Source organism: Amphibalanus amphitrite, unplaced genomic scaffold, assembly GCF_019059575.1.
Source record: "Amphibalanus amphitrite isolate SeventyFive unplaced genomic scaffold, NRLGWU_Aamphi_draft 000359F_arrow, whole genome shotgun sequence".
NCBI classification, from domain to species: domain Eukaryota; kingdom Metazoa; phylum Arthropoda; class Thecostraca; order Balanomorpha; family Balanidae; genus Amphibalanus; species Amphibalanus amphitrite.
Window position 1 is genome coordinate 419,875 of NW_024881853.1, and position 71,081 is coordinate 490,955.

Consider the following 71,081-nt stretch of genomic DNA (forward strand, 5'->3'; position numbering starts at 1 on the left):
TTTTTAAGAATACTGTTGCTTATAATGTAAAAATGAAGATTGAGCCTTGGACAGAATTGAATGCTCTATCCAATGGTACCATATTCAATTGCCAAAGGTATCACCCCGTGTGATTAACCCGCGCACCGACGGGGGGGGGGCGGATATCCGCCCCCCCCTGAGGTTTTTCGCAAATAGCGGGAAAACCGCGGCGCGTAGCGCCGCGAAATTTAGTATGACTATTCCCTCATCAATTTTACACATGGTGTGCAAGTTTGAACCTCCTACCTTTCAAGGTCAGGTCACCAGGTCACTTTGAATGACCCAACCTCAAGTCACTTTTTTGCAACTTTGTCACCGTGCCAGAGCTACAGTAGATGTCGGAGGCCTTTGAAAGTCACAGGATGTTATTAGGTCATTAGTAGCTACAATTTGTATATCTCGGAATTTTGATATCGGTGACCTAAGGTCAGGTCAATTTCGCGACCTCCCCATTATAAGTCAATGGGGGAAAAATCAACTCCCTGTTTTTACCACTAAAACGGGTCGGAATGGCCCCATATACCATACATGACTTCATATACGATCAACCTTCACTACCTTGTGGTCTGTTTTGCTGTTGGGCAGCTGTGAGGTCATGTGACGTCATCAAAGGTCACCAAAGGTTTTTGGCCAATAACCCCGTACAGGAACAAGATACAGACGCGTGGATGGTCTCATTGTGTTCAGCTCGTCAAGACGCATCGAATGATATACATGATGACCTCGAGGTCACGTGACCTGAGGTCAACCTTTGACCTTGACCTTTCGAGGTCACCATATATATCATACGATGCGGATTGACGAGAGGATCACGATGATGCCCTTAGTTTGTTCCTATCTTCACTAATTCGAAAGTTATTCGAGAAAAACTCTCTCCATATTCAGCGCCGCCATTTTGACTTTTTCGACCCCTGTGACGTCATCTTTGACCTGACCTGAAAATGACCTTAGTAAAAATTGTAGATCTTGACCGTGCGTATCCGATGCCGTTTACCGCTTGTCGCTATCTTGCTTCGTTCTCGAGATCTTAGGGGGGGGCGGTCATCCGCCCCCCCCCCGTCGGTACTAAGTTGGCGCAGACCCCCGTCGGTGCGCGGGTTAATAAAGAGGCACAAAATTGACAAACACCATTTTCTCCTGTGATTTGCACCACCTTGATTTGAATCAATCAGCTTTTCACAATTTTTATATGAGAGGCGGTACCTTTCTCTTGCAAATAGGCGTTGATTCAACTCGCTCCATTTAACGGTCACCTAAAAATAAAATTAATTCCAAAATCCCTCAAAAACCGCAATTTTTCAAACAAAAGTGCCCTCTCCGGTGCACGTGGCGCGTGCTATCCTCTGCATTGCACACCATTCAATAGCCCGTTCAATTCTGTACACGATGCTGTTTTCCCCGTGCCGGTCGGACCCCTGGTCACCAAGATATGGGGAATATTTGTTTCTGATCCCTAAAAAGCTGTTTCTGGCACCTAATTGCTGATCAGCCCCAAAATGCTTATTCGACCCTAATATCTGAATCTGGCACCTAATTGCTTCCACACAGCCTAAAGTTGCCAGATCGTCTAGTTGAACTCCGTATTTGCTGTTTGCTGATTCAGCACCAAAACCAAAACATCCAGCACCTATTTTATTCCACGTTTGCCTACCTAATTCGCGTAATCTTCCTGATTTTATGCATCCTAACAACATGAACGTTGCATTCGGTGATGTCAAGTGCCATTTTCGCCAGTGGAGATAATGATTAATGCCATTTCTAGCCAAAAGAGAATCACTAGCCAGCTATGGTGCAGCATAGCAAGACGCTCCTATACCAGCCCGCTATGTAGAGACTAGAGATTATTGCACCCTCAGCCATTTTAACGTGAAAAGTTTGGATCCGTCACTTCCAGCCAGGCTCTCAGGTCATAAACTGGAGTAAAGCAAAATGTCAACTCTGAACAGACATGCCACGCAACCGGCCCTCTTTTCAATATTATTAGCTTTCTGCAATCATCGTCTGACTCCATCTCGATCAAACGCAGCATCCGGTTTCTACAGGGGCGTTTGACTGACCGGCCACACAATAACCAAAAACAAAATCAAAGCTTCATGCACACATATGACATAAGCAGAAACGGATGAAAAAGGCACAACCACGGCACAGCTCTGCGCGGCAAACAACGGACAATGTCCCACGCAAGATCCCGCGTTTCTTCAGCGGCCTTGAACGGAATGAAAACATTACATTTTTTTGGAGCTATTTGATGACGTCAAAAAATACAATACCCGTTTTAATGGTCAAAATCGAGACAATTACTCACAAAAATGTTTCCCTTTAAGCATTACAAATAAGTACTTTTAAATATTTAAATGACATTGTTTTTTTCAAACAAATCAATATTATTTGCTTACTTAAACGTCATATACAATGCTGAGATCACTACGGGGCTGTCTTAGAGTGTAGCTGCACTGGCAACCATTAGGCTAGACTCCAGGGGTCATTATACCAGAACAACATGATTCTACCAGCCAGTAGTTCATTTCTCTACTAGATTGGTGCTACGCTCAGCATTTAGGTGCCAGATTAAGAAAAAAGAGTAAGGCATACCGATGAATAGGTGCCAGAAACAGCTAATTAAGGTCATTTTCCATGATTGGTGCTGGTATCCACCAAATAGGTGCTGAGGACCAATTTTGGGGCGAGTCAGCTTTTAGGTGCCAGAAATAGCTTTTCTGGGACGCAATTAAATGGCGTCCTTTAAATATTTAAAAGTACTTATTTGTAATGCTTAAAGGGAAACATTTTTGTGAGTAATTGTCTCGATTTTGACCATTAAAACGGGTATTGTATTTTTTGACGTCATCAAATAGCTCCAAAAAATGTAATGTTTTCATTCCGTTCAAGGCCGCTGAAGAAACGCGGGATCTTGCGTGGGACATTGTCCGTTGTTTGCCGCGCAGAGCTGTGCCGTGGTTGTGCCTTTTTCATCCGTTTCTGCTTATGTCATATGTGTGCATGAAGCTTTGATTTTGTTTTTGGTTATTGTGTGGCCGGTCAGTCAAACGCCCCTGTAGAAACCGGATGCTGCGTTTGATCGAGATGGAGTCAGACGATGATTGCAGAAAGCTAATAATATTGAAAAGAGGGCCGGTTGCGTGGCATGTCTGTTCAGAGTTGACATTTTGCTTTACTCCAGTTTATGACCTGAGAGCCTGGCTGGAAGTGACGGATCCAAACTTTTCACGTTAAAATGGCTGAGGGTGCAATAATCTCTAGTCTCTACATAGCGGGCTGGTATAGGAGCGTCTTGCTATGCTGCACCATAGCTGGCTAGTGATTCTCTTTTGGCTAGAAATGGCATTAATCATTATCTCCACTGGCGAAAATGGCACTTGACATCACCGAATACAACGTTCATGTTGTTAGGATGCATAAAATCAGGAAGATTACGCGAATTAGGTAGGCAAACGTGGAATAAAATAGGTGCTGGATGTTTTGGTTTTGGTGCTGAATCAGCAAACAGCAAATACGGAGTTCAACTAGACGATCTGGCAACTTTAGGCTGTGTGGAAGCAATTAGGTGCCAGATTCAGATATTAGGGTCGAATAAGCATTTTGGGGCTGATCAGCAATTAGGTGCCAGAAACAGCTTTTTAGGGATCAGAAACAAATATTCCCCATATTTAAATGACATTGTTTTTTTTCAAACAAATCAATATTATTTGCTTACTTAAACGTCATATACAATGCTGAGATCACTACGGGGCTGTCTTAGAGTGTAGCTGCACTGGCAACCATTAGGCTAGACTCCAGGGGTCATTATACCAGAACAACATGATTCTACCAGCCAGTAGTTCATTTTTCTACTAGATTGGTGCTACGCTCAGCATTTAGGTGCCAGATTAAGAAAAAAGAGTAAGGCATACCGATGAATAGGTGCCAGAAACAGCTAATTTAAGGTCATTTTCCATGATTGGTGCTGGTATCCACCAAATAGGTGCTGAGGACCAATTTTGGGGCGAGTCAGCTTTTAGGTGCCAGAAATAGCTTTTCTGGGACGCAATTAGATGGCGTCCCCAAGATATTGCACGGGAACTGGACCCGTGTCGGCCAAAATTAGCCGTTTTCGCCCGATTTCGCACGCCGATTTATACATGTAAAGTCTATGACGCGAATTTGCACTTTTTGGGCACGCGCCACGCGCTCGCTAACGACTCGATCGAGCTGAGACCCCTCAAAGGCACGTCGCGCATCCTTGATCTATAAGTTGTGCAAATTTCACCGCGCTAGGTGCAACGGTCTGGCCTGTAGTCCACGCAAAGCACGACCAAGTCGGGACCTCGGTAACGGACAGACGCACCCTCCTCAAATAGTAATATAGACAAGCGGCTGCGCCACTTGCTTTGCTGCGTGGTAGAAAAAATTGCGGCACCAGCCAATTTGCTTTCGAATGGTGTTTGATTCATGTCAATGTGTCGCCTAGAAGCAGAGATATGGACGGAAATGTAAAGAGAAAATTTTGAAAAAAGAACTGCTCTGTGGCCATTCTTATAAAGAAAAGAACGGAGGGACGCTCCGTCATTTCTGAGATTAGACGGAATTTGGTTATCATAAAAGGACGAAGACGAAAGACGGAACCCGTTAAAAGAACGAAGCCAGATTGACGCTACCCCCACCCAAAAGGACGCGTTTCCGTATCATAAAGAGACAAAGACGCCTCTGGTGACTAAGACTTTGCGTTGTTCGTGAAAAATAACGCATCAGAAATAGCGCTGCTCTTTAGCAGCGCTTTTTTACGGCATTGATACGATATTTAGCTAGTTGCGAGAGCAACTTGTGCGAAATGTGTTTCAGGCTGCGTGCTAATCGATATGTGAACTGTATGACATTGGTCGGGAGTTATTTCACACGAAAATTAGTCAATTTCACATGCAGACCAAGTACCTATAGACCGCCACCTTATCGTTCTGCAGCTATCGTTGTTTATCGGGCATACACATTAACAGGCAGGATTGGACACCTTGAGATGCAATATCCAGTAAGTGGTAGGTGTTTACTGTTTGCAACTGCCTCCCAGTAGCTCCACCCTCACCTGGCCTGTGTCCTGTGTCCTCTGGCGCCTCAACTGGTATCACGGTTGGAGGTCTGAGTCACGTGGCACTACAACTTCTCGTTAGCACTTAAAGTTCTTGTTTGCACGCAAAGAAATTCGTATACACTCCACCACGCTCAAGCGCTCTCGCTGGACTGTCCTCGCTGTCCCCACACAGAGAAGATCCACAGGCCATTTCTTCCCCCGCTCCCCCTCCCCCCTCTTTAGCGTCAGTTCGTCAAAACAACACCTGCGCCCCCCGTCTCTCTCTCTCTCTCTCTCTCTACCTACTCCTTCCCTCTCTCCCTCCCTTTCATCCCGAGCCGCCGCGCGCGTTCGCCGCGCGCCGCGTCGTCCCCTTGAGCGAAAGATGCCTTATCAGTATCCCCTCCTCTTTTATCTCTACCGCTTGTCCCGAGCCGCCACGCTAACTCAGGGTGTCTGCGTTGTTCCCTTACCGCTTATTAGACATCCTATCACTGAGTAAGACATAGGCATTACCACATTTATACGCAAAAACAATCTTTGGTGGGTTTCAGCCTAGCAGGAAAGACTACAACATATTACATACTTCGCCTATCTATATTATCCTTGATCGTAGCCAAGGCCTCTGGCCAAGGCTATGTATCGTAGCAGACAACAGTCCCCGGTCCCATAAAAATTCAAATGTGATCCCAAATAATTGCAGGTTCTCATTTTATTATACCCATATAGCGATCACACAGTATTTTCTTAGTCTTATTGCATTCTTTGTGACGAAATTTATAAGAAAATATTGCAGGAAATAATTCCTGTTTCATTTACTAAAGCTCTTGATCATTTAGACGAAAAACGCATCCTAGCAAAACAACGAAGGGGGAGGGGTAGAGGGACGGAACCTTTATGATAACCAAAAAGGACGGAATCGTTTAATTCATTGAGTTCTTTTTTTCCTTCCGTCCCTCCGTCCTTTTTCTTTATAAGAATGGCCTCTGAGCGCTTTGTTTGATGAAATTTGGGTGATACGGGGTCGAGACGGGTGAACGGGGTCAGCCTCGGTCACTTTGGGTCAGGCCAGGTCACATAGGTCACCTCCCGTCCGAAAGGATCAGCCCGGGCCACACTTCTACTTTTGCCTCCACTACTAGCCCTACCCCTACCACTACCGCTACCCCTACCAATACCCCTACCACTACCCCTACCCCTACCACTACCACTACCCCTACCCCTACCACTACCACTACATCTACCCCTACCCCTACCACTACTACTACCCATACTCCTACCCCTACCACTACCCCTACCACTACCCATAGTACTACCCCTACCACTACTACTACCCCTACCACAACCCCTACCCTTACTACTACTCCTACTACTACCCCTACCCCTACCCTACCCCTACCACTGCCCCTACCACTACCCCTACCCCTAACCCTACCCCTACCCCTACCAACACCGCCGGGTCATGTCAGGTCACAGAATAATTTGATCTAATCATTACTAAAATATCAGACTTAAAGTGTTCCCAGCCCTGCCCCTATTCGTGCCATTCCATTACGCTTAATCGTATTTGTCGGAAATGGCGCTTTGTGGCATATGTGGCGCATTGCGATAAACGCGGCGCATTTTCACCCGGCGATTGAGTATGCATCTTTGCACCAAACTGCACCCATATCGGACCATATTTGACAAAACTGTGCGATATGCGGCAAAAATGACGCCCTGTGACCAATGTGGCGCATTGCGGCAAACGCGGTGCATTTGTAAACTCGTATCGCAAACTGTTCCTGTTGAACGAAAGGTCTACACATATTTTCGCCACCATTTATTAAAATTAATAACTTGCCTATCCGCCAATGCGAGGCACCCGCCGCCGATCGGCATGCATTGAGTCCACAAAGTTTGTCGACCCCGGCTCTCAATGAAGATCTACGAACCGATCAAAATTTCATTGGCGTTCTTCCGGCGCCCGCCACGTGCCAACCATGTACCCCAGCGAGTTGGAACCTAGAAAAGGCGTTGACCCGCTCTGTCACCTATAAGGTGTGCAAATTTCAACCCGCTACGTCGTACCGTCTGCCCTGAAGCCGTAACAAATTGAACCCACTACACGATGTGCGGACACACAAACAAACAGACAAACAGACACACGGATTCTGTTGGAATAGTAAGTTAGACAAGCGGCTCCGCCACTTGCTTTGCTGCGTGGTAGGAAAAAATTGCGGCACCAGCCAATTTGCTTTCGAATGGTGTTCGATTCAAATCGATGTGTCGTCTAGAAGCATAGATGTGGACGGAAATGTGAAGAGAATTAAAAAAGAACTGTTCTGGGGGCTTTGTTGGATAAAATTTGGCTGATACGGGGTCAAGGCGGGTCAAAGGGATCAGTTCCGGTCACTTTGGGCCAGGCCAGGTCACATATGTAGGTCACCTCTCGTTCGATGGGATCAGCCCGGGCCACTGTTCTACTTTTACCTCCACCACTATTTACCCCTACCACTACCCTACCCCTACCACTACCCCTACCACTACCCTTACCACTACCCCTACCACTACCCCTACCACTACCACTACAGCTACCCCTACCCCTACCACTACTACTACCCATACTCCTACCCCTACCACTACTCCTACTACTACCCATACCACTACCACTACACCTACCCCTACCACTACTCCTACCCCTACCCCTACTCCTACCACTACCACTGCCCCTACCCCTACCGCTACCACCACCACTACATCTATCCCTACCCCTACCACTACTACTACCCATACTCCTACCCCTACCACTACCCCTACCACTACCACTACCCCTACCACTACCCCTACTACTAACTCTACCCCTACTGGCTACTACTACCCCTACCATTACTACTACACCTACCCCTACCACTACCACTACCCCTACCCCTACCTCCTACCACTACCACTACCCCTACCACTACCCCTACCACTACCACTACCCCTACCACTACCACTACCCCTACCACTACCACTACCTACCACTGGGTCATGTCAGGTCGTATAATAATTGGATTCAATGAGTATTAAAAAAACAGACTTTAAAAGTGCTTTTAGCACTGCTCCTATTCGTGCCATTCCATTACCCTTAATCTTATTTGTCGGAAATGGCGCTTACGCGCTTTGTGACAAATGTGGCGCATTGCAGCAAACGTGGCGCATTTTCACCCGGTGATTGAGCATGCATCTTTGCACCTAATTGCGCCCATATCGGACCATATTTAACAAAACTGTTCGATTTGCGGCAAAAATGACGCCCTGAGATAATTGTGGCGCATTGCGGCAAATGCGGTGAATTTGTAAAATCGTATCACAAACTGTTCCCATCGAACGAAAATCAACACATTCTCTCGCCACTTTTTATTCAAATTAAAAACTTGCCCATCCGCCAATGCGAGGCACCCGCCACCGATCGGCATGCATTTAGTGCACAAAGTTTGTCGACCCCGGCTCTCAATGAAGATCTACGAACCGATCAAAATTTCATTGGCGTTCTTCCAGCGCGCGCCACGCGCGAACCGTGCACCCCAGCGAGTCGAAACCTAGAAAAGGCGCTGACCCGCTCTGTCACCTAGAAGGTGTGCAAATTTCAACCTCCTACGATATACCGTCTGCCCTGTAGGCGAGGTTAATTGAACCCACTACACGATGTGCGGACACACAGACTCACAGACTCACAGACAGACGGATTCTGTTTGAATAGTAAGTTAGATATGTATGTACTTACATACGTTCTATAGTGCCTAGCCTAAACCAGCAGGGGCGTAGCCAGGATTTCCTCAAGGGGGAGGGGGCCAAACTTACAGGGGCCCATGGTAACATGTGAAACTTGTAAAACTCTTTAAATCTAAAAAGTCATCGGATTTCATCCACTATATTTCTTAGAGGGGGCCCAAATAAATAGCAAAAAAGTTTATTAACCCTCGCCGGCACAGGCCATTTTGAGTCCTTCGACGGCACAAGGGGGGGGGGGGGTTGGTATGACCCCCTCGCGTTTGGCCCCTGATGGAGCTACACTGAAAACCAAAACGATTCTCTATTCCCTTTGATCATGGTGTGTCATGCTCCTATAACTCTGCCGTTTTCCTGGCGGAATGCCCTTAAGATACTCAAATGATTCCTCAAATGATTCCTTTTAAGCATATCAGGGGTTTTGGTCTAAAACAACACCCTGATCATTTTCTTCGAACATACCCAAACTATACCCTCATTCTTTAAATTCCTCCCTTGAATTCTTCTAATATACCCTAGTGTACAGTCTCTGCCGCTACTGTCAGATACCGTACCTGTGCCGCTCGGCGCCTCCGGCGGTGACCGGTCGGCGGGCCGGGACTGGCCGGCCGGGCGGGCGAGGAGGACGGGCAGTCGCTCCCTGGACGTGTTGCTGACCACTAACCCGCGCCCCGCTGGGCTATTCAGCCATACGCGCCCTGCTGGGGATAGAACCTTAACCCTCGTTTTGGATGTGTTACGATATGTAAAGGGAAATCGGACGAGGGAGCTGAGAGTAATGAGACAGTTTCTGAGCAAGTTCTACGACGAATATACCTAGGGCATTATTATTTTCCCTTCTGGGTTTATGTGGGGTCTAATGCAAGAATACATTGAGATCAGTGATGGAAATCCCAGAATAATACGGGAGTGTTACGTGGTATAATGCGAGTATAGTTTGCAAAATATTCCCCTTATACGCTTAGAAGGAATACTAGAGGTTTCGATGTAAGGGTATTTTGGTAGGTTAAAAGGAGTGTACTTGGGTATCGCAGGGAATAGAACAGGAATCATATTCCTTTCCTCTTCGGTACTTACTAGGGTATATTAGAAGAATTCAAGGGAGCTATTTAAAGAACAAGGGTATAGTTTGGGTATATTCGAAGAAATGATCAGGGTGTTGTTTTAGACCAAAACCCCTAATATGCTCAAAAGGAATCAAAAAGGTTCTCAGTGTAGGGTATATTAGAAGAATTTCAGAGTGATATTCAAAGAAAGTGTATTTGGGGTATATTCGGAGAAATGATCAGGGTGTTGTTTTAGACCAATTCCCCGAATATGCTTAAAAGGAATCAAAACAGCTCTCAGTGTAGAGCTTCGCGGAAAAAAAACGAGCGTGTTGCCCGTCACGAGAGGAAGCCAATGATACCCAATTTTAAGATACTAGGTCATCGGTTGACCTTCCAGGTCAGGTCAATGACCCAAAAATCGGGAATATCGGGACCTGTTAGAAAGTCGTGAAGCGTGGCTTCTAAGGGGTTTTCGGGGGTGCTGATCACGAATATCGTGTTAGTTTTGATTACAGATGATGTCGTTAAGCGTTTAGACCAGGTCGGGTCAGGTCAGGTCAGGTCAGGTCAGGTCAACCGGTAGGGGTCGTAACGGGTATTCGTAGTACCTGTCATCCGCCTCTGACAGCTTCGTAACGACCCTCGGTCCCGGCAACTCCGGGGAGCTGCAGTACCTACCCGGCGGCCACCTCGTCAACTCGCAGGTCCTGTGGGCTTCCGTGATGCTTGTGCTTCACCGAAGCACGGGTAGAGCAGAATGATGTGGGGTGATGTGTACGCCTCTTCATTGTAGGTACAATTCGTATACAGCGCCCGGTCCCGCCGAAACTCGGTAATCGACCGTGCACGGTCGATTACATATGACATATTCTTATGATGACATATTCTTAACTGGCGGATCCAGGAAGCGGTTTTTGACACTGCGGGGGGCATACCCTAAAAAGGTTTCTCTAAATTAAGAAAACGTCGGATTTCGATTCCTTGCGCACTGCTGTGCAGTTTGATCAATAAACTTTTCCTCAGAAAAGTTGTGAAGTTTTCGTTTTATCCTCGAAAACCGACCTCGGACGCTGCCCCGGATGTGAGCCTGTGGGGGGATATTTGCCTCAACTGCCTTCCCCTGGGTCCACCAGCGGGTTTCCCCATCCTGAGCTTAACTAAAAACGTCTTGAAATCCCACCAGAGAGCCGATGGTAAGGTCAATTCAAATCCGATAACTCATCTCTGTCTGTCCGCCTAAATATACTACACACCTTACGGCACCCGGCCCTGTCGGAGCTCTGAGCTGACCGTGACATTGTCGGTTTTCCCCCATCCCAAGCACGATTAGAAACGTTCTCCCTCCCCACCCGATCGCTCATGATGTAATTTCAAGTTCAATACCTCATCTCTGTCTGCCCGCCCATTCATTGCACACCGTACGGCGCCCGGCCGACCCCGCCAGAAGGATCCTAGCGCGCTGAGTGGTTGCCTCCAGCCGCGTCATTGCGAGGCCCCGCGAGGCCCAAAACTGAATACATTTACGTGAATAGCCGTGTCACCCCCCTGGAGGCAGTATTGGTATAAATTGCATAGCAATTACAGGATCAGTAACGTTTCCACCCACACCACACCGCACACCCACATTGCACAGCACTAGTGCACACGCCACACATAGATAAATATGTAGTGCACCACCGTAGTTGACACATTACCGATAACGGCACCGGCGATATGCTTGGCGTCCACTTTGTATTGTGTAATTCTGTGTCCGTCATTGATTGATACGGCGGCCGACGTTCTCGTATCCTCACATCGCTCCATACGTGCAGTGGACATGTTCATTGTCCAGTGAACACGACCTTCCCTGACTGATAGACGGCAAAGTCAGTCGGTCATTGACTTTGGCCAATGACCATTGCCTCAGTGTCATAAGCTCCTTTTAATGGCAGAAAGCGATTGGCTGACGCTTCGTATGGTTCCCCATTGTGGATGTGTTTTGTCGATTTAGCGCTTAGTTTTAATAATTATATTTAATAAGTAGGTGCCATTTATACATTTATTGTACGAAAGTAGGTTGGAAGTCGAAAAATGAACGGAGGGCGAGGTGATAAAATATACGTGTATGAGACTAACGGATCAATATTGTATAGGTACCTCATTCAGTTGCCAATTCGCTATAATAGGACAAAGTAATGGCTTGGAACATTAGCCGTTTACACGACGGTCTATCTGGCGAATGCGCCTAATGTGATCAAATTTGCACCAAATTGCTTAACCCTCGCCGGCCGGGGGGGGGGTGGGTGCCACCCCCCATAGGGTTCTTCGCGATAGCTCCAAACACGCTGGTGATAGAGAACTGAAACTTGGCACACCTGACCTTTGATTCAAACAGGATCTTTTGCCACCAACTGCATTTTCGGGTCAGGTCAGGTCACTGACCTATGACGTCATAAATGAACCTCTGCACTGTCTTCAGATATCGCAACTTCGCAACGCCCTCACTGCCAGAGGAGCTTTCACAGGGAAATGAAACTTGCAGGATCTAGTATCCATTACGAGTCTCACAACTTGTATATCTCGGATTTTTCTTAAAGGTCATATGAGGTCAGGTCATTTTCGTGGCCTCACCATTATAAGTCAAGGGGGAAAAATGAAAACTGTTATTCTGGCGCCGGGAACGATCTCCATTCTCCAACTATCTCAAACACACAGAATCGTGATTTGATGCACTCCTTGCAAGGTGAGATGCGTCACTTTTGCAATGTTGACCTTGCGTGACGTCATTTATGACGTCATCAAGTTCATATTACATAGTTTTTCGTCAATAACTCCCGATCAAATTGAGCTAGCGAGTCGGGAAAGCCACCAATGGACTCAGCAAGACCTGCCCAATCGAATGATATGCGACATGGCCTCTTTCAACCAACTTCGTGACCTTGGGACGCTGACCTGACCGTGACCTGAGGTCAACACCCTAAGTTGACCTGACCCAAACGAAAAGTATATCATTCGACGCGCCTGAGCGAGGCGAACACGATGCTGCCAAAATCGCGGCTCTGCGGCCGTTTTTTTGCGAAGTTATTCACAAAAAAAAAACTGAGCCGTACCTTGGGGCACTTGACCTGACCTCAGAGGTCACCGGTTGACCTAGGACCTTAACCCTCGCCCGCAAATGGGGGGGGGGGGTGGTTGCCACCCCCCAGGTAGTCTTTCTGCTCTGAACTCAACATTTTTAGAGCTAGAAGGCTGATTTTTCGTATAGCTCTCCTTTATCCTTTCTTGATGTCCACTGAAAATTTCAAGTTTCTGTGGTTTTTGGTTTCGGAGATATGACCTTGTTTTTCAGGTCATGTCATGACCCAAATGGCCAATTCTCAACATCTTGCGTTGGCTATGGGTCTTGTGAGCTTTTGACACCTTGATTTAGGCCTTTTTTACCAGTCTTACCTCCCACCTATCATGGAACATGTTGTTCGACGATGTACAGATGTCAAGGTCAAGGTCAAGGTCAACCTAGGTCATCTAAGATAATTGCGTTTTAGGCAAGCGAAATTTACTTTTTGAGAAATTTTTTGACTGCATTTTTGGTAAAAGCTTCTCAGATCATGATTTCATGTAATATGGACACATAAACAATCGGTGCACACATCAGTATACACACAGACACACACAGACATACAAACACATATAATTGACCTTGACCTAACTTGACCTGAAATGACCTCAGCAGCAAAAACCTGGTCGGGTAGTGTGACAAAGAGGTTCTAGCTGGCTTGGCACCCGAAAACGGCATCGTCATCGGTACATGATAAGCAGCGCACTTGATATCCAACGGTGACCCAAAACAGCAATAATTTTTAGTTTGACCTGACCTGGAAGGTCAATGACTGACCTGAGAAGGTAAAACTGGGTATCATTGGATTCGTCTCTTCCCAAAGAATCTTTTTGGTCTTTACCGCTAAGCTCTATCTCCAACAGGAACGAAATGGCGCGGGGGGTGGCAACCCCCCCCCCAAGTGCGTTCTAGGATGGGAAAATGGCATGTGCGGGCGAGGGTTAAAATCGGGTACCAATCTCTGCGTCTCGTAACGGTGCACACTCTCTTTTTTCCGCGACGCGCTAGCTCCACTAGGGGCGAAACGGCGAGGGGAGGGGGTCGTACCCGCCCCCCTCGGCCGGCGCGTATGCAGAAAACCAATAGGTCTGGCGAGGGTTAAGAAAGAAAGAATGCCTCAGTGTTCTGAATCTAGGGCTAACGGAGTTTTTGTTAGCTTCACAACACCAAAAATGCCTTTACAAATATGGGTCATTTGCTTCTACTGAATAGTAGCTACTTGTCGTGGCCACTCTGTCTTACTTTTGTATCGATAAACTGTGCTGGTCGTGCACGTGCTGAGCCATTTTTCTATTCACTGAAAACAAGTTGAAAGAACGTTATGCAAAAGCATCTTAACCCGCGCACCGACGGGGGTCTGCGCCAACTTCGCACCGACGCGACGGGGGGGGGGGGGGGGGCGGATGACCGCCCCCCCCCCTGAGATCTCGAGAACGAAGCAAGATAGCGACAAGCGGTAAACGGCATCGGATACGCACGGTCAAGATCTACAATTTTTACTAAGGTCATTTTCAGGTCAGGTCAAAGATGACGTCACAGGGGTCGAAAAAGTCAAAATGGCGGCGCTGGATATGGAGAGCGTTTTTCTCGAATAACTTTCGAATTAGTCAAGATAGGAACAAACTAAGGGCAGCATCGTGATCCTCTCGTCAATCCGCATCGAATGATATATATGTTGACCTCGAAAGGTCAAGGTCAAAGGTTGACCTCAGGTCACGTGACCTCGAGGTCATCATGTATATCATTCGATGCGTCTTGACGAGCTGAACACAATGAGACCATCCACGCGTCTGTATCTTGTTCCTGTACGGAGTTATTGGCCAAAAACCTTTGGTGACCTTTGATGACGTCAAATGACCTCACAGCTGCCCAACAGCAAAACAGACGTGAAGGTAGTGAAGGTTGATCGTATATGAAGTCATGTATGCTATATGGGGCCATTCCGACCCGTTTTAGTGGTAAAAACAGGGAGTTGATTTTCCCCCATTGACTTATAATGGGGAGGTCGCGAAATTGACCTGACCTTAGGTCACCGATATCAAAATTCCGAGATATACAACTTGTAGCTACTAATGACCTAATAACATCCTGCGACTTTCAAAGGCCTCCGACATCTACTGTAGCTCTGGCACGGTGACAAAGTTGCAAAAAAGTGACTTGAGGTTGGGTCATTCAAAGTGACCTAGTGACCTGACCTTGAAAGGTAGGAGGTTCAAACTTGCACACCATGTGTAAAATTGATGAGGGAATAGTCGTACCAAATTTCGCGGCGCTACGCGCCGCGGTTTTCCCGCTATTCGCGAAAAACCTCAGGGGGGCGGATATCCGCCCCCCCCCGTCGGTGCGCGGTTAAAATATTCCACACTTAGGTTTTTTGGGTATTAGGGTAAACTGGCTTAGAGGCGAAGCAGAACGTCTGGTTCATGAAGAACACACACAGTGTTTCACATAGACCGAAGACACGTGCTGCTTCTTCGCGTGCAATCTTAGTGGCCCCAGGGGGGCTTCAACTCGACCAACACCGGTTCTTCTTCGTTCTCCCTAGTCACGTGATATTACGTCACACCAAGCGCGCGAAAGATAAACCCTTTGAAGGTTTTGCACGAACTAGCATCGGGTTTAAGAAGAAGGGGTTGTGGTTTAATCAGTGTAATGGCTTTCATCAAGACCACGCCCGCGGTACCACGTTCTAGCGTCCACCGGAAGCGATCGTCATTTTTCGATCGCGTTGGATCACGCTTTGTGCAGTGACGAGCGGCTGGTGCAAGATTGGGTGAATGGCAAGTAATCAAATATTGAAGAACTGAAATAAGGTTAATTTTTTGCTTGTCAAGTGTTGTGTATTATTTATATTACTTGTGATTGACCATAATAAGCAATATCACAACGCTCTTCAAATGCATGGATGAATGCATTGGATGAAGACAATTCATATGCAAGACCAATCAATGCAGTAAGTATTTATATGCTGTATAAATGCCCCATAGCTTAAATTATGCATGTGGTATTTAGACAAATCTTCCAAATGAAGATAAACCAGGAATAGAATCAGCTTGCCATTTTGGGGTCAATTGATTTAGGTATAAATTTGGCTGATTTTAATAAACATATGTTCGCGCTGATTAGTGCAATATTTTATCTATACTGCACTTTATATGTCAAGTGCATTATTTTATTTTTGGAGTAGGCTCATGGTGTCTGAAGTCAATCTAAGTTTCTTACTCCCTGCCTGTTGAATAACGCATCCGCCCGACTCTTCATTCTAGGGGACGAGGCCATCTCCGCTCTGATTGAGGCTCTGGAGTCTGAGGAGAGCGTCCTGGCGCGCGCAGCGCGGAGACGTCGACATCGTCGAAAACGCTGGCTTGAGGCTGGTGGTGGAAGGAGAAACTGTATGTGATTTGGGAGAATGCGATGTCGCCACCCGGCTGCTGACATGGGCGATAGCGCAAACATACAGTGTTTGTGAAAACATCCACTTGCTAAAGCTAAAAATGTGTTCATATTTGGCTCCTGGAGTTCTTTGGCTTGGATGTGTAAGGCAAGTGACGCGGCCGAATGGAAAGCGTTCCTGCAGGCTGATTGCGGGCTGATCGCAGACTGAATGCGGGCTGGTTGCGGGCTGATCGCATGGGCTGGTTGCGGGCTGGTTGTTCCTGACTGGAGACTTGCAGGCTGATTGCTCAGAGTAAAGAGGAAGGTAATACATTTTAAGGTGTATCAAGCACTGTGTTTGCGCAGCAGATGTGACGGCGCAGGTCGATAGCCATGCATGGGAGGTTCAATAGACGAATGAACGGGGATTTTGCGGTATTGCAATAGAACTGAAAGGGTTCTACAACCGATATTCAGAACACAGGGTGGTTTCCCTATAAACCTCAGGGACTTCTTCACAGACCCTTTGGGGTTCTTATCTAGGTGCTAAGAACGCTCTTATTATAAACCCTAAACCTCATAAGAGTCTTTGGAAGAATCGTGTGGATTCTTTTGATGAGAATGCAAAGCCGTCTACGTGAAGAACCATGGAGGTTCTGAAAAACGGTGGCATAACATTTTACCCCACAGGGGTCTAAATACCCCTGTACGTTCTTAACGTTCTTCCAAAGTGTTTTCAGTGTTCGGTACTATATATGTAGATCAGCCGTCTGCCAGCGGGCATTATAGTCATTAATCAATATAGCACTTCCGTGTAAGTAATTAGTCCGTTTCCTCAGCGGGAGCGACACCATTTGCAGTTCGGTGTTTGCTGTTTTGCGCGGAGTAAATGTATGTCGATCAGTAATTACGACCTCCATTTACTACCGTCAGCTCCAGTTACTTATTGGGTTATTGTTACAATGTAACGGTATTGACGTTGTGGTCTCTGTATCAGTACTTCTATTGAAAGGCCTCCCTGGTCGGCATCAGGGTCATCGTGTTTTTCGCTCTTTTTTATTTGTGGTTAAAAGCAGAACTACCTACTGCTTTAGAATTCGAGTTGGAGTCAGAGTCGACACTTCTTGGATCATACAGAAAGCGAATAAGCGAATGTTATTAGCCGTTTTCACGATGGTTATCTGGTACTCATTTGATGCACATCTGGTGCATATTTGGTCAAATTAGGTTCACAGTTGTTTTTAGCATATTTCCAGCTAAGCCGGCAATCGTTGATTATTTGAATACTTATCAAATTATCACACGTTAATTTTCAATAAAACATTAGAATAAAGTAATACAATGAAAATATCTATTGAAAATTATACAAACTGCAATACGACCGTAATCACAAATAATAGGCCTACCAAGCTGCCAAGCCGCACATATTTCATTCAATTCAGGCGCAGTACAGTAGAGACATCTGGAAACTAACGTGAACATGGAAAGTGTTAATGAAAATTAGCGTTTATTACTTGACAAATAATTCAAATGAATTACAGTTGCTTCTAAGCTAAAAACCTACTGAAAATAACTATAAACCTAATTTGACCAAATATGCGTCCAATGTGCAGCAAATGCGTACCAGATAGCCGTCTTGAAAACGGCTATTGTATATAATTGTATGTGTTATTGATGCTTTGATTTACATAGGTCGTGATCTTTGTTTGTCGGAAAGTTTGCCATGTTTCAGAGTCAGTGCGGCAAGCTCGGAGCTGCAGCTAGTCGTGGGTGGATCAGACGAGCTTAGCCTTGCGATTCCCAATCTTCTGTACACGCTTCCTTACACAACATCATCGCGGACTGACAGACGTGAGTTGCTTTGATAGCGCTTCAAAAGAAATGGCCATGATCGATGCCGGAGTGGAAAGCTATTTTTCAAAGCCGGAGTTCTCTGAGCTACTGAAAAACTGTCGACTCCGTTAGCCGAATTCCTTCGAGAAAGACATTTTAGGTGGCTAGACCGAAGTGGATGACGCCGAAGAAGCGATAAGACGGTCCCAATAAGTATAAACCCACGCCGAACGCTTTTGACCGTCCCCGTGTTGATAGCAACAGTGTTTCCGTGTGGGGCCAAACCGACACGGTCTGTCGCGCCCGACCCGAGCGTTTCGCCGTGCGAGGAACGTGCCGTGAAAAACGCCTACAACATCTGAATAGCCACCAGTATCAACAGAGCCAACTACATCTCTGAATGGTCGTCACTCGTTAGTAATAACACAGGCGACTTAATGTCTGTAGAACCAACAGAACGGCCCTGCGCGGCCCGCTACAAACTCCACCGGCGTGTCGCGGCCGTTTGCTATGCGGCGCTCGCTGTTTGCTGTTGGCAGCGCAGTGTTTGATGGCGACATTGGCGCACCGGTGTAACGGACGTCAAATTAGTGTGGCGCACGTTTACTTGCGTCCTTTCCAATGGCACTGGATCGACTAATGATGCCATCATTTCTCGCTCAGCTGCCGTTTCGAGGGAGGATTATTTGGTTACCATGATCATGCCAAATGGGATTTCGTGCAGGCGAATGCTGGTAATTATTTTCCTTGCACGGTTAGTTACAAACCTACATGTCTTCAATTGTAATATCCGATCGACGTCTCTTATATTGCCTATATTTTAATACAGAAACGACGTTTACCGCTCTAGCCTTGCGGTTCGTATCGGCTGCAATATTCTGAAACACAAAGCGCTGTCTGCTCCGTGTAGTATAACGTGTCCTAGGCACAAGACATATATTTAGTTGAGGCATGGCGTCAACCGAATATTGAAAGCCGCAAGACATGTGCGAAGTAACGTTTGTGTTGAACACTAGCCCTCGCCCGTAAACGGCGATCTGCCACCTTCGCCCATGCAGGGGGGGGGGGGGGGGGTTGGTGCGACCCCTCCTTGGCGTTTGAAAACGGAGCGTCGTAGAGCTTAGCGGAAAGGACCAACGGATTGCTCTCGCCGAGATCTCGCGATTGGTGGTATATTTTTTGGTCCTAGGTCAACATTTGACCTACTTTTGACCGGTCAAAGTTCAAATTTTCGGAAAAATAGACCTTTTCAACTTTCCGCGGCTATTGCGGCAAAACGGTGGGAGATATCGACTTGAAACCTTCACTATCGTGTTCCTTGATCAATTCTCTATCGTTTGGTATGTATTTCGTTTCCCTAGCTCTAAAAATGGCGCGTTGGGAGCGCCGGAAGTCGGCAAGGTCACAGTCGGCGGCAGAAATTCGAAAAATCAAAATTTAGATTTTTGAAATCTGTTTGTATTTTTGGATTTGGGAGGTCCATTTGCTCCCTATAGAAGCTAATATTGCTGCATATTCCCATTGAGGTGACAAGAATTAGCAAAATAGTGGTTCGGGCGCTTTTCAAAAATAGTACCGGACGCTGTTCCTCTTGTGACGTCATAGCTCCGTGACCTGACCTGACCCGGTCAAGTTTCTTATACCATATGATAGCCAATACTTGCCCCAATATGCATGGGAAGTTTCATCACGATCCATCAACCGATGTCCGTACCACCGGCAGGAAAGCTCGGGCGTTGGCACTCAGTTTGTGAAAATCCGGCCGGAGGCTGTTCCCTTTGTGACGTCATAACTCCGTGACCTGACATGACCCGGTCAATTTTTTATCAAAAGATGCGCAAGGTTTGCCCCATAAGGTACCCAAAATTTGGCGGCGCTGCGCGCCGCCGTTTTTGCACTATTTCCGAAAAGCCTCAGGGGGGGGGGGGGGGTTGCACCAACCCCCCCCCCTACATGGGCGAGGGCTAGTTTACAATAATCTGAGCTTGAGAATAAGACACAGTTGTCATCAACTTACGAGTTATTTTCGTTTCACCAAAATTATCCGTACTGCCCAATACGAGGCATTAGATTGCCTTATAATTGGATCGGATAAAGTCCTGGTCAGAGTTATTCTATTTGAGTTGCAGGCGTCTCCATCATTCGATGGCTGGTGTGTAGCTTGTTTGCAGACTTGTTCTCCGGGGCTGTGAAAACAACCCGCACGGCTCGCTTCTCCGCTGCAAGGGGAAGAATCTGAATTACAAACATGCAAATGTTGAACAAAAGTAAAAGTGACATGGTAAATGACACATGTGAAATATTTGTTTGTTTGATTTGTTGGGCTAGACCCTTTCGGTCTAATAAGATCATTGCAGAGCCTCAAGGATGATGGGAATTAGGGAGAGACATTGGTCTGGGCGGGCATCCTGGTGAGTCGCCGGGGCTGAGCCCATCACGAGGACAATGAGCATCCGGCGCAGGGTGTTGGGTGAAATCTTACCGGGCACCACCTGGCTGCTAGAGTGGCCGTCGAGGGGGTAGTAGCCGCACATGAAGCGGGCCGTGTCCCACGCCAGGAAAACCAGCAGCTCCGCCAACTCTACCAGCAGGATGAGAGCGATACCGAGGTAGAGGGAGAGAGCGCCGCCCAGGCTGCTGATGAACGTCGAGTACTGCAACATGGGGCCATTCATATAGGATTAAAGTGCAAATGGGCGCCCTGCCAGCACACAAGTGTCCAGTTTGTCGCCTACTCGAATACAAGTACAGCGGGGTCATGTTTCACGGCACGCAGATTCCCGACACTACCCGGTATCGGCGACAAGCTTCCATAGAAACAGCAGCGATCCCGACACTTAAGCAGTGTGTTGGCGGCGTGCTCTCAGTGTACTTACTTACATTGTACGTACGTTCTTACATTGGTCTTTATACTTTGGTACTTACCGTGTACGTGGCGCTCTCCGTGATTGAGGCGATGTTGAGGTCACGGAAGTAGACGTTCAGCTTGACGAACTCGCTGCCCCAGGCCTCGGCGATCTCTGCGGTGGTGAAGTTCGTGTGCTGCAGAAAGTCGAGCTTCTCGAGGAGGGTGCCCAGGTATTCACCCTGAGGCCACGAGGCCACCGAAGGCTGCGGCTCGTACACTGTTTCACTGAAAACGAACAGACGGGAAACGGTTTACCCGGCAATGGCAGAACATATTTGCTAAATGCCTTAGTTCGTGTGTAAGGCAATCGGCGTCAACAACAAATAAGAAATGAAGTACTTACTGCCAATGTCCCTCGATGTGCTTCCTTGCACGATGTTCAAGTTATTTTATCAATGTCATTTTCGTATTGAACAGCTGATCATTGAATGAACGGGGTCTGACTCACTAGCAGGGGCGGGGTCTGACTCACTAGCAGGGGCTGGAGCAGGTGCAGTACTCCGATCTGGACAGGGCCAGCGCCTCAGTCACGTTTGTCGAGCATCCAGAGTCCACCGCTGCAAACAACACGAAACAATACAAATAAACATAAGGCTACTAACCTGTTGCCTGCATAGGACGTCCTCCTGGAAGCATAATTACAGTTTTTCCTAAAATCTGTTTATTCGTAACATTGAGGGTAATCTGGAATTAGAAACGATTGAGTACCTATAGCATGCTAAAGAAAAAGAAACGAATTATACTTTTCAGATACCACTAGCAATTACTTATAACGAGCTGCTGAAATCGACGGCACAGGTATAGTACAGAAAATCGCTCATTTTGCTCACGCATAAGCAAAATTATGGATATTGTCATGTGCTGCCGAGAAAAATAGTTAGGACGTTCCGGCTTCTGCCCTAAAGTTGCTACAAATGCGATAGTCACACACCCGGCCGTGCCATTATCAACAATGCAACAACCAGATTTAGTCACCCGGCGCGCGCCGCTGGGGACGCCGCCGTCTCACTCACTGCCGAAGGAGAGGTCGCAGGCGGGTCCCACGTCCTGCAGCTCACCGTCCACAGTGAACTCCAGCGGGTACAGCGGGTCGTGGCAGCCGCAGTTCTTCACCAGGTGGTGCTGCAGGCACATCCTGTTACACTCCTGCAAATACATGGAATAGATAAAATGCGGCTGGATAGCAATATCTCGGTGCAGACGTTGAAGTGATGTATGAATGATGAAGAAGTTGAAGAATATATGATAAAGATGATGAAGAAGACGAAGATGGCACACAAAGCCCTTAGATGGATGAAGAACTTCATCCATCCAAGAGCTTTGTGTGCCCGGGCATAATTAATCTAAAATCAGAGTATGTAGAAACAACGTTCAAGTGACATTTCAAAGAGACAAAGCAACGCTCAGAACTAATTGACTGGTGGAGGAGGCGCAGCCCTGAGCGCTCTTTGTCTCCGAGCGAGAAGGAGAAGTCAAGATTCCTACAAGACCGACTAGTTAGACGCCTGACGTGGTGGTACAAATTCACCGAGCGCGGGCCCTCAGACTGATATGCACGTGTCATGTCACATAGGTGTGTATGTGTAACTGTAAGTACAACTGATGCAGGGTATATTGAATTAGGTGTGTTCTGAGACCACTCACCGCGAGAATAGCGCGCCCAGCTGAGACCAGATGTGCGCTGTGCAGTGTTCAGTGTGCACTAGCACTGTGCAGTGTTCAGTGTGCACTGTGCAGTGTTCAGTGTCCAGTGCACTGTGCAGTGTCAGTGGTGCGTGTGTCAGGCGTCTCACCGCGAGCGTGTAGCGCGCCTGGCTAGGGCCGACGGCTCCGGTGGTCGGATCGACTCCGTACGGCTCCAGACCGGAATCAGCCCACGTCGAGATACAGTGAGACGTGTACGGATACGGCATACGGACGATACGGGTCTGTCGGACATCGGTATGGTCAACGTACAGTTGGCACACTCGAGTCTCAACACGTACAATTGTCATTTGGAACGACGAGATTATAAGGGCTTTTACTGTTTTGACCGTGCTTTTATTTGCTTTGCTTCTCAAGTAACCATTCGAATGTGAATACTTTTCTGCTTGCAACGCCATTCGTTCTAATGAAATACTTTACCCCTGTATTTGTTTTCCCATTGAAAACAAGAAGATATTCAAGGATAATTTGTGTGCGTCTTCTAAACTAAAATGGATGGGATCTTCTCTTTTGCTATTATATTACAAAATGATGTTGATGGGGTTGATCTCACCTCAGTGATGGATATTGATGTGAGACTGGTCGGTGTGGTACCGGTCGGGGGTGAGATTCGCTCACCTCAATGATAGAGATGGAAGTGAGGCTGGTCGGGCTGACCTCCATGCCGGTCTCGGCCATCAGCGGCGTCACGTCGCTGGGGTGGATGGCCACGCGCGCACCTCGCGTCTGTGACACCGTCGACGGCATGTAGTTGTTGGTGTCGACGAACAGCACCAGACTGAGACCTGCGGAGAGAGAGGGAGAGAGAGAGAGAGAGAGAGAGAGAGAGAGAGAGAGAGAGAGAGAGAGAGAGAGAGAGAGAGAGAGAGAGAGAGAGAGAGAGAGAGAGAGAGAGAGAGAGAGAGAGAGAGAGAGAGAGAGAGAGAGAGAGAGAAGGGAGAGTCGATCAGCGATGCCAGAACCGAGAAAAGTCGAGCAAAAGCCTCTGTCCTCTCGCATTATAATACTTATCTCCGTAGAGTTCAGGTTGCCAAAAAGTATTTCAAGCATACAATTATGTAGATCCAAACCTCTCTATGTTTTGCTGTCATCACATCATAATTCCTTTTCAAGGTTACCTGTTGCAAAATGATTGGTGTTTTAAATCATAATTGCCACAAATGTATAGGTTTTGTAAACGTTAAAATGCATTAATTTACAATAATGTTGTGGTTTTCTCAATTCCGTCAATACAATGCGGCAATTCCAACAGGGCGGCTGCCCCATGATCTGAGTCGCTCTCACCGGTGTTGGGTCCTACCATGCTGGCGACCCGCTGACCGGCCTCGCGGTCCGCCGCAGAGCTGATGTTGGAGTTGAAGGTGAAGCAGTTGCCGTACTCGGGCGTCGAGAGCACGCCGAAAAACCTGCAAGGTGCCGCCATTGAGATCTTATGCGTGGTGGCTAAAGCGAGCTGATCGCTGAATACCACAACTTTTTAATCGCTGAGAAGTTGGTACCTTGCATTGGATGCGTCGATCGGCTACCAAGTTTTCCGTATGACTGAATTTACACTTAGCTTGGAATTCAAACTAACATTGTTTAGCGCATTTTGATGCAGTATATTTCCTTGGTCGTAGCTGATAACGCGTATATCTCTAGGTTCTAGTCTAGCGCCGTTCTGAGTTCTTACTCTGAGTTCAGACAGTTCCGTCCGTTGAAGGTGCAGCTCTTGATGAGCGAATTGAGACTCTGCCCCATCTCCAGCCTCGTCCCCAGCGAAACATTCATGAAACTGCGATAAAATCCTCTTCTTTTGTCATAGTCGGCGTCGACCCCCATCCTGAAAAGTAGGAATTATAGGGTTCATCTCCTCAAAATATCACGTAGAAATAAATAAAAAGTTATTACTCTTATGCTAATTGTGTGGCGGCCTTCCCAATGTTCAATAACATATTGCTGAAAAAATGATATTGAATTGGCTTCTCGTTTATCTCACAGATAACGTTGCTTATATTAGTCACCTACATATGTGACCCCAACCCCATTTGTGCATTTCAAATATGTGCATGTAGTTGGAAACTGGAAATTAGCTGCAATAATGATTGGCTGACCTGTCATTACTTTAAATGATTAACTTTTCATTTAGCTAACTGCCTGCTTACTCTGGTTGTTCATATTCCGAAGCATCGACCTCTCTCTTCCTTCGATTACTTGCCGTTCTCCCCTAGAAAGAAGGAAAATCGCTGAGCCCATGTCCCATCAATGCTGAACACGCATGGTTGAAAGGCAGGGATGCGGAGCCGGAGCCGGAGTCGGAGCCGGAGCCGCCGGAGCCGGCATATTTTGCCCGGAGCCGGAGCCGGAGCCGGAGCCGTGAAACAATATAGCCCGTAGCCGGAGCCGGAGCCGGAGCCGCCAAAAAAGGGTGCGACTCCGGCTCCTTTTTATTTTTTGAAGAGGAAAAAAAATAATTGACCTAGTTCGGTTTGACAGTACAAGGCAGTAAAACATATGGTACTTACGTCATGGGCCATCAAGTGAATGAAAAAATCCGAATATCCCCAGTATTCCACAATACGCAAACAACTTCCTGTGTGCTCTTCCCCCCCCCCCCCCACGTCTACTGCATCCCCAGAACATGAGGACCAGTCATCAGGTGACGGCCATTGTTTTCAAACCAGTACGCAGTGGACTGCGACTCCCAGCAACGTCTCATCCCACACACCCCCCACCCCTCACCCCCCAATGCAGCCGAGACGGGTGTCAGCTTACGATGGTTCACTGAACTCCGATTCGCGGCGACTGCGTTTCCAATGCCATCGCTTCCTAGCCCTTTGTTCTGCCAGTTCTCTCCGAGGTGCGTTTGCGCGGGGACGCGGTGAGCCGGTCATGGCAGAGTAACGCGTATAACCAATCCAATTTTTCTTCCACCCGTATTTAATTGATTGCGTAGGGGATCTACTGAGTCTGAGCTTGAGCCGCCGGAGCCGGAGCCGCCGGAGCCGGACCATTTTACTCGGAGCCGGAGCCGGAGCCGGAGCCGCCATAACATTTCACCTGGAGCCGGAGCCGGAGCCGGAGCCGATTTTTTTCTCCGGAGCCGGAGCCGGAGCCGGAGCCGTCTGAAATTTCCACGGCTCCGCATCCCTGTTGAAAGGTTTGCTCATTCTTTTCGGTTGTAACTCTTCAACGACTTGTTAGACAGTCGAAAGTTCGAACAAACCAATGAAGAATGAAAATTCTAAAATAAAAGTAAAACCTATACATAAGCTCTGTTTCTTCATATTCTACTCAATGCCGTATAAATAAGTTATTAAAGCGCTCCCGTTACCTGTGCTACTAGTTGATTCCACCACCGTCTTTCCATGCTCCTCTTCTGGCGTAGTTTGCTGCTTTCCTCGGATCCCTGAGCGCTACCGTTACCGATTTCCATCGCCGCCAGAGGCTCGGACGACGCGGCACTGTCCCCAGGGGTCTCGCTTCCGCAGCCCAGCTCAGCGAGATGTGCACTGATGTTGACAGAATTCTGCTCACCAAACTCTTCCAGCTCACTGCATATTCCGCTCGATAACTGGAAACAGCTCGTATTCTGCAGCAGGCTGGGAAGCGTGCCCAACTCGAAGAACATCAGCTTCATAGGCATGCACAGGCCCGGAATGAGTGAGAGGCACGCCGATCTCTGGACGAGATCCAGGATCAGGGAGTCGTCGGGCTCTGCGAACAGCTGCTGCATCAGGTCGGTGCACATGACGCTGTTCTGGTTGCAGACGGTGACGGCCGGAAAGGTGACGGCGCTGTCGTAGGCGATCGAGTAGGAGGTGGACACCGGGTAGGTCAGGAAGTCACTGACCAGCAGGCTGACATCGTTCAGCGACACGACCAGGCCGGTCAGCCAGAGGGAGCACCAGACCAGCCGGCGCAGTGGGTGGCGCGCGCGGCTGGCGTTGTTCACGCCGGCCAGGTTTGTATCGGAGGCGAACTGGGCCGCGGCGCGGCGCCATACCTCGCAGAGGGACGGACGCTCCTCTGGCGTCAGCACCGCGGCCGTCATCGCCGCTGGTCCGAGCGGCGCCGAGCGTCAGTGCCGAGTGGCGCCGGCGGCGGCGGCGGAGCGGTCACCGCCGCCGCCGCCGCCAGCGCGCGCCGATCCATAGCTCTGCGGCGGCGGCGCTCGCCACCGACCGGCCCCGGGACGGGCTGTGCGGGGCTCCATCGGCCCACTGCTCAGAAACAGACGGGTTCAGTGTTCACGAGCAAGACACATCATCGGCCGAATTTAAATGATTTTGTTTTTTATAACATATACAGCGGACAGCTCATGAGCGTTCATAAAATGTTCGTGGGTACGGTCAAGAGGGGGATGGGATGAGACACACCTAGCCACTTCGTTCCTATCTGAGTTCGAGGATCGCGGGGAAAAAACAAACTTTTGCGCCGTTATCATCATTTTTTAGGACGAGGCCCTGTCCGTGTAACGAGACATTTTCAGACGAGAAGATGTGATAGGATTTAGGGGGAGTCATTAGTCTGCTCGAGCAGGCGCTGGAGCACCGCCGGGGCTAAGCCCATCACGTGGACAAGCCAACCAGCCCCACAAACGGTCACCCCAACGCACGATGGGCCTGTTCCCGGGAACCAACTCATGTCGGATGAAGATGACCGTCCAGCCCGGATCAGGGAATTTTCTAGATCTAGATCTTTAACGATCTAGGGACGAACTCTAATCTCCTGAGGATGCAAAATGCCGAAGCGGTATGCGTGCACCGGTAGGAGAAACAGTAATTTGTACCTGACTTTGAGGTTTGAGGCCAACGGGTGATCTAAGAGGTCATGTGTCTATAAGTGCCCTAGGGTAGGCGTTTGTTTTGAGGCAAATAACGTCGCCAAAAATGGTCGCAGAGCTGCTCAATGCATTATACATGTCGAGGGAGCCTCAGAGTGAAAACTGTTGGCATAGATAACATGAACTACCTGTTCAGTGTTTATGTTATATATGCTATTAACAATGCGAAAACCTTCCTCCGGTGCCAAGCACCGATGCGCCCTGTCGAAGTCAGTAGTTCCTTTCTGCTGCGCCAGGTGGCAGGCCGGTCGGTGGCGCTAGTGTCGCGGCAGCTCAGGCGGCAGCTGAGCTCCGGCCTCCGCTGAGCTGTGACCGCGCTGCTCCGGTGGGCGTGAGCGACCAGCTGCAATGAGGTCATGGAGTGCACACACTTTGAAGCCTGAATACCTAAATAACGCCAAGGGAGCAAGGCTCCCGACATAATAATGCCGGACATCCATCAAAACTGGTTTTTCAATTACAGACAGGCCTACCTAATTAGGACACCCTTACCAAACCAAATATTAGCCAAATCATTTGAAAAAATACTAAAAAAGCTAACTTCGAAAGTCAAAACGTTTCAACAACTCAGGGCATTTCATACCAGAACCCTCGCCCGTATTGGTGTTTTGCCAGCCGCGAATGTACAAACCTATAGCGGAGAGGGGCTCCGTTGGACCCCTTGCCGTTCAACCCCTGATAAAGCTAGAGCGTCGCGGAAAAGCGAGCGTAGGTACTTCCCGTGATGAGAGGATGCCGATGATACCCAATTTTATAGTTCTAGCTCATTTGTTGACCTTCCAGTTCAGGTCAATGACCCAAAAGTCGGGGAAATCGGGACCTGCTAGAACTTCTTAACCCTAGAACGCCTAGGGGGGGGGGGGTTGTATCACCCCCCCCTGAGGTTTTTTCGAAGTGCACGCTAAACGGCTTGTCGTAGCGGGCTGAAATTTTCAATACCCTCTGGGGCAACCTTTGCGCATCTTTTGCCGAAAAAAAAATTGATCGGGTCATGTCAGGTCACGGAGTTATGACGTCATAAGAGGTACAGCCTCCGACCGACAGTTACCAAACGTGTGCGCCGAATCCCTAGGTTTTCTGCCGGTGATACCCACATTGTTTGATGGATCATAATGAAACTTCCCATGCATGTTGGGGCAAGCATTGGCTATCGTGTGGTGCAAGAAAATTGACCGGGTCAGGTCAGGTCACGGAGCTATGACGTCACAAGAGGAACAGCGTCCGGTACTATTTTTGAAAAGCGCCCGAACCACTATTTTGCTAATTCTTGTCACCTCAATGGGAATATGCAGCAATATTAGCTTCTATAGGGAGCAAATGGACCTCCCAAATCCAAAAATAAAATCAGATTTCAAAAATTTAAATTTTGATTTTTCGAATTTCTGCGGTGCCGCCGACTGTGACCTTGCCGACTTCCGGCGCTCCCAACGCGCCATTTTTAGAGCTAGGGAAACGAAATACATACCAAACGATAGAAAATTGATCAAGGAACACGATAGTGAAGGTTTCAAGTCGATATCTCCCACTGTTTTGCCGCAATCGCCGCGGAAAGTTGAAAAAGTTTGATTTTTTCGGAAAATTTGACATTTGACCGGTCATAAGTAGGTCAAATGTTGACCGAGGACCAAAAAATATACCACCAATCGCGAGATCTCGTTGAGAGCAATCCGTTGGTTTTTTCCGCTAAGCTCTACGACCTTCCGTTTCGAAACGCCAGGGGGGGGGTCGTAACAACCCCCCCCCCCTGGTCGTTCGTGTTATGAGAAATGGCCTGGTCGTGCGAGGGTTAAGGTGAGGGTAGGGCTGCGGAGTCGATGGATTTTAGGGTGACTCCGACTCCGACTCCGACTCCGGCTTCAAAAATCGACTCTGACTCCGACTCCAACTCCGACTCCGACTCCGGACGGTTCTATTGAAATCCATATAATGATATTGAAGTTCATAACGGAGATGTTTTTATTTTTTAATATCTTGCCTGAAACCATCGCTTGTGCGTTCCAAGGCTATGCGTTGCAATTATGCCTTAAAGATGCATGCAGAATTAAGAAGCAGGCTCTGGGGACTTCACCGTCTTCTGCATCTTTCGCTGAAAACGTTTGTCCAAAACGGCAAAATGGCCTTTTTCGACAAAATCTAATTTCGATCGCAGTATCGTCAATCAAACAGGTGCTCAACGTCAAATCAAATTGACGTTGAGCCATGCAGCGTTAACTCCGACTCCGGAGTCGGAGTCGGTAAGATTTTTGCGACTCCGACTCCGACTCCGACTCCGGGCAGAACTGTCGACTCCGACCGACTCCAACTCCGACTCCGACTCCGACTCCGCAGCCCTGGGTGAGGGTGTGACGGGGTTTTCGGGGTGCTGATCACGACTTTCATGTAGTTTTGATCACAGATGATATATTCATGCATTTAGGCCAGGTCGGGTCAGGTTAGGTCAGGTCAGCAAGTAGGCGGCCTACCGGGTATATTCATAGTACAGTCGTGTACAGGTTGATGGTCCGCTACTCTTTATCCACCGGGTTCCTATGGCTCAGCATTGGCAGCAGCCGCCTGGTACCGGTAGGCTGTGCCGCATGACCCGAGAGTGAAGCGGCACAGTCTACCCACGCCGTTTGACATCGGCTCGGGTCGCCGGGTGGAGCGCTTTGTAGACCAGCTTGAGCTGTCGCGTCAGACCAGCGCGGGGGGAGGGCTCGTCTCGGTGGTTGGCGTGGGCTGGCGAGTGGTGTGGGGCGTGCTGGTGGACCATGGGGGCTGGGCGGGTTTGTGTGGTCACTTGCTGCATTGCACATTTTGCGTCGCTTAACAATTGCATTCCTGTTTTTGCTAAGCACGATGCACGGAAGACCCAGCGAATATAATTTACTTTACTTATGCATTGTGCAAAACGTGATTTGGCACGGTATCGAGGCAACCATAGGTCTTGTGCCACATGTATGCATGATATTTAGGCAATACGCTTATGAAAATGGTAGATTGATCCTATTCCTGGATGCCAATTCGTATGCTTAATGTCGACATGTATTAAATGAACGAATGAATGAATCAATCAATCAATCGACAATCGACATGTAGGCATGAAACTGTATAAATGGCTCTCAACCACTAAAATCAAACCAGATCCTAACTCGGAAAAGTAGCCGGAGCCCCGATGAGGCTCGAACCGGGACTCCACGTTGAAAGTTTTGCCAATGATCCATCATCATTCCGCCAAGCTAGAGCGACCGGCACCCGAAACCACAAAAAACATTCATTGACTTTGCTGCCGACCTCCCGGCCCCGCCGCCCGCCCGGCCAGACTTTGCCCCGGCCGTGGCCACCATCCGGTGTAGCTCAGCGTAGGGGTGCTATGTAGACTGTCAAACTGACCGGTAGTGAGAGGCCCGGTTCGAGACGCTTCGCGTGCTGGATGTTTATTTCTGTGTGGGAGGCTTTGCGCTTAGTCCACTTTTCAGAAAGATTATTTAGTGACAGGTCTGTTTTCTTTCTTTGCTGCAATTCATCAGGAGACCGTATGGACCCTTACCTGTCCTTCCGCACCCCACTTGGGAGATGGGTGTTTGAACCCCCTGGGTTTTGTGAATATCTCTAAAGCGAATTTTTGGAGGGTGGATTACGATCGGTTCTGTGCGACAAGTGACCACACACACCCAGCCCCAGGTCCGCTCACTCCCTCCCCACATCACCCCCGCCTCACACCACACTCCAGCCCGCCTCATCCACCGAGCCGAGCCAAATCGACAGGCCTGACCCTTACCCCCCCCCCCCCTCCCCCCAGCCGGTGTAACGCAGCGTCCGGTCAGATCGCTCTACCAGGCGACCCGACCCGGTGTCATACCGTGTGGTTAGGCTGTGCCGCTTCACTCTCGGGTCATGCGGCACAGCCTACCGGTACCAGGCGGCTGCTGCCAATGCTGAGCCATAGGAACCCGGTGGATAAAGAGTAGGGGACCATCAACCTGTACACGACTGTACCTAGGTGTCAACCACCACTGACAGCTTTGTAACATGCTACGAAGGCACCAAAACGACTTCGTAAATGTTCAAATGAGTGGTTGCTAAGTTCGAATTCAGCTAAAAAAAAAAACTAGCCGAGAAGCATGCAAAACTGGACAAAGTGAGCCGAGGTCATCAAAGGTCAATGACCGGACCTAACCTTCCGGTGACCTTGGCATACACCCTAATGCATGGATGCAATATCAAATCACATGTTTGAACGCTTGAAACCACGAAAAGACTGCAAACGCGCGGCTAATGCGAGCCGACATACGCCGAATCCCGATTCCGGCCAAGCATAGTCTCGAATAGTGGGTCACATGTCAAAGGTCATTTGAGGCAGGATCATGCCATTTTCACGGTAGGTGTAAAATTGATCAACGCGAAGGTACCTATTGAGAGTATCGTTACGATCGGCCGCTTTTCACGCGAGCTATTTGCGAAAAACCTCAGGGGGATGCATCCCCCCCCCTGTGCCGGCAAGGGTTAACCTGTGCCGCCGACTATAATTATCGAAGGGCCAGTACCGAAAAAATAAAAACCGCAACAACGTTTTTTGTCCTCGAATTATCTACCGTTAATTAAATTACGAGCTGTATCGGGACGAAAGTAGGATGCACTATCACACGGGCGAAGTTTCTTGTATTGCGACATTACATATTATGAAGGCACAGGGTTTGCTATTTATTCGCTTACTACATACTACACATATACTCGGTTCATTATTATTATCAGTGGCGCAGCCAGGATTTCATTTCGGGGGGGGTCATCGCCTCCAAAGCGGGCCCCCTAGTGTGCGGGCCCCCCACCCATTTTTTCAGAATCTCTCCATATTTTATACACGTTCGCTGGGCGGGCCCCCTTTATCTGCACGATAACCCTGAGCGAGTTTGAATCGGAAAGTTTTGATAGAACAATAGCTCGGTAATCACCCGGTGTGTCATCAATGGGCTAATTTTCACGCAAATTGACCACGACAGAAATATATGTAGGTAGGTACTGTTACTATGAAGTATGAATTCGTATCTTTCGAGGACGAAATGTACGCCTTCCGCAATATGCATAGCATAAATGCAAACGGAGCTGTTGCCTGCTTCTGTCGGACAAGATAGGATATATGTACTTTGTAGTCCCATGTGCCTGTCCTAAAGTCATCTATTGGCTGCTGTAGTACCTAGATTGTGCCATTATTCTTCTTCATCACGTGAATTTGCTCACAAGAAATTTAAACGCGCTCATATGGGACATTTATTGCCTTTGGCTGGGTTTGTTGTGTTGTGGTAATGTGGTGATGTAGATTCTGTCTGTTACCGAGGTCCCGGCATGGTGTTACTCCATGGTGCTACTTAGCGCGGGGTGCAGGCCTGCAGACCGTTGCACCTAGCGCGCTGAAATTTGCGCAACTTATAGAACAAGGATGGACAGCGTGCCTTTTAGGGGTCTCCGTCGTCGGGTATCGTCCCGACCTCAGGAGTCGGGACGATAGTGAGCACATGGCGCGTGCCCAAGAAGTGCAAATTCGCGTCATATGCTTTACATGTATGAGTCGGATTGCAAAATCGGGCGAAAATGGCTAAATTTGCCCGACACGGGTCCGGTCCCCGTGCAATATCTCGGTAACCGTGGACCCGTTCGGCACGGAGAACACAGTATCGTGTAGTGAATCGAACGGGCTATCGAATGGTGTGCGGTGCAGGGGTTGGCACGCGCCACGTGCACCTGTGAGGCACTTTTGCTTAAAAATTGACGTTTCAGACGGATTTTGGACCTTATACCATTTTCGGGTGACTGCCAGACGGGGCGAAATCAAATAACACCTACATAGGCAAGAGAAATGTACCGCCTCTCATGAAAAATGTGAAAAGCTGTGGAACAAAGGCTGGAGAACATATTATTTGTCCATGATGTGCCACTTGCTTAATTACATGGGTTTTGCTGCATAACCTGATACGGTTGACAATTGAAAATGGCATCGCTGGAAAGAGCATTAAATTTTGTCCAAGATCCAATCATCGCTTTTGCAAGACGAGCAACAGCATTCTTAAAAAGACATATGTTTCAAACCTCTACATGGCAATTCATCGCTGGCTTTCATTTTTCAATAACCTACGTCAACCTATGTTAACCCTCGCATGTGTAGGGGGGGGGGGGGGTCGGATGGACCCCCCCCATGGTTTTTCGCGAATAACTCGCGTAAAAAGCGGCCGATCGCGACGACACTTTCAGTACCCTCGAATTGATCAATTTTACACCTACCCTGAAAATTTCATGACCCTGACCCAAATGACCTTTGACCTGTGACCTCTTTTCCGAGACCATGTTTGGCCGGAATCGCGATTTCGCGTATGTCGACTCGCACTAGCCGCGTGTTTGCAAGCTTTTCGTGGTTTCAAACGTTCAAACATGTGATTTGATGTTACTCCCGTGTGTGTCAAGGTCACCTGAAGGTCAGGTCAGGTCATTGACCTTTGGTGACCTCGGGTGACCTCGGGTCACTTTTTCGAGTTTTACATGTTTCTAGGCTAGTTTTTGGAGCTGAATTCGAATTTAGCAACCATTTGAACATTTACGAAGTAGTTTTGGTGACTTCGTAACATGTTACGTAGCTGTCAGAGGCGGTTGACACGTACTACGAATACCCGTCACGACGCCTACTGGTTGACCTGACCTGACCTGACCCGACCTGGTCTAAATGCTTCAAGACATCATCTGTGATCAAAACTAACACGATATTCGTGATCAGCACCCCGAAAAACCCCTTAGCAGCCACACTTTACGACTTTCTAACAGGTCCCGATTTTCCCGACTTTGGGTCATTGACCTGACCTGGAAGGTCAACCAATGACCTAGGACCTTAAAATTGGGTATCATCGGCTTCCTCTCGTCACGGGCAACACGCTCGTTTTTTCCGCGAAGCTCTAGCTCGATCAGGGGCCAAACGGCAAGGGGGGGGGGTCCAACCGACCCCCCCCCTACACATTAGAAGCTGGCAAACGCCGCACACATGCGAGGGTTAAAAAGTACACTTGACATGTTCTATAGTAGAACGCACGCTTATCTGACACGGGCACCTCGATGCGATGGATATTTTTCCTAAACCAAAATGGTAAGCCGTCAAAAAGCAATCGATAGAAATGGATACATAGCCCACGGAGACAAGACCAACCAAATGCCTACCGATCAAAAATACCCCTTATCCACGTTGCGGAGCAGGCGGGTCACCCTAGCGGGCCCCATCCACCCGGGGGGTCTGGGCCCCATCCACACGGGGCCCAGGCCCCGTCCACCCGGGGCTTTGGGGCCCGTCCACCAGGGGGTCCGGGCCCCGTCCACCCGAGGGCCCGGGTCCCGTTCTCCCATGGGTCCGGGCCCCGTTCTCCCGGGCCCGGGCCCATCCACCGGGGCCCGGGCTCAATCCACCCGGGCCCGGGCTCAATCCACCCGGGGCCCCGGGCTCCGTCCACCCGGGGCCCGGGCCCCGTTCTCCCGGGGCCCGGCCCCATCCACCCGGGGGCCCGGGCCCCGTTCTCCCGGGGGCCGGACTCCATCCACCCGGGGCTTGGGCCCGTTCCCCAGGGGGCCCGGGCCCATCCACCGGGGGCCCGGGCTCCATCCAACCGGGCGCCCGGGCCCCATCTACCCGGGGCCCGGGCCCCCGTCCACCCGAGGGCCCGGGTCCCGGTCTCCCAGGGGTCCGGGCCCCGTTCTCCCGGGCCCGGGCCCATCCACCGGCGCCCGGACTCAATCCACCCGGGGGCCCGGGCTCCGTCCAACTGGGGCCCGGGCCCCGTTCTCCCGGGGGCCGGGCTCCATCCACCCGGGGCCCGGGCCCGTTCTGCCGGGGGCCCGGGCCCCATCTACCCGGGGGCCTGGGCCCCATCTACCCGGGGCCCGGGCCCCATCTACCGGGGGTCCGGGCCCCTTGCACCTGGGGCCCATGGACCATCATCCGTGGTGTCCCAGTAGGCATTTCTCGAAGCGGGCTCGTTCGATTAGATTAGGACCTCTCTCCTCCCTCCCTCCCTCCCTCTCTCTCTCTCTCTCTCTCTCTCTCTCTCTCTCTCTCTCTCTCTCTCTCTCTCTCTCTCTCTCTCTCTCTCTCTCTCTCGCTATCCCAGAGCGGGCCCCTGACAGAAATTTCGGGGGGGTCAGCTGACCCTCTGACCCCCCCCTGGCTGCGCCACTGATTATTATTATCATTAATTTGCTCATGTCTGAGATAAAGACAGGCAGGAACAGCGCACAATGAACGCCATATGAGCAGAGGCAAACCTTGGATCTGGGACTTGGGAGTATATGCCACAGCGGCCGAGCCGCTCGTGAGTGATCAGATGCTACATCTGATCACTCACAGAGCGGACCGTGCCGGGCCGGGCGTGCAGCTGGGGCGCCCAAACAGACGGCCCAGGTCGGTGCGCGCGCCGCCTCTGGGCCGCGGCCGCCCGGGGCGCCGCGCCGCCGGCAGTTGGGGCCGCGGCAGCCGGCGGGGACGGAGGCCCGGTCAGTGGCAGCCATGCAGGTCGTGCTGTGTCTCTGCGTGCTGCTGGGGCTGCTGCGGTGGCTCGACGCGCTGCCCACCACCGGCTGTGCCAGGGCCAGTTTCGGCCCCGGAGCGATCTCAGAGATCCGCTGTGTGGGCGACCGATGGAGCCCGGCGTCCGAGGAGGTCGACTGCGCCGTGAAGGAGGAGGACGGCTTGGTTCACAGGTGAGTCGGACCGTCACCTGCCGGCGCGGCGCCCGGGTCACCAGCGGCGCCCTCGACGCTCGGGAGGCGGGCGGCGGTCGCCCGACCTGGCGCCGTAACGGGTACAGTAACGCCGCCCATTCATCAGCGTGTTCTGCTCCGCGCCCGCGCCTTGCCCACTGGAGACACGAGTCGGCTATGACGGCGTGACCTGCTGTTAGTTGGCCTTCCGGTTGGCTGACGGTTGACTTTTTTCCATTTTTGCGGCAGCGTACGATCGGCTGGAGAAATCCTGGAATTTATGTTGGAGGGATACTGACAGATTGAGATGCATGAGCACTTAGAACATGACAAATGCGATTATGTGGGTCAGGCAGCCTTTGGGGCCAGCTTAGGTCACGTTTTGGTCAAGGTCAGGTCAAGGTCAGGTCAAGGTCAGGTCAAGGTCAGGTCAAGGTCAGGTCAAATTAGGTCAAATTTCAAAATTGATATTTTTGCATAAAATGGGTATAATTCGATGCCGCTCGTCACGGGGAGTTCAATGGTGGTCTTTGTTTTGCCCCACGTGGTCTAGAATCGCTAAAAATTGAGTTCAAAAATTTTGACGTCATCATTTTTGAAGTTTTTTTTTTCGCTATAACTTGGCCAAAAAACGAGATATTGATCTGAAATTTGGTATGTATATAGAAGAACTCAGGGACTATCATAATTATTCAGTTTTTTTCGAATTTCGGATTTTTTGATTTTTTTAGTTTTTCTAACAAAATCTTTTTTTTTGAATTTTTGGGCGTCAAAAACCCCAAATTTTGAAAATTCGAGATAGCAGTTTTGTAGCACCGCTTATTGTCTACTAGACCATATAAAGAACTTTGAAATTGCTTGGTAACTGTAGATTTGGTGAGCGTTTCAAGATTGCATGTTTTTTGCTCATTTTTGCTCGAACATGACCTCAGTTTGACCTCAATAACTCCTGACCTAAGGTGACCTAAGACTTGAAATTTGGTGTGAAGGTGTCAAATTGACGCCCGGGAAGGTACTGAAAATTTGGCGGAGCTCCGCACCGCCGTTTTCTTGCTATTTAGGAAAACCCACAGGAAAAAATGCAGACCCTTGGGTAACAATACCCACTTAGGCTATTTGGTATTTAATAGCACACTGTGCTACCTGATCCAGGACTGACGCATTTCAAATAAAGAGAGAACGTGGTTAGGTACTATGTGTTTTTAAGAGGTCAATGATAAATTTGGATAAAATGATTTTTTGGGGGGGCTTAAAGTCGTCTAAATAGTTTTTTAAATGAGTACTTCATTGTACCAGGGATATAATAGAGTTGCTCCCACTGCATGTTATGAATACCTATACTGAAACGCCTAGAAATTCACGATAAGAAGAACAGCTTAGCCCGCGCACCGACGGGGGTCTGCGCCAACTTCGTACCGACGGGGGGGGGCGGATGACCGCCCCCCCCCCTGAGATCTCGAGAACGAAGCAAGATAGCGACAAGCGGTAAACGGCATCGGATACGCATGGACAAGGTCTACAATTTTTACAAAGGTCATTTTCAGGTCAGGTCAAAGCTGACGTCACAGGGGTCGAAAAAGTCAAAATGGCGGCGCTAGGTATGGAGAGAGTTTTTCTCGAATAACTTTGAACTAGTCAATATAGGAACAAACTAAGGGCAGCATCGTGATCCTCTCGTCAATCCGCATCAAATGATATATGTTGACCTCGAAAGGTCAAGGTCAAAGATTGACCTCAGGTCACGTGACCTCGAGGTCATCATGCATATCATTCGATGCGCCTTGACGAGCTGAACACAATGAGACCATCCGCGCGGCTGTATCTTGTTCCTGTACGGAGTTATTGTCAAAAAACCGCTGGTGACCTCTGATGACGTCACGTAACCTTACGGCTGCCCAACAGCAAAACAGACCTCAAGGTAGTGAAGGTTGATCGTATATGAGGTCATATATGGTTTATGGGGCCATTCGAACCCGTTTTAGTGGTAAAAACAGGGAGTTGATTTTTCCCCCATTGACTTATAATGGGGAGGTCGAGAAATTGGCCTGACCTTAGGTCATCGATATCAAAATTCCGAGATAAACAAATTGTAGCTACTAATGACCTTATAACATCCAGCGACTTTCAAAGGCCTCCGACATCTACTGTAGCTCTGGCACGGTGACAAAGTTGCAAAAAAGTGACTTGAGGTTGGGTCATTTAAAGTGACCTGGTGACCTGACCTTAAAAGTTAGGAGGTTCAAACTTGCACACCATGTGTAAAATTGATGAGAGAATAGTCGTACAAAATTTCGCGGGCGCCGCGGTTTTTCCGCTACTCGCGAAAAACCTCAGGGGGGGGGGGCGGATATCCGCCCCCCCCCCGTCGGTGCGCGGGTTAGTAGTTCAGCAACCTGCAAATTTCGTTGCCTGCTGTGCTCGGGCGGTGTCAGTGTTACCCAATTGGCGGTGTTACCCCGAAAATATAGACTTTTACTAAATGTGGAATAATGCAATGATGAACGAAATTACAAGAAAACAATTGGATGATATGTATGTAAAATTAATGCGACAATCTAACTAAACGGAGAGATTTACCATGTGGCCAAAAAATTACGTGACAACGCACTAAAAGGTTACAGGGGTCGGTGATCCCCCGTCTTTCCCTTTTTGATTTTACAACACATTTCTAAGAATGCCTTTAACCCGCGCCCTGGTGTGGGTCTGAGCCACCTTCGCCCTGGTGGGGGGGGCCAAAATGACCCCCCCCCGTCTAACTCGAAAACGAAGAGGGCTAGGAAGACGCGGAAAAAAGCAAACGAAAGCCCATAACAAGTACGTTCGAAAGTATTTCAGTCATTTTTTCGCTAAGGTCAATATTGAGGTCGCTAGAGGTCATCATAGGTCAAATTTCAGTGTTTTCGGTGTTGCCGGACATATTCCGCTGTAGCTCGGAAACTAGAAGAGCTAGAGAGCCGCGGAAAAAAGCAATCGATAGCTCTTTTCAAGCTCTTTCGCCAAGGTTCGTCAGATTTGACCTCAGCTCAACGGTTTGGCCCACAGAGGTCATGCAAGGTCAACTTGGCAAATTTCGTTGAAAATGTTTTTAACTATAGCATGCATTCACGAGAAAATAGAGAAACGATTCATGCACCATCGTGCTTGGCTCGTCGAGACGCGTCGAATGATATATAGTTTGACCTCGAAAGGTCATTTTGAAAATTTGACCTCAGGTCAAGGTCATGACCTTACCGAAATAGGTCATGCTGCATATCATTCGATCCGCATTGACGAGACAAACACGATAAACGTCGAACGGAGTCTCTATCTCTATTCAATAACAAGTAAGTGCAGAAAAACCGCTGGTGACCTCTGGTGACCAGGGAGATGACCTAGCGTGACCTCAGCGAGGTCACAAGCAAATGGTTTCACATGGGCTGTGATTTGCTGACCCAAGACACTTCAATAACGAAATATAGGAACAATCACGCCCGATTTAGCTGAAAAACAACTACTTTTCGATTCTCCCATTGACTTATAATGGGGAGCAGCGATGACCTGACCTGACCTTAGGTCACATTTATAAAAAATCCGAGATAGCCATTTTGTAGAGCTGGGTGACATCTTCAAGTACTGTAAATTTTACATCGATCGGATAAAAGCTGTGCCTTTGAGAGAGCTTTGAACTTTTTTAGAGGTGGTGTCAGTTTTGGTGACCTTGTGACCTGACCTGACCTGACCCGAACCCCCCAAAAAAGGACATGATGTAAAAATGTTGAATAAACAGCTATACAAAGTTTCAGGGCGCTAACTCAAGTGGTTTCTGAGTTATCGCTGAAAAACCACAGGGGGGGGGGGGCCAAAATGGCCCCCCCCCCACCAGGGCGAAGGTTAAACGGTGAAAAATGCGACTTTTGACCTGATATGTGACGTCATCGGTTGGATGGAAGTCAATAAGATTTGGTCACAATGTAGTTCTCCGGCGGGGTTATCGAATGCCGTTTGAATTTTGAAAATCGTCCGGTAACTTTCCGAGATCTAAGGGGGGGGGGGTGAAACGATGCCCCATCCTACGGGTGGCAGGGTCCGACGACAGCCCTGGGGCTCGAGTTAAAATCTGCGCAAACTAGAATATCCGTGCCCGTTTCTTTTAATATCATTATTGACATTTACATCGAACTTTATAAGTCTGTTGTTACTATAAATCCGGCTCTAAGGATACACGGATTTTGTTAGGCATTTAGATTATTGCCACAGTAATTGTTTTGGGCTTTCTCCAAAGGTATTTGTTTGGGAGACGCATTTGCAATTTCAACTAATGGCTTGCGCAAAGCTGACTATTTATGTTTCGTTATCTTTTATCTTCCTTATTTTCAGATACAATGATAGAACGCTTAACCCGCGCCCTGGTGGGGTCTGTTTATAACGCGACCTGGTGGGGGGGGGGCTATTTTTTGCCCCCCCCCCCTCGTATCTCCGAAACTACTGGACGGATCCGCAAAATTCAAACGGCGTTCGATAGCCCTGTCAAATTTGTCGAGGGAAACCAAATTTTATTGACCTCGGGGTCACCGATGACGTCACAGGTCAGGTCAAAGATAAAATGTTTCACCGTTCACGGGGCTTCTAGGGAAAGCGCTATAACACCGAGTAAAACGCATTTTGTCGAAAATCAGCGATAAGACATCAGTTGTCTAGTACATATGTTGCTATTAGAGGTCACTGGTCATACCAGGTCAGGTCACAGGTCAGGTCACCAAAGGTCACCAAGGGTCACCACATGAACCCAACTTTACTAAGGTTGTGCGATGCATGTTTTATGGCCAGTTTTTCATTTCCAACCCAATGGTGTTGGTTATAAGACCATCAGGTACGGTTTAGGTCACTTTCTGGTGGAGGTCAGGTCAAGGTCAGGTCAAAAAGGTCAAATTTCAAAGTTGATATTTTTGCATAAAATGGGTATCGATTCGATGCAGCTCGTCACGGGGAGTCTAATGGTGGTCTTTGTTTTGCACTACGAGGTCTAGAATTGCTAAAAATTGAGTTTGAAAATTTGATGTCATTAATTTTGAACAGTTTTTTCGCTATAACTTCGCCAAAAAAAGAGGTATCAATCTAAAATTTGGTATGTGTATGGAAGGTGGTAAGGACTATCACATATATTCCGGTTTTTGCGAAATTCAAAAAACTTTTTGGATTTATTGACTACTATATCCCAAAAATCTATTTTTTGATTTTTGGGGGTCAAAATCAAAACAATCAAAAATCCGAGATAGCAGTTTTGTAGCCCTGTCAATTTTACAGCTTTTATGTTCTAAACATTTTTCTGTATTTGCAAAGCTATAGGCGTGACAGCTCTTCCCGCGAAACCCTTTTTTGGGTCGAAAACGGCAGAACATGACGTCACTCTGACGTCATTTCCGGCCAACCTATCATAGCTTTTGGAAAATTTTTTGTCACAATGTGTAAAATTGATGTCCAGGAGGGTGCTGAAAGTTTGGTGACGATCGTCGCAGCGGTTCTGGAGATATATCGAAAAGTCTGGAGGGGGGGCAAAAAATAGCCCCCCCCCCCCACCAGGGCGCGGGTTAATGCGGATTTTATTATATCGGCTCTTGTAACATCCAGTGTTATCGCTTATGACAATTCATTATCTAACACGCATGCATCTTTGCTCCGCAGAACAGTTCAGAAGGGCGAAAGCTATAATGACAAAATGTCATTGACCTCTGGTCAGACGACTGACTCGGGCTAGTCTGTTCTGACAGCGTGAATGACCTGATAGTTGAGGTCTCCGGGCCGGCGCACCGCCGGCGCCCACTATACTGTGCTTTGGCTGATAATGATCGATCCCTCATGTAATTTCCCCATCAGCACGTGTAGCGGTGCGCGCGCTATGCAATGGGGACACCAGTTACACTTGCCTGAGCTCGGTGTACTGCTACTTCGCCACTTCGGTAAGGCACTTCAGACGGTTTATTATGCTTTACGAGGTCTTGCTGCCATTTAGTAACGACATTTCAATTTTTGTTTTTAATTTATCTAATACTTCAAAATAATAATTCAATAGTTGTCACTACACTGAAACATGTTAAGGCGAGACATTGCGGAGTTTTACGGAGGTAATACGACAGGAGAATGACTAGACGGTAGTGCTGGAAATTGCCGTTGTTGCCACGCGCCGGTTGCTCGCGCTGCCGCACGGCTGCAGCGCCAGAGGAGACCGCGGCACGAGCCACCAGGTGCGGTTAGCGTACGAGCGCCCGACGACCATCCACCAGCCCAGTGCGGAGCTTCGGGCTCCCCGCAATCCACAAAAGCGCCAATGGCAAACGTTGCTAACAGAAACTCTGTGGTTTCAATAATTTGCAAGCAGTGAATGTTTGGGTTTCACCGCTTTGCTCGCCTACTGCCTACAGCATCTAGTATCTACAATCTGTAATGATCTATCATCGGAGAGGACTCGCGTTCAGACACAGTGCCTCAGCTGCCATGGAGCATGTAACGTCGCGATATTTGCCCAGATATATCTAGCGGTGCGATGCAACAGTTTGCGATTGTCAGGCGTCTCGGGTAGCGATAGAGTAGGTCTCACAGAGCTTCGTGTCTGGTAGGAGCCGTCTAAGTTGCTAACTACGTGTGAAACGGCGATTAGGCTCTCCGGCTGGGGCGACGGCCTGTTGGAGTACTGACAGAGTCCTATGTCCGGCAGGACCCGGCTGCGGCTCTCCGGCTGGGGCGGCGGTCTGTTGGAGTACTGACAGAGTCATTGTCCGGCAGGACCCGTCTGCGGCTCTCCGGCTGGGGCGGCCCTCTGGGCGCTCAGCTGCTCGGCGACAAGCCGCGGCCGGTCAAACAGCTGGAGCTGAGCGGCACCGCGCTGAGCTCGCTGCCCGAGGCGCTGTTCGCCGGTCTGGGCTCGGCGCAGCTGCTGCGGCTCGACGACAACCGTCTGTCGGCAGTGCCGGAGGCGGCGCTGGCCACTCTGCCGCGCCTACAGACGCTCACCATGAACGGTAACCGGATCGGGCGGCTGGCGCGCGGGCGGCTGGGCGCCGCGCCGTGCCTGCGCCACCTCTCTCTGGCCGCGAACGGACTGCGTCAGCTGGAGCAGGGAGCCCTGCCGGCCGGTCTGCGGCACCTCAGCCTGACGGACAACCAGCTGCACACGCTGAACGGCACAGTCAGGTGAGCGAGGCGCACAGTTAGTAGCGCCACCAGACACCGACTTTTACATCTTCGCTTTTCAGCCCACCAGCCGCCGCTGACCAGCCCTGTTGAGTAAATCCACAGCCTGCACGAACCCATCCTGCCGTTTCCTGATACCTACTCCGCTTCTCGGCTTATGAGAACGAAAATGAAAGCACGCGATATGGAGACAGGCTGGATGAAGTTGATTCAAGTACGTCGTGCTTTTTGATTATCTTAGCGATAATGCCTAAATATTTCCGCATCCACTTCTTTAGCATGTAACGTATAAATAAAAACTATCCAAATGCCGACCTGACCCTTGCGGTGACACATTGGCTCATTGCTCTGGCTGTAGTTCCACCCACCTGACCAAGTGACCAGTCTGCTCTGTCTGTCTGTATGTCTGTCTGTCCGTCACAGCCAGCTCACCAGACTGTTCTGTCTGTCTGTCTGTCTGTCTGTCTGTCTGTCTGTCTGTCTGTCTGTCTGTCTGTCTGTCTGTCTGTCTGTCTGTCACAGCCAGCTCACCAGTCTACTCTGTATGTTTGTCTGTCTGTCTGTCGGTCTGTGGCAGCCAGCTCACCAGACTGTTCTGTCTGTCTGTCTGTCTGTCTGTCTGTCTGTCTGTCTGTCTGTCTGTCTGTCTGTCTGTCTGTCTGTCTGTCTGTCTGTCTGTCTGTCTGTCTGTCTGTCTGTCTGTCTGTCTGTCTGTCTGTCTGTCTGTCTGTCTGTCTGTCTGTCTGTCTGTCTGTCTGTCTGTCTGTCTGTCTGTCTGTCTGTCTGTCTGTCTGTCTGTCTGTCTGTCTGTCTGTCTGTCTGTCTGTCTGTCTGTCTGTCTGTCTGTCTGTCTGTCTGTCTGTCTGTCTGTCTGTCTGTCTGTCTGTCTGTCTGTCTGTCTGTCTGTCTGTCTGTCTGTCTGTCTGTCTGTCTGTCTGTCTGTCTGTCTGTCTGTCTGTCTGTCTGTCTGTCTGTCTGTCTGTCTGTCTGTCTGTCTGTCTGTCTGTCTGTCTGTCTGTCTGTCTGTCTGTCTGTCTGTCTGTCTGTCTGTCTGTCTGTCTGTCTGTCTGTCTGTCTGTCTGTCTGTCTGTCTGTCTGTCTGTCTGTCTGTCTGTCTGTCTGTCTGTCTGTCTGTCTGTCTGTCTGTCTGTCTGTCTGTCTGTCTGTCTGTCTGTCTGTCTGTCTGTCTGTCTGTCTGTCTGTCTGTCTGTCTGTCTGTCTGTCTGTCTGTCTGTCTGTCTGTCTGTCTGTCTGTCTGTCTGTCTGTCTGTCTGTCTGTCTGTCTGTCTGTCTGTCTGTCTGTCTGTCTGTCTGTCTGTCTGTCTGTCTGTCTGTCTGTCTGTCTGTCTGTCTGTCTGTCTGTCTGTCTGTCTGTCTGTCTGTCTGTCTGTCTGTCTGTCTGTCTGTCTGTCTGTCTGTCTGTCTGTCTGTCTGTCTGTCTGTCTGTCTGTCTGTCTGTCTGTCTGTCTGTCTGTCTGTCTGTCTGTCTGTCTGTCTGTCTGTCTGTCTGTCTGTCTGTCTGTCTGTCTGTCTGTCTGTCTGTCTGTCTGTCTGTCTGTCTGTCTGTCTGTCTGTCTGTCTGTCTGTCTGTCTGTCTGTCTGTCTGTCTGTCTGTCTGTCTGTCTGTCTGTCTGTCTGTCTGTCTGTCTGTCTGTCTGTCTGTCTGTCTGTCTGTCTGTCTGTCTGTCTGTCTGTCTGTCTGTCTGTCTGTCTGTCTGTCTGTCTGTCTGTCTGTCTGTCTGTCTGTCTGTCTGTCTGTCTGTCTGTCTGTCTGTCTGTCTGTCTGTCTGTCTGTCTGTCTGTCTGTCTGTCTGTCTGTCTGTCTGTCTGTCTGTCTGTCTGTCTGTCTGTCTGTCTGTCTGTCTGTCTGTCTGTCTGTCTGTCTGTCTGTCTGTCTGTCTGTCTGTCTGTCTGTCTGTCTGTCTGGTCTGTCTGTCTGTCTGTCGCAGCCAGCTCACCAGTCTACTCTGCATGTTTGTCTGTCGTCTGTCTGTCTGTCTGTCTGTATGTCTGTGGCAGCCAGCTCGCCAGACTGTTCTGTCTGTCTGTCTGTCTGCCTGTCTGTCTGTCGCATCCAGCTCACCAGACTGCTCTGTCTGTCGCAGCCAGCTCACCAGTCTCCGCTGGCTGTTCGTCTCCAACAACCGGCTGACCTCTCTGCGCGGCCAGCTGCCGGAGGGCGGCCAGCTGACCTCCCTGATTGCCTACGACAACCGTCTGGAGTCGGTGGACGGCCTGCTGGAGGCGGCCGGCCTGGACCGGCTCAGTCTCGGCTCGAACCGGCTGCGCTCGATCGGCCACCTCCGACTGCACCGGCTCAGCAGACTCGACGTCTCCCGCAACCTGATCGACCAGGTAGGCCAGAGAGGGAGCCGCAGGGACCTGCTGGAGCTACCTAGTTAAAATGATACATACTAAAATTACCCTATTCAAAATGATACATACATACATACCTACTAAAAGGCTTTCGCGAACATATTCAACAGCTTTTATTCAATGGGCGCCAGCTGTGTATTTGTAGATACCTAAGTAAGTTGAAGCGAAAACCGCCACCCTCCACACCTTTTGCAGGGCTGACTCACATTTGTCTATGAATTTGGCCAAAAAAAAAAAAACAATTGGTAGAGACGTTGCGGAAAAAGCATGGCATCATACTACATAATAGCAGTAAAATGTAAATCCCAACGGCATACCGCTTTCAGGTGTTCAGGTCAGAAGGAAATGCTTGAATGTAAACAAGGAACATAATAATGAATAAACATCCTTAGATATTTGGATAGTTATTGACTATTGTAACAGGTAAACATATATGAAACACCATGTGCTGGGCTTTATGCATGTTCGACGAAACCTGTCGTTTTTAATGGCTGTTGCACACCGGCGTTGTATATATTGTCCTGCGCTGATTTCCCAGGCGACCCCTGCGCCGATTTCCCAGGCGACCCCTGGCTGCCCGCCCTGCCCTACCCCATTGACAGCCCATTTCCGGACCATTTCCGCGTGCCGCCAGCGGCCCAGCTGCCGGGAGTGGGCACTAAACGCCTCGCCGAACGGCCCCTTCATAACGTGCCAGCCGTGTTTATGTCTTGCCTGGCCGTCGTCGAGCCCTTACGTCACGCCTTTTCACATAAGCGGCCGATTAGGCGAGACCGGCAGCCGCCGAGGCACGCGTACTCCCGGCACGCGAGTGTGACCTTAACCTCCTCCGTGACGCAGGCACTAGACGCATTGACGTCACCACGTCCCGCTAGCCGGGAAATTAGGCCACCGTATAGTTGCCGGCTCTCATGACTGATGTTGGCCGGCCGGCGGACGCGTCGTCAGGCGTGTGACGTCGGCTGCAGTTTCGCGTCAACTCTGACGGGGGCGATGGTGCGTCAGGAGGGAGTCCAAACGGCCCCCGTCCCCACTCCCCAGTAACAACAGAGGGAGACGAATGACGGTGACGCCCGCGGTCCCGACCCACAGCCCGCTGCAGTGCGCCGCGGTCACGCACATGGATAGCTGTGCTGACGGCCAGGCAGTCAACAGTCTGAGTGCTGACGTCTGAGTGAGGTCAACAGCACAATAGGCCCGCCTCGCGGCATCATCTGTATTCATTTTGGCCGATTTAAATACTGCTGTTTGGTGCAATAATAGATCGTGACATATCTCATAATATTTTGTTATAATATGAAATACCGTCATAACATATCGTATCAGACTAAATATCGCAACAACATATTGTACAATCAATCACACGCTCGTACTTTTCTAATGCTATGAAATTATTGCTGTCCCTTTTGCTTACATAAAGTTAGGTTTATCCCTTCAGCATATTTACAATCGTAAATGTGAAGAGTATAGAAATTCCTATATCCACCCGTTTTTCCGGTCTGCAATGTCTTCTCTGAGACCGCGAATATAAAGTCATCTTAAAAAAACGTTTTTATTTTTTATTTTTATCTGGATGCTGAGACTACCCCGGAACTTGTGCTATGTTTCTCACAAATGTTCCTCATGTCGAAATATTTCGATAATCAAGGCTAGCGCTCTTCTTTGAAGCTTTATGTCATACTGGTCCCCCTAAAGCATCGGTTGTTTTATTTAGATAGTGGTACCGAAACATATAAACTGTGCAACACAACAGGGATAAGTGAAACGTTTTTTTTATGCTGCTAGTGGCGGATGCCAATGCCACGACGTCATCCACACCACATGCCTGATTCTGCCGGGCCAAATTTTGTGTCGTCTCTTATACAAATCATACCAATCTGCTAATGTTTGTCCGAAAAGATAACTTATCCCCTTGACATGGTATATAGCGCTTTGACGTAAGCTGAGATAAAAGCCAATGTAACCTATCTCTGGACGAAATAGATCTTTATACAATAAAATGTGGTGTTACACTTGAAATTATATGACATCGTGCCCTGTCGGTTTATTTCATGCGATTTTGCTTTATTTGTTGGGATGAATGCTTCCTGCTCATAGCTTATCAATGTATGTATATTGTGTCATGATTGGGGTGCAACATGCACGTGCGCATGTGCGGGTTACGCTCCTACACATCGGAAATGGCTGGACCGATTGCACTCAAAGCTGGTGCATCGCTGTGGAATGGTGGCCCACACTGTCAGTTAGGGTCTCACTTTGCACGAGCGCAGGTGCAGGGTCTACACATCCACGGCCCATTAGCAGTCTATTCCATGGTTTTCTAGTTACCTTGTCGGCTTTGTCGGCTTCGGAGTGTCTGGTGTTCTGGGTTTGGGTGTCGGGTACTGAGTGGGACACTCTCTACCCGCAGCTGTCGGTGGACCAGCTGCAGGGGCTGCCGGCGCTGAAGGAGCTGAACCTGGACGGCAACCAGCTGCGGCAACTGGGCTCCATCCTGACCGTGCTGCCGGCGCTCACCAAGTTGAACCTCTCGCACAACCAGCTGAGCTCCCTCGCCGAGCTGACCCCAAACCGCCACCAGGTGGGTGCCACTAGAGTAGCGATAGTGTAGTTCTGGGCCAGTCTGCCACTCTGTGACCCGCGTGGGCCTGCAGGCGGGGCCGCTCACCCCCAGACGTGAGTCGGCGGGCGAAGTCGCGCGTAGGCAATGATCAGTAGAACTTTCGAACGGCCGGTCAGAGTTTTCCAACAGTCAGTTGGATTTATCCGACCGTCAGCCAGTCAGGAGGGTTTACAAATTGCCCGTCCGTCTGTCTTGTGGGTTTATCCAGGGTGGCAAGTCCAGCTCTCTGGCATCAAAGTTTAGCTTAGGTTAACAGCACCGACCAATGACCATCTGGCCGACCATCAGTGTATCGAGCAGAGACTGTCCGGCAGTGGGCAGGATTTGTTGGCGCTCCTCGGCAGGTCTGGTCGGAGCGCCAGTGGCCTGCCCGGCCTGTTGTCTGAGCTGGCCTGACCGCAGACCGCCGCACCCGGCTCTGCTCCTTGTCACTGTTATCAATATTGACATTGGGCCGCGCCGACAGGCTCCTTGACCAAACATTTCACGCATTATCACATGTCCCAGACTGGCTCAAGGGAGAAGAGCTTGCACTTGAGCGGTGACCTGTGCAAATACTCCACATAAATATGTAATTTTCGACGCTAATTTCATGATACCATCACGTGTTTGCTGATTGCAGTACTCCTTCCTACGTCGTTAGTTGAATTTCACCGACTATCGATAGAGTGAAATACAGCGAGGCGAGCACGGTGGAGCGTGAAGCGGTCTGTGACTGTCGGACTGTCCCTGCCCTCCTCCCCACTACCCATTACCCACGTACCCGTCAGCCTGCAACACACAGCCGGGCCCACACAGCGCACACACTGAGGTCCCGCGCTGCGGCATCCGACGCCGTTAACTCGCTTACATCACATCGCAGTGCCGGCAATTGCTTTCACTTGCATCCAATCGAACTCATACAGGCTGGTTCTGCGGTCGCGGAGCGCCCTCTGACCCCTGGAGACCCTGACCTCGGAGTGCCAGCTGTACCCGGCATGTTCAAACGGACATTGACCGGAAAATGTCCTTGTACTTGAATCATTCACGGTTTAGAGGTTGCGTCGTTCTCGGCATTTCTGTTGCGTCTATAGACGCAACAGAATCAACCCACCGGCCAGTCAGCTATAGCTGACTGGCCGGTGTATTTATTGCCTGTGTGTAGCTTGTTTTTGTTGTTTCCAATGTTTTTCGTTTTCTGTTGCGGGAGATACGTTACCATTCGTTCCGTGACTGCATGTTGATTGTCGAACCCCCTTCCGTCTTTTGCGAGGCAAATGTTCTGGAAATCCGCCGCGCACACAAAGTCCTTTGTTATGCTCTTAAACAACGTAAATGATGCTATGCAGCCGGCATTACGCCATTCAAGTACATTCTGACGCCAGGCTTGGTTATGAAATTGATTTATTTTTGCTACACTATCCATTCCTTTCGTCACAGTAAATTGGACAGCGGCAGAGCGTGTAACAAACGCTGCTGACGTCAGACTTTTCGAGTCAGACGCAATGATCGAGGTAACCAGCACCGAAATATTGGACTGTGTTGTAATAAAACTGTTAATCGTTTCTGGATTTGTTGTTTTTATTTTATACGTTTGTGGATAGGTATTCTTTAAGCGTACAACACACCGGTGGAAAAATACAATTTTGATAAAATATAGCACATTTTGAAAGTGTTGAAAAAATGCAATTATGTTTAGTTGAATGCTAAGTGATTGTGCTTTTGATAATGCAATCCATAGGTGTTTCTCGTGCAGTAGGTACGGCATAAAGATTGTTTCAAACTGCCATATGTCATTGCTGATGCCATTTCTCAGGACTCAACGACCTGCTACGCACGAAGTTGCGTTCAAAATATCTTCCTGGACACTAGAAAAAGAATGCATTCGAGGCGCTAGGCATTGTGGCAGCTATCCAATTTGACCCCCTCCACTACCCATGAATCTATTCCTGTTTACAGGGCCGGGTATTTTCACACTCACTTCGGGAGCTGTTCGCTGTTGGGAATCGCATCACTTCTGTTGGCCAACTGAACCTGCCCAAACTCGTCAAGCTCAACCTCTCAAACAACCAGCTCGTCGAGGTGGGTACATTGTTATACTGATCGATCACATTTATATTCATTCCTAAGTCACGTCGTTAGTTGAATTGTCACCGATGCTCCCCGGTTTCGGAGAGACGCTGTCATGTAGGCACTCTCTTATGCCTCAGTTTATTTTCATTGCTTGTTTGTTGAATTTTCCCCGTAACCGCTGCTCTTTCGGCAGTTATCGGCGGCCAACTTCGCCGGTCTGCCGTCGCTGGAGGTGCTGGCTCTCTCTGGGAACCGTCTGCAGCGCATTGGCCAGCTGCTGGAGGCGCTGCCGGCTCTCGTCAGCGCCGACCTGTCCGACAACAGCCTCACCTCCGTGACGCCGCTCAGCCCGCGCGAGCAGCTGCCGCACGAGAGCAAGGTGAGACGCGTGAGAGCAAGGTGGGTCCGTGCGAGAGCGAGGTGAGAACAAGGTGAACCTGCGAGACTGCGAGAGGAAGGTGGGTCCGCGTGAGAGCATCACAAAAGAAAGGTGAGCTGCGCGAGAGCCGAGAACAATGTGACACCGGGCGAGAGCACGGCTGTTTTAGTCGAGGATACTGATTGATAATTTTATGAATCAGGTAACTAAGCAACTACTGCAAACTAAGCTGAAAAACTACTAAGAATCAATCAAGAACCTAACTGGAACAAATTGCACCGAACGTGAACCAGACGTGTGCCAGAAAGCCGTCGTGAAAACTGCTAATAAGATATGTTTGTTATGCTCATTTGCTGCTGGTAGTTTGGCTGCGCTACGGATACCAGTTGTCCGTCCCTGATATCCGTCTCAAGGGATGCTAGCCTGTGTGCTGTTAGCATATAAGACGGGAACGAAAGTATATGACAGCATGACAGCTGACTACCATAACAACCACCACGTTCTAAGTATTCTGAAGAACGAGTCTGACCCAATTTGTCTGACCTTGCTGATGCTGTCATCTGAATCCCTGGAAACCCTCTTGCTTTTATTGTCTTCATCTGACAGTGCCTCGCATACTTTAGCGACTAATTAAATAGTTTTGTAGACGCTCGTCAATTATTCAGCACGGAATTTGATGTAGCGTATTTAGGCTCTGTGCTGTGCGGCGTGGCGCCGATTTACGCCGTTGGGCTCGCGGCTCGCGGCGGATCAAGCGGTCGGTGCGGTCGAGTGCTGCAGTCCGTAAACACTACGTCCGGGGTGTCTGTTACCGGCTCGGTAATCGGACCCACCACGCGGTGTCCGCCACCGTCCGGTCGGCTCACTGTGTCACCCGAGGGACGCAGCGGGCGCCTCAGGTCGGGGCCGCGCCCGCAGAGGTTCGTCACAGACCCGTCAGCGCCCCGCCTGGCGATTGAAAATTGGTGACGTAGAGCACCGCGGACTGGTAACTTTATACCTAACGATTCTGATAGCTGTATTATGTTCCTGCTTATTTATCCATGCGATTTAAGTGGTCGGATGAGATCCTTGAGTGTTTTCCTAATTGACTAGCGTTTAAAGAGGTGAAGTGTAAAACAGTTTCAAGCACTCTAGATGTCATCAGTTTGCTTTGAGGTCTTTGAGGTCTACTTTGATTTTCAAAGGTCATGCAATGACCCCGGACATTGAAATCGGATATTATCGCATTTGTTTGCTCGCGATCAGCTCATGCGACGCATCCGACATCACTATGTTATCCTCATGCACGCCAAATATTTGCGACCGTGGTACGTTTGCACTAACAACGTTGTGACCGCACCTACCACAGCTAATCAAACATCTAAACTTCATGATAGACAAAGGTCTGTAGTTCTGCATCGGCCACTTATGTTATCATCAAGTCTAAGGACTGTGTGGGCTGTGGTTCAAGTGTCTCGATTCGCCCACGCCTTAGTAGTACGCCGGTGGCCAACTCATTGTAGCTCAGCCTGACTCAGCAATTCTCTGCGCTTTGATTCACTCAGCATGGAGCGGTAATCAGAGGTCACAGCAAGGCACAGGGCTGCGTTCGGAGAAGATGGAATTTCCGCGCTGATCGTGTGTAATTTATTGTGGTTATAGAGAAATGTCTTTCACGTGATTAGATCTGTGTCGCCGATGACCTGATGTGTATGCAATATGCATACTTGGTGATATACACAATTCTGCTTCATGTAATTAAAATTATGTAATTAAAATTAATTTTATGGCCTTCGCTCATCCCAGGCTGTTACGAGGAACCACAAAGCAGCAGATTTTCCCAGCATGCTACCGAATAAGTCTTTGGATTGTACTGAAGCCCGATGGGCGATGACTGAAGTAATGTGGTGATCTTCGCGGCTCCTCTGTCCAACGAGCTCACTGTGTGCGTTGTGTGTACTCCACAGCCACGCCTGCTGCATCTGCAGACCCTGCTGCTCAACAACAACCGTCTGCAGCAGCTGGACGTATCGCTACACCGCCTGCCGGCGCTCTGCGTCCTGGACGTGCGGAACAACACCGTCATCCGGCTGCGCTGGCACAGCCACCCGGACTGGCGCTGCAGCCTCCAGCACCGCAAACTGCGCGCAACCGGTGAGTTAGGGAGCGGCGGCGCGCCGGCCGGCCGCCCGCTCTGTTTACCGGCGCCGGTCGACCGACCGTGCCGGCCAGAGGTCACCGCGCAACCCCCAACCATCAACAGCTGATGGACGTCCCGTATGCAATCCATCCAAACGTTCAATAACCAATATTATATTAAATAATTACTGGTGGAAATGTGCGATATTTCAGTGCGGAGCAGCACGCTTCTCTTTTCGGTCGTTGGGTCCGATCACGTGACGGTTCAGTGTTTGTTTAATTCTTTGGATCAAATCCAACTTTGAACTCTTGTGTTTGCGGCAGGCAACCCAGTGCACTGCGGTGACCAGGAGGTGCGGCACTCCCTGAGACAGGCCGCGATCAACTTCACTGTCGACCTGCCGCTGTGCGGGGGTGTCTCTGCGGCGGCGCCGGTCGGCTCCGGCTGAGGGGCGCCAGCCGCACCCTGACGAACCCCAGCCGCCAGCTCGGCCGGCGCAGACAGTCGCCAAGTGGCCGCTGACATCCGCCGGTCGCCGCAGACTGGCGCGGATCCATTGGCACGCCTCGGCGGGCGCAGCGCGCCTGACCCGAGCGAGGCGCTGTGTTGTTGTTGTCGTTTATTTATGCTGTGACGGCGGAGCAGCCGATAGCTCGCCGTCACCGCACCTGTGTGCTACACACGCATTGATCACCTTCATAGCAAACGGACTTCGCCGCTGCGCGAACGGTCGCCGTCGCCATTAGTAGTGCCCGCGTTATAGTCCAGCGGCCGTGGCTGCTGTAAAAGCGTCGGCTCGAGATCATGGCTGCAGCTTCTAGACAGCCCATAAACATTGTGCAGTAATTTAAACAAGCCGACCCGGGCCATAGCCCCGCTGGGCGGCTTAAGGCACTCGGCTGGACCAGTCTCATTTCTGGATTTTGTGTGCATGTATGTATTGTGTGCTCGTGTGCTGTGCTTTTGTGTGTTTGTTTTTCCCACCGTCATTAAACGCTGCCGACTGTTGGATCGAGTCAACTGTATTTGAAGTTCTAAAGAGTACCTACCGCGATTCTTCTCTATACGGTCTTGACCGCACCTCGCACCATTGTATTGTTAGTGGGATCCTACGCCAGGCAATAACTTGATATGTTTGGCCCAACGCTTGTTTGTTTATTTGTTTGATTATGATGATAATGTGATGAGGGATCTGAAGCTTGTGCTAACTGTTCGTATCTTACCCTTCGCCCTGGTGAGGCGGGAGTGGAGTAATTCAGTCTGTTCGACGTTCGTCTTACCCTGCACTCACCATATTATTGGGTGATTCGTTCCAGTCAATTTATAGCTTGAGAGGTGGAATATCATTTTATAGTCAACTGTATATACGTAATGTGATTCCAAATAAAACAACATAACGCTCGCCGTACCTATCAGTTTTACTTTTATGTTCTCCTCTACCGAGGGTTTTGACGAATAACTTCGCCAAAAATGGTAGCAGTCACAATTTTGGCACATATCGTGTGTGTCAAGGTAAGACGCGTCGAATGGTATACTTTTTGTTTCAGTGAGGCCAACTCAGGATATTTATCTTAGTTTACAGTCAGGTCATAGCCTGTTAGGTCACGATATTGGTGGGAGGAGGTCGTCATGATGCATTGCAATTTATGCATATCATTCTATTTGGCAATTCTGAGTTCTTTGGTGGTTTCCCCGAGCCGCTAGCTCAATTTGAATAGGAGCACTAACGAAAAACTCCAATAATCTTATAGTGACATCATGAATGCTGTCACGCAATATCAACGACCGATCCTCGTGTGCGACCTTTAGACGAAATAAAAGGATCCACATTTGTGTATTAACAATTCACTGGATTCGGCGCAATGCCCATGAACAATATCATATGACAATAAATTACACAGTCATGGCTGATAATAAAACACACGAAAAACAATTGACAATGTGATCAGCCGCGCTGGGTCCCGCCCCGCTCCCGGGCGCGGAGGGGGACAGATCACGACCGATAGGGTACACTGCAGGGCACCGGTCCGTGCCTCCTTGTACACAGACGTGTAGCGGAGAACACGGAGCCCGCTGGCTGAAGGGTCATCAGGTGAGGTCACGGTGTCCGATAGGACACCTCTACGCTCACGATAGCACAGCACTCTCTTACACGGACACAGCACGGGGGGGGGTCAGGTGGGGGCGGGGGCTCAGCACCGCCGCCTGGCCGGCCGTACCGCGGTACGCCGGTGTGCGGCGGGTGGCCACGCCCGCCCGCGCCACCTGCCCGACGCGGACCGGTCGCTGCTCAGCACAGCGGCACGCTCGGGAACGGCGCGCTGTTGGGGAACGCGAACGGGTCCGGGTTGATGGTGTTGCCGAAGTTGCAGCGACGGCCTCCGAAGCGGGTGCGGCCACCGAAGGAGCGGCCGCCCCGGCCGCCGCCACGGCCCCGGTACACGACGAACCCGCTGGCGGGCACCATCAGCGTCAGCGTCAGCAGAGCCAGCAGCAGAGCAGAGACGACACGGATGGCGTGCATGGTGGCGGGTGGGGCTGCCGGCACAGACAGACACACACGAGCGTCAGTGACGACTCACGGCGACTCACGGCGACTCACGGAACTCAGTAACACAGTCTGCAACACGTCCAGCAGGCCAACTGGTCGCACATGACCGGCGGGCCGCCTCGCGGGCCGTCCGCGGGGGCGGATCCCCGCGCAGGCGCTCCGCGCTCCCCTGGCCCCCGGTTCCGCGTTCCAGCCGGCGGGGCTCGAGGCCACGACGGGCGCAGGGCCGGAGCACAGCTCCCGGCTGCGGAAGCTGCGCTCAGCCGCACCTGACAAGGCCGCGCGCGCTCTGATGCCCTCCCCAGCCGGCCTGTTAGAAAGGGCAAGAGCCGGCGCGGGCGCGACCTTGACCAGTCGTGGCGCCAAGCAGCACCGGACTTCCGCGGTGCGGTAGGTAATGGCGTGTTTACGACGGCAGCCGCAGCAAGGGGCATATGATGCATATCCCCCTAAGTGCCTGACTTTTCAGGGCGTATATAACTTTTATAAAGTATTTTTGAAATTATTTTTATCAAGATATATCATGTTGAACATTACACAAAGTAAAACTAAGAGAATTTCTAAAATAAAAAGAAGTTTGTTGTACAAAAAAAAATCACAGAAAAAAAAGACAGTTGTACAACAATAGTTTTTTAGGCCTTCTATCTAGCATGGGGAACGCCATCTCCATTTCTTGTTGCGTGCAATGGTGAGGTAAAACAATACCTATCGAGTCCAAACAAAAATATCTACCTATGGTTAATGTTTATCAACCGTAAAAGTTCTTGGACTCTAGAAAGTAGGGGAAGTTGGGGGAACGCCGAATACTTTTTTTCTGATGCCCGTAGCACGCAAGGTAGACAACATAAGCTATTCTTGTTGGCGTCATTCGAGAGGCCAGTCTTTTGTCTTTCAAACATACCAGGCGCATTTGATGAATTTGCATACCGTTAAGCGCAAAAACTAAAAATATCAAAGAACTGACTTTTTCGGCGTTGCCCCGGACTGCGGGGAAAGCCGAAAATGGGATAAATGATCTACGAGGAATGCAGACATTGATGTTTTGCCAATTTATCTCAAACTTTATCCAAAATTCATCAAAGCTGACACGCGTTTTAAGAGCTTGAGGACGCTTGGTGCACACTGGAAGTTATAATTGTGTGATATAATAAAAAAAAATGCTAGGTAAATCATTCCTTATTATAGGTAACAGGCCGTTGTGCCGGCTGAAAGTGTAATTTGTTTGACTAAAAATACGCGTTGCTATTCTACAGCAGTAAAGTCCACGTAGCGTGCTTTAACGTGCGTAATTGCACGTTTTCGGCATTACCCCAGCCAGCCATACTTTCATTTGCAGGCCCATAACTTTTAAACGTGCTGTATAAATTTCAAATAGGCAGCACACTTATGCAAAGACATGCTGAAGATTACTTAACCGAATTGGCCAGACAAACGGTAGCAAAATGAGTAAGAAATGCAGCTTCAAAGGCGCATGTAGTACAAGGGAAACGTACCTTGAAAACGCTTTTGGCGCCCTCACAGCCGAAGTATTCCAAATGACAACTCGTAACAAACATGCAATAATTGTAGTCACTTAAGCTTCAGAGCATCACTGAGACGTGGCATCCATGTCGTACGGTTTTAGAAATATCTCGAATTTCGGCTTTGCCCCAACTCCGGCATTGCCCCAACTTCCCCTACAGCGTAGAACAGTCTACAAAGTTAGGTATATCCCAATCAGTTCCGAGCGTCCCTGGTCGGGGCCGGGGCCGCCCGGTGTCGGCCGCCGGTATAGACTGACTGTCTTTATACTCTGGAGCTAGACTGACTCACCTGAGATGGGTGGAGAGAGGGCGGCTGCCGCGCGGTGCGCCGTGGAAGAGAGAGGAGTGAGTGCTGGCGTCCGGACCGGCCGCTGCACATTTATACGGCCCGCTGAGACGGTCCGCACAGCCACCGGGCCGGCCGCAGCGCGAGCAGGAAGCGGCCAGGGACATCGCTGGCGGCGTCACCGACCCCTTCCGCAGCCTGGCAGGGGTACAGGGGTACCTACCGGACCCGCCCGCCAGTGAGAGGAGAGACGACCGGGCCAAGGTTTACAAGGCATGAATCACCGCAGCAGTGGTGAAAAAAACAACAAATACTTATCGGTCAACTAGTGGTTTTAGATTTACCCGTCCTCTTCATGATAGATCTACTTTTTATGCAAGTTCATTCATCTTCTTGCATTTGATTTCCAGCCTCTCCGGCCTAAGGAGAGGGATGGTCTAACTTTTTGTGGTTGGTCAGAATGCGTTGGTAATATACGAGTAGAGATCTGAAAAGTGGCACACCTGGCTGTTCATTCAAGCCAAATCGTATATGACACGTATGCGGTATGACACGCATTTTCAGCTCAGGTCAGGCCAATGACCTATAACGTCATAAATGAATCTCTGCACGGTCCTGGAATGTCGAAGATTCGAGACACCCTCAGTGCCAGGTAGGTATTCGTTGTAGGAAGATGAAGTTTACAGGGCATAGGTAATAACCTTCCCAGTAGTCACAACTAGTTGTAATATGCTTCTTATATTTTTCTTAAATAAAACCCACTTGAAGTCAGGTCAGTCACATGGCCTCATCATTTTCAGTCATTGGGAATTATGGAGGCTATGCCTACTCTTTTGGCGTCGGAAGTTGTCTTAGACTACAGCGCACCGATATCGGTGTATCAGTTCAGTGTCACCAGCGTATGCTGATATCAAGCATACCTATCAGTATAAGCGTGATCGCGTTTTCATGCACTCATTGCAAAGTTTGAAGGTTACCTCTACATTTTTTGCCTTGATTGACGTCATGTATGAGGTCACAAAGCACTAAGGTCATCGGGGTTTTCGTCAATAACTCCCGATCAAACTTAGCTAGTGAGTCCTGAAAACCAGCTATGGGCTCAGAAAAAAAGAACCTGCACCGATTCGAATAATATGCAGTCTAGCCTCATCCGACTAGCTTCGAGACCTGATTGACATTGACCTGACCTTGATCTGAGGTCAATAGTGGATGCTCTAAGTTGCTTCCACTCAAACAAGAAACATTTTTGAAGCCATGGATAAAAGAAAAATACTTATCCAACCGATTTTGAGTCATCAAAAATTTTGTGGTTATTGACGCAAGTCAGTTATTGACCTGACCCGTGAAAATTCCAACTCAGCTAAATATCAAAACAAGGGGAGGGCCGCACCACCTTCTTTGTGCTTTCATAGTCTGCCTATTGGCCAAATGCCAGCAAGGGTTAGATGTTTAGTTCTTACCTCGAACTGCATTGTCTTCTGTTAATTCTTCCTAGCTTGTTTTACTCTGAGCCAAGGCCATCAAGACAGTCTGAGCAGCTCCGCCGTTTCTGCACTGCCGCTGCGCAGTCCGAACCATCAGCCGGTGCGTATACCGCGTCGCGTTTCGCCATTACCATATGCAAAGCGTGTTTGTGCCGCGCTGTGCGGAATGCCTCCTCGTCCTGGCCTCCCCTCACAGTCTCGTCTGAGCGCCTAATGCTCGTACTTGAACTTCAACGTCAGGTCCCAATGGCCGCATATTAACATCAGGAAGAGAGCGACTGCATATACTAGATTTTGCAACCGTGACCTTGGTGGCCCGCGGCGGCGACATAGTAGCTGACTGCCATCAGATCGTGGCGTCTAAGTAAGGGCAGCGTCCGCGACCAAATGGCTCTGTCGATGTCATGGAGCACGTACAGTTCCACGACTGGATGGTCAATTACCATTTCATCCCGTTGACATTTAATGATAACAGTTCCTCCTCAGAAGAGCACTAAAATCCTTGAACTGCGCCGGTCATATGGATATGAGCAGCTTCGGTGACAGTGACTTGTGATGAGAGGAGCGGGAAGGGTGGCCAGCTTATAGTCGCCACTTGCTTGAAACAAGTGCGGGGTCGTGTTATTTTTATTTTTTGCTGAGAGTCTGCGAAAATAGCTCAATTAGCAAAATACACGCGGTAAGCAGCAATCAAATAACGTCAAAAATGATGACGGAAACACGTATGTCATTTTTAGCTCAGGTCAAAGGTCAGGTCACCAGAGGTCATCAAAAGTCAGTTTTTGGAAACTGCCAACGGCTAACTCGGGAAGCAATAGAGCTACAGCAACGCGGCGCATTCGATAGCCTTTTTACAGACCTATCTGAGTACTCTTCTCAGATTTGACCTCAGGTCAACGGTTTAGCCTTCAGAGGGCAAAAACTGTAAAAATAGCCGTTTTTACGAAAAACTGTTTTCGGCAATAACTTTTGACTGAAGAGTGCCACGACATTAACTTTGGCAGAATCGTGTTCCTCTCGTCGAGACGCGTCGAATGAGCTAGTTGTTGACCTTGAAAGGTAATTTTGAAAATTTGACTTCAGGTCAAGGTCATGACCTGACCGAAAAGGGTTCATATTGAAAATCAGTCGATCCGTATCGTCGAGCTGAATACATCTGACGTGTTGTCATCGGTCAAGCACGTCTTTATCAAAAGTTATAGCCAAAAAACTGCTGTGACCGTTCATGACCTAAAATAACCTCGGGGGCACAAAGAAGGGTCACATGTGTATTTTTCCGATTCAGTGTGTCATGTTTACCTAGGAACCGATGTTTGAGAGGGTTTTTAACATTATTCGTCCAAAATAGGCGCATTTCAATTTTCTCCCATTTACTTATTATTGGTCATTGACTGCCGGGCCGGGGAGGGGGTGTCTGAACACCCCCCCCCCCCTTCTAACTCGGCTCCTGGGCCACGTAGCGACACGCGGTAAGCGGCAATCGAAAGTACCTCCAAAATAAGGATGAAAACACTTCGTTTTTTTGGGTCAGGTCAAAGGTCAGGTCACCATGGGTCACCAAAGGTAAAATGTTGACTACTTTTTTCAACATTTTGGAAACTGCCCACGGCTATCTCGGGAACCGATAGAGCTACAGCGCCGCGGAAAGCGGATTTGATAGCCCTTTTACAGAACTTTCTGGGATTGTTCTCAGATTTGACCTTAGGTCAACTGTTTAGCCTCCAGAGGGCAAAAACTCAAAAAATAGCCGTTTTAACGAAAAACGTTTTTTTTTTTCGGCAATTACTTTTGAATCAAAAGAGCCATAACATTACTTTTGCCAGCATCGTGTTCCTTTCGTCGAGACGCGTTGAATAAACTATAATTTGACCTTGAAAGGTCAATTTGAAAATTTGACCTCAGGTCAAGGTCATGACCTGACCGGAAAAGATCATGTTGCGTATCAGTCGATCCGCAACGTCGATCCGAACACATCTAAGAAAACAGACGCTTTTCAATTTTCTCCCTTTGACTTTTAATGGAGAGGCCGCAAAATTGACCTGACCTTAGGTCACCGATATCAAAATTCCGAGATATACATTTTATAGATAATGTTGCTCTAATCAATCGCTGGAAGTTTCAAGGCAATCGATCAATCGGTGTAGCTATGACGAGCATTCTTATTTTTCTGAGGTGAGGTCACTTGGCTTACCTGGTGACCTGACCTAAGGCGACCTGGGTCTGAAATTTTCACAACATGTGCGGAAAAGATGCACGAACAGGAGCGCCGCCGTCGTTTTTGATATATCTGTGAAAAACCGCAGGGGGGGTGTTCAAACACCCCCCCCCCCCTGCCCGGCGCGGGTTAACTCGCGCCCCGCTGGGGTCTGCCGACCAACGCGCCCTGCAAGGGGGGGGGGGGCAATTTGGCCCCTTCCTAAGATCTTGAGAACCACGCAACATAGCGACAAGCGGCAAACAGTGTTGGATAGCCCCATCAGGGAACTACCTTGTGACCCAATTTCGTTGAACTAGGTCAAACCGATGACGTCAGAGGTCAGGTCAAATGTCGAATTTTCACCGTTTAAAGGCATTTCAAGAAATGCGTTGTAAAATCGAGTAAAATGCATTTCATTGAAAATCATCGATGGGCAAATGTTCGTCAAACACATATTTTGCTATGTGAGGTCACTGATGCTAGGTCAGGTCACAGAGGTCAGGTCACTGAGGGTCACAATATGAAAATATCATGTGATGCATGTTTTATGGTCCATTTTTTATGCCAAAAACGATTATGTGGGTCAGGCAGCCTTTGGAGTCAGTTTAGATTATGTTCAGGTGAAGGTCAGGTCAAGGCGAGGTCAAATTAGGTCAAATTTCAAAGTTGATATTTTTGCATTAAATGGATATCGATTCGATGCAGCTCGTCACGGGGAGTTCAATGGTGCTTTTTGTTTTGTACTACGTGGTCTAGTATTGCTAACAACTGAGTTTAAAAATATGACGTCATCAATTTTGAACAGCTTTTTTCGCTATAACTTGGCCACAAAAGGATGTATTGATCTAAAATGTATTTTGTATATAGAAGAGCGCAGGGACTAGCACATATATTCCGTGTTTTCGAAATTCCGAAAAAAATGGGATATTTTAGTTCTTCTAAAAAAAGCATTTTTTTTTAATTTTGGAGTCAAAATCTGAAATTTGTGAAAATCCGAGATAGAAGTTTTGTAGCGCTGTCTTTTTTCTAAATGACCATTTAAAGAACTTTGAAATTGCTTGGTAACTGTAGCTTTTGTGAGCGTTTCAAGATTTCATGTTTTTTGCTCATTTTTGCTCGATCATGACCTCAGCTTGACCTCAATAACTCCTGACCTAAGGTGAACTAAGACTTGAAATTTGGTGTAAAGGTGTCAAATTTATGCCCGGAAAGGTACGGAAAATTTGGCGGCGCTGCGCGACGCCGTTTTCTTGCTATTTAGGAAAAACCACAGGGGGAGGGCAAAATGGCCCCCAAGCGGGGCGAGGGTTAGCCCGCGCCCTGGTGGGGTCTGTTTATAACGCGACCTGGTGGGGGGGGGGGCTATTTTTTGCCCCCCTCGTATCTCCGAAACTACTGAACGGATCCGCAAAATTCAAACGGCGTTCGAAAGGCCTGTCAAATTTGTCGAAGGAAACCAAATTGCATTGACCTCGGGGTCACCGATGACGTCACAGGTCAGGTCAAAGATTCACGGGTCTTCTAGGGAATGCGCTATAACACCGAGGAAAACGCATTTTGTCGAGAATCAGCGATAGGGCGTCAGTTGCCTAGTAGATATGTTGCTATTAGAGGTCACTGACAATACAAGGTCAGGTCACAGGTCAGGTCACCAACGGTCACAGGTCAGGTCACATGAGCCCAACTTTACTAAGGTTGTGTGATGCATGTTGTATGGCCAATTTTTCATTTCCAACTCAATGGTGTTGGTTATAAGACTATCAGGTACGGCTTAGGTCACCTTTTGGTGAAGTTCAGGTCAAGGTCAGGTCAAGGTCAGGCCAAAAAAGGTCAAATTTTAAAGTTGATAGTTTTGCATAAAATGGGTATTGATTCGATGCAGCTCGTCACGGGGAGTCTAATCTTTGTTTGTTGGGTCTTTGTTTTGCGCTACGGGGTCTAGAATTGCTAAAAATTGAGTTTGAAAATTTGACGTCACCAATTTTGAACAGTTTTTTTTTCGCTATAACTTCGCCAAAAAAGAGGTATCAATCTCAAATTTGGTATGTGGATGGAAGACGGTAAGGATTATCACATATATTCCGTTTTTTGCGAAATTCAAAAAACGTTTTGGATTTTTCGATTATTATATCAAAAAAAAATATTTTTTGATTTTTGGGGGTCAAAATCCAAAAATTTCAAAAATCTGAGATAGCAGTTTTGTGGTCCTGTCGATTTTACACCTTTTATGTCTTTATCATTTTTCTGTATTTGCAAAGCTATAGGCCTGACAGCTCTTCCTGCGAAACCCTTTTTTGGGTCGAAAACGGCAGAACATGACTTCACTCTGACGTCATTTCTGGCCAACCTATCATAGCCTTTGGAAAAATTTTTGGTCACAATGTGTAAAATTGATGTCCGGGAGGGTACTGAAAGTTTGGTGACGATCGGCGCAGCGGTTCTGGAGATATATCGAAAAGTCTGGAGGGGGGGGAAATAGCCTCCCCCCACCAGGTCGCGGGTTAAAAGTCACTCATATCGCGGCAGTCATGCGCCAAAATTGCCTCAGTGCTGACGTCAGAGCTCACGGAGTATGCTAGCAGCGTGCTAGCGGCCGTGAAACACCGCACGGGTCGCTATCGGGCCCTGGTAACCGCAGCCCCCTCTGGACCGCTGGCGCCCTCTCGACGACTGGCGCCCGCTGGGACTGGCGCCCGCTGGATCACTGGCGCACTATTAGCCACCGCTGGGTTCCTGCTGTCCGAGAGGACCTGCAGAAATCACAACTGTATGCGTGTTTCATGACAGTCCTAATTGGAAGGCAGACTCTGACTGAATGCCAGCAGTGACGTCCAGTATACCTATTGGCTAACAATGCATGAGATGTCTCGGCATGGCAAACCGCTGCGCATAACGGAACCTACAAAGCCGTTAATTTCTATCAAACGCTCTCATACGCCCTGCATAACCAGATCATGAAGAACGGTCAATATACCGAATGGAGATCTGCTGAGCACTCAAGATTGCAGACTGAGGTCAAGCCTGAAGTCTTTTTAGCACCTACTCGGCCCTTGCGGTACATTTTCTAAGATTACGTGACAAAAGATCGTAAGACAAAAGATCGTATGGAAAAAGATCGTACGAAAATGATCTCAAGATAAAGATCGTATGTTGTAAAAGATCGTACGGTAAAAAGATCGTAAGCAAATGATCGTAAAGCAATTGATCGTATGCAAAAGATCGTACGAAAATGATCGTAAGATAAAGATCGTATATTGTAAAAGATCGTACGACAAAAAGATCGTATGCAAAAGATCGTAAAGCAATTGATCGTATGAAAAAGATCGTAGGAAAATGACCGTAAGATAAATATCGTATGTCGCAAAAGTTCGTACGACCAAGGATCGTAAGCAAAAGATCGTAAAGCAATGGATCGTACAAAAAAGGTCGTAGGAAAATGATCGTAAGATAAAGATCGTATGTTGTAAAAGATCGTTCGACAAAAGATCGTAACGTTACGTTCGTAAAGTAAATAATCGTATAGAATAGTGTTGTTGCGAGCGAGCGAGCGCAGCGAGCGAAGCGAAGTCTTTTGAATATAACGGGAAAATCTCAGTATGAGCGGCCCGGCCCGGCCCGGCCTGTAACGCTTTTGAGAGGCTTATATCTCAGCAACCGCTGAACCGATTGGCCTGCGGTCTTTTTTTGCTGGGTAGCCCCATCTCTTCTTCCCCGTAATTGACTACTTTTGATACATCTCAGTGGCCGTCGTGGCACGTGCCACGTGAGAAGTCAAGGGTGTTCAAGCAGTTTTGCAAAAGTAATGATTTTGAGAGGCCCATATCTCAGCAGCGGCTTGAGCGATTGTCTTGCGGTAATTTTTATAGGGTAGTTGCATCTCTTCTACCAAAGGTCGGATACCCTTGATCAATGTGAGTGACCCCCAATGCACGTGCAAAATACAAAAAGAAGAGGTGCCAAATTTGTTCCCATTTCAGTAACTCGGTAATTACTGGGGCGAGTTCGAACCAATGATGGACAATTGCCATTTTTAACCGGCCTTCGATAACAATGACTCCTTTACCTAGGATTGGGTTGAAACTAGGATCCTATAACTAGGAGAATTGCGACTTCGATAGTGATAACGCGATTAACATCTGTTGATGACTCGTAAAGCGATGACGATTCAGTGTGAAAATGTAACAGTGCGAAGGAAAAAGTATTTTTAACGCCGTTTACTTCAGCCGCTTAACCCTATTCCTGGCGGGGGGGGGGGGGGGGCCTCAGGAGCCCCCCCCCCTGAGGTTTTTTGGTTATTTCTCCCAAACGCGTTGAGCTAGGAAGCTCAAATTTTCTGACTTTTCCTAAAAGGCTTCTACGCAACTTGTCTGAAAATTTTGAGTTGATCTGACCTCAGGTCAAGTCACCAGAGGCGGTTTGGTGACCCTACCTCAGAAAAGTTTGCAATCACGCCAGAGCTAGAGTTTTTGACCGATCAATTTCTTCTCTTCAGGCTTTAGTTAGGGTACCAGTATGCAGGGGCGGATCCAGGAATTTTCGGGAGGGGGGGGGGGCGGCAAGTCGAAATAGGGGCGACCTGGCAATCCGGGGGCGCTCCATACAAAGGGGGCGCCAAACCGTCAAAATCGGGAGCTAAAAGCCCGCGCCGTGCTAGGGGGCGTTATCGCGCTCCCCCTCAGGTTTTCGCAAATATCTGAAAAACGGCTGCGCGCAGCGCCGCCATTTTCAGCATACCTTATCATGCATCTTTTTTGCACATGTAAAAATGTCTGACGCGGGTGATGGAAGGTCAGGTCACCAGGTTATGCCAACTGACCTAGCTTAAGAAAAAGTTCAAATGCTTACCATTGCTATACCGAATGAATGATTACTTTGAACCTTTCAGCGATTGATGAAAGCAACACTATTCATGAAACGTATATCTCGGAATTTCGATATCTTAAGGTCAGGTCAGTTGTGCGACGTCTCCATTAGGTAGGTAGGTATAATTAAGTCTTTGGGAGAAAACTGAAAGGCATCTCTTTTGGACGAGCGCCATTCTAGACAATATCAAGCATTGGGATACATATAAAATTAACACACTGACTAAGAACATTGCACCTAGTATGACCACTCATTATATCCCAGAGGTCATCCCATGTCATGAAATGTCCGCAGCAGTTTTTTTTAAATTAACTTTTGATAGATTCAAGCTAGAGAGATAAAAACACCTCAGCTGTGTTCAGCTCGACGATACGCATCGACTGCTATGCAGCATGACCTTTCCCGGTCAGGTCATGACCTTGACCTGAGGTCAAATTCTCAAAATTACCTTTCATAAGGTCAACCTTTAGTTTGTTCCGACGTGTCTCGACGACAGAAACGCAATGCTGGCAAACATAATGTCGAGACTCTCTTGAGTCAAAAGTTATTGCAGGACAACATTGTTCGTAAAAAGGCTATTTTTAGAGTCTTTTGCCCTCTGAAGGCTAAACCGTTCACCTGAGGTCAAATCTGAGCGCAGCTTGCAGAAACACCTTTAAAGGGCTATCGAATGCGCTTTTCTGCGGCGCTATAGCTCTATTGGTTTCCGAGTTATGTGCCGCTGCTTCGAAAACGGAAAAATTTTTGAAACAGGCAACATTTTACCTTTGATGACCTCTGGTGACCTGACATTCGACCTGACCTAAAAAATGACCGTTTTGTTTTCGTCCTGTTTTTTGGCGATCTTTCGAATGCCGCTTATCGCGTGTCACTACGCGGCCCAGGAGCCGAGTTAGACGAGGGAGTGTGCCCCCCCCCCTCCCCAGCAGGACACGGAAAACTCAGACCACCAGCACGGCACGGGTTAAAAGTCGTAGATGGGCACCGCTACCCTAGCCCGCGAGTTGCTGGGGGGGGGGGGGCGTTAAACGCCCCCACTTTTTTCGCCGGGCCATAGCATAAAAACGGCGCGCCGCAGGCGCGCCAAATTTTAGGTACCTGTAGGGAATTAATTGCACTTTATTGTGACAAAGTTTCAAAAAAATCGGTCGGAAAATTTTTGAGATAGCGAGGTTTTAGTGACGTCATGATTTCTGAGTTTTCGACCAAAAACGGCATATGTTCAAAAAATCATATAAAATCACAGAATAGACATACAGGCATGCCGTAAACGCCATCAGACTGCCAATACCATTATCAATCAAATGGCTATCTTCGATTATTGATTATCGTTCCGCATTTTCCATAATATTGAACTGAATCTTGGCAATTTTTCGTGACTACTTCACGACCATGATACATGAATTTCTTAAATTGAACTTTTTGAGCCAAACACGTACACATATGATAAAATGAATGTCACCATCGTGTTCTACGCCCCAAATTACCTATAAAACATGTGTCACAGGCTGCGAATATCAGTTTTGATTTTCGGGGATATGTGCCTACCCGGTTGACCTGACCTTGACCCTGACCTATGCTTGACTGACCCCTACATGGAGCTGACACTCTTGTAGGCCTTATAAGATGGATTGTGCACCGTTTTCACAGAGTTTATGGCGAGAGGCGCCCATTGCGAAGTCCTGAAGTCCATGCTACTGAAAGCCCGATTTCAGGTGTTTGACCTGAACTTGACCCGACCTGTGACCTCAAAATTCAACTTTAAAGTACTCATCTGAAGCGTCTCGTCGCGCTCTTTCGTTTGCCGCCTCGTGCGTTTCGCTGCGCCTATTGGTTCTCGAGTTATCGGCTGGGGGCGTTTAACGCCCCCCCCCCCCCAGCAAACGGTGGGTGGCGAAATACCCCAGCAACTGCCGGGCTAGCAAAAGATATTAGCAAAAAGGTGGCCTCCATTTACTGGTGCAGTCCTTCTTCTCCCGGTGATGCCCCCTCCTTTTTCTGGAAGCGTCTCACTTATGCTGGTATGCCTCACTTCCCGGGGGCGCCCAACCTCTGCTTGGATCGCCTAATCCATTATGGAGAGACCCACTTTGCTTAAGTCGCCTCATTTCTTCCTTCTAAGAACGACCAATTTGCTGTAGGCGGCCCACTTATCTGGGACGCACGCCCATCTTCTGCTAGAAGTGCCCCTCTTCTCCCTGATGCGTCCCACTTCTACTACGAGTGCACCTTTTCTGTTAGGGCGCCCCTTTGCTGCTGAGGAGTCTTTCTTCTACTGTGAATAGGGCGGCCCTCTCCTGTTGGGCGACCCCAAATTCTGCTGGAGGCGCCCCACTTCTGCCCAACTTTTCGTGGGGTGCCCCTCTCTTGCAGGGGGCACTTCTCTTTTGCTGGAGACGCCACTCTTGTGGGGACGCCCTTCCACTGCGGGGAACGTCTCTCTTCTGCCAGAGGCACCCCTTTTCTTCTAATGGGGCTCCTGTTTTTTTTTCTGGGGCGAGGCGACCCTCTGCTGCTCGGAACGGGGCACGCCTCTCCATTTACTGGGGCACCGCCCCTCTGCTGAGGTTGCCCTTCCGCTGTCGTCAGGGGCGCCCCTCTTGGTAGAATATACTCCTTTTCTTTTTGTAATGGGGCGCCCCTCTTCTACCGGGGGCGCCCATCTGCTGCTGGGGCGTCTGTCTTCTGCCGGATATTGTCAATGGGGCTCCCATATCCTGTTTGGCGGGCCCAAACTCTGCTGGAGGCTCCCCATTTCTGATTAACTTTTGCTGTGGCGCCTCTCTTCTGCTGGGGCGCCCCTCTTCTGCTTGGGGCGCCCGTCTCCTGCTGGAGACCCCTCTCTTCTGCTGGGGCGCCCCTCTTCTGCCAGTGGCACCCATTTTCTTATTATGGGGCTCCTTTCTTGCTGGGGCGCCCAGCTGCTGTCAGGGCGCCCCTCTTCTCGGAACGGGGGTGCCTCTCTCCTTTTGCTGGGGCGTCGCTCCTCTTCAGGGGGACACGTCTCCTGCTAAGGGTGCCCTTCCGCTGCCAGGGGCGCCCCTCTTGAACAGAAGGTATTTTATATTCTTGTAACGAGACGCCCTCTTCTGCTGGGGGCGCCCATCTACTGCTGGGGCGACTCTCATCTGCTGGGAATAGGCAATTGGGCGTCACTCTCCTGCTTGGTGAGCCCAACTTCTGCTGGAGGCGCCCTATTTCTGCTGAACCTTTGCTGTGTCGCCGCTCTTCTGCTCGGGGCGCCCTCTCTGCCGCGGGATATGGGCGCCTTTTTCGGATGGCGGGGGGGGGGGGAGGGCGGCCGCCCCCGTCGCCCCCCTGGATCCGCGCCTGCCAGTATGTGCAATTTTTATATCTCGGAATTTTGATATCGGTGACCTAACGTCAGGTCAGTTTCGCGACCTCCCCATTATAAGTCAATGGGGAAAAATCAACTCCCTGTTTTTACCACTAAAACGGGTCGGAATGGCCCCATATACCATACATGACTTCATATACGATCAACCTTCACTACCTTGAGGTCTGTTTTGCTGTTGGGCAGCTGTGAGGTCATGTGACGTCATCAAAGGTCACCAAAGGTTTTTGGCCAATAACTCCGTACAGGAACAAGATACAGACGCGTGGATGGTCTCATTGTGTTCAGCTCGTCAAGACGCATCGAATGATATACATGATGACCTCGAGGTCACGTGACCTGAGGTCAACCTTTGACCTTGACCTTTCGAGGTCAACATATATATCATTCGATGCGGATTGACGAGAGGATCACGATGACGCCCTTAGTTTGTTCCTATCTTGACTAATTCGAAAGTTATTCGAGAAAACTCTCTCCATATCTAGCGCCGCCATTTTGACTTTTTCGACCCCTGTGACGTCATCTTTGACCTGACCTGAAAATGACCTTTGTAAAAATTGTAGATCTTGACCGTGCGTATCCGACGCCGTTTACCGTTTGTCGCTGCGATGTGTAGTTTTTGAGATCTGAAGGGGGGGCCGAATCGGCCCCCCGCCAGTTTCTTGTCCCGGCGGAGCCCGCCAGGAATAGGGTTAAGCAACATTTTAACCCGCGCCCGGCTGGGGGTCCTGGATTTCCACGCCCTGCTGGGGGGGGGGGGGGGGTGTTTGAACACCCCTCCTTGTAACTCGGCTCCTGGGCCACGTAGCGATACGCGGAAGGCGGCGTTCGAAAGAACGTAAAAAATAATGACGAAATCACTTCGGTCAATTTTTTGGTCAGGTCAAAGGTCAGGTCACCAGAGGTCATTGAAGGCAAAATTTCTCCGATTTCCAGGTCAAATGTTGAAAAGTTCCAAGAAACCAACGCATAACTCGGGAACCAATAGAGCTACAGCGCCGCGGAAAAGCGCATTCGATAGCCCTATTAACGCCCTTTCTGAGTAATCTCTCAGATTTGACCTAACGTCAACGGTTTTGCCTGTAAGGGGCAAAAACAGCAAAAATAGCCGATTTTTTCGGAAACAGTTTTTCTGCAATAACTTTTGACCCAAGCCTTGTACGAGCTTACTTTTACCGGCATCGTGTTCCTCTCGTCAAGACGCATCGAATGAACTATAACTTGACCTTGAAAGGTCAACTTGAAAATTTGACCTCAGGTCAAGGTCATGACCTGACCGGAAAGGGTCATGTTGCATATCAGTCGATCCGTATCGTCGAGCTGAACACATTTAAGGCGTTTTCATCGCTCTAGCATGCCTCTATCAAAAGTCATTTGCGAAAAACTGTTAGATACCATTCGTGACCTAAGATGACCTCAGGGCATAAACAGGGGGTCACGGACACCATTTTCATGTTCAGTGTGTCTAAACCACTTGTAATTCGGTATTTGGGAGTGTTTATAATGCCTTTCGTCCAAAAGAGACGCATTTCAATTTTCTCCCATTGACTTATAATGGGGAGGTCGCAAAATTGACCTGACCTTAGGTCATCGATATAAAAATTCTGAGATATACATTTTGTACATGCTATTGCTCTTAGCAATCGCTGAAGGTTTCAAAGCGATCGGTCACTCGGTGTAGCTATGACAGAAATTGAAACTTTTTATGAGGTGAGGTCACTTCAATTGACCTGGTGACCTGACCTTGAATGACCTTGGTCTGAAATTTTC

General features: G+C 49.0%; 3 protein-coding genes across 3 annotated transcripts; 1 reads left to right on the forward strand and 2 right to left on the reverse strand.

The window, feature by feature from the left end:
• Positions 1–20,193: 20,193 nt before the first annotated feature.
• Positions 20,194–23,018, reverse strand: LOC122389488 (amiloride-sensitive sodium channel subunit beta-like). The gene is made up of 6 exons (XM_043381605.1): positions 22,892–23,018; positions 22,112–22,244; positions 21,571–21,655; positions 21,116–21,323; positions 20,673–20,844; positions 20,194–20,409 (listed from the first exon to the last, which is right to left on the reverse strand). The coding sequence occupies exons 1-6, from the start codon at positions 23,009–23,011 to the stop codon at positions 20,300–20,302; spliced, it is 828 nt and encodes a 275-aa protein (XP_043237540.1). The 5' UTR covers positions 23,012–23,018; the 3' UTR covers positions 20,194–20,299.
• A 333-nt stretch (positions 23,019–23,351) lies between these two features.
• LOC122389466 (amiloride-sensitive sodium channel subunit gamma-2-like) lies at positions 23,352–25,004 on the reverse strand. The gene is made up of 4 exons (XM_043381566.1): positions 24,947–25,004; positions 24,475–24,624; positions 24,087–24,208; positions 23,352–23,587 (listed from the first exon to the last, which is right to left on the reverse strand). Exons 2-4 carry the CDS (start codon positions 24,621–24,623, stop codon positions 23,352–23,354), a joined length of 507 nt encoding a protein of 168 aa, XP_043237501.1. The 5' UTR covers position 24,624; positions 24,947–25,004.
• An 11,088-nt stretch (positions 25,005–36,092) lies between these two features.
• Positions 36,093–54,460, forward strand: LOC122389489 (chondroadherin-like protein). Its single transcript, XM_043381606.1, has 8 exons — positions 36,093–36,333; positions 43,093–43,500; positions 45,606–45,855; positions 48,287–48,457; positions 50,438–50,560; positions 50,745–50,930; positions 52,880–53,066; positions 53,376–54,460. The coding sequence occupies exons 1-8, from the start codon at positions 36,140–36,142 to the stop codon at positions 53,498–53,500; spliced, it is 1,644 nt and encodes a 547-aa protein (XP_043237541.1). The 5' UTR covers positions 36,093–36,139; the 3' UTR covers positions 53,501–54,460.
• Positions 54,461–71,081: the final 16,621 nt, after the last annotated feature.

What these genes read in the sequence shown, in the direction of transcription:
- LOC122389466 (XM_043381566.1), bottom strand. Translation starts at nt 24,623, where the DNA reads ATGGGGGTCGACGCCGACTATGACAAAAGAAGAGGATTTTATCGCAGT. An exon ending in CGGAACTGTCTGAACTCAGA is followed by an intron (nt 24,209 to 24,474) that starts GTAAGAACTCAG and finishes GGCACCTTGCAG; the next exon opens with GTTTTTCGGCGTGCTCTCGA. An exon ending in CATGGTAGGACCCAACACCG is followed by an intron (nt 23,588 to 24,086) that starts GTGAGAGCGACT and finishes CTCTCTCCGCAG; the next exon opens with GTCTCAGTCTGGTGCTGTTC.
- LOC122389489 (XM_043381606.1), top strand. Translation starts at nt 36,140, where the DNA reads ATGCAGGTCGTGCTGTGTCTCTGCGTGCTGCTGGGGCTGCTGCGGTGG. An exon ending in GAGGACGGCTTGGTTCACAG is followed by an intron (nt 36,334 to 43,092) that starts GTGAGTCGGACC and finishes ATTGTCCGGCAG; the next exon opens with GACCCGTCTGCGGCTCTCCG. An exon ending in AGCTGCCGCACGAGAGCAAG is followed by an intron (nt 50,931 to 52,879) that starts GTGAGACGCGTG and finishes TGTACTCCACAG; the next exon opens with CCACGCCTGCTGCATCTGCA.
- LOC122389488 (XM_043381605.1), bottom strand. Translation starts at nt 23,011, where the DNA reads ATGCCGTATCCGTACACGTCTCACTGTATCTCGACGTGGGCTGATTCC. An exon ending in CGGAGAGCGCCACGTACACG is followed by an intron (nt 20,845 to 21,115) that starts GTAAGTACCAAA and finishes CCCATGTTGCAG; the next exon opens with TACTCGACGTTCATCAGCAG. An exon ending in TAGCAGCCAGGTGGTGCCCG is followed by an intron (nt 20,410 to 20,672) that starts GTAAGATTTCAC and finishes TTCCCCTTGCAG; the next exon opens with CGGAGAAGCGAGCCGTGCGG.